Source organism: Mauremys mutica, chromosome 5 (genome assembly GCF_020497125.1).
Source record: "Mauremys mutica isolate MM-2020 ecotype Southern chromosome 5, ASM2049712v1, whole genome shotgun sequence".
NCBI lineage: Eukaryota > Metazoa > Chordata > Testudines > Geoemydidae > Mauremys > Mauremys mutica.
Genome location: NC_059076.1, coordinates 128885182 through 128957270, shown reverse-complemented (window position 1 = coordinate 128957270; position 72089 = coordinate 128885182). Strand labels below are relative to the sequence as shown.

The following is a 72089-nucleotide window of genomic DNA, read 5'->3' as shown; positions in this document are numbered from 1 at the left end:
CCAAAGCCTCAGATGTGGGAGTGGCAGAAATAAAGTAGGTTTTTTTCCTTTTTAAAGAGGGGGAAGATGAGCGTGTCAGATTCCTTGGGGTGGGGATATAGGGTATCAGGGTACCTGAGGTTGGAACAAAGGGAATGGAGCAGCTCTGAAGACACTGATGCCCCACGTCAATCTTTCTCTACAATGTGAGTCAGATCAGGACTGGAAGGAACTGGACACATGTTGGAGGTTTGCTAAGGAAGCTTGTTGAGGGCTCGTGGCGATAGAGGAGAGGACATCACAAAGAGTGGGGAATGCCCTCAGATGGTTCAGAGAAATGAAATTGTGTGCTTGGGACTGTGACTCAGGAGATTTGGGTTCTGTTCTGTTCTGTTCCTGCCTCTCCACAGCTTTCCTGTGAGATCTTGGCCAAGTCACTCGTTCACCATCTGTATAATGGGGATAATACTTACCACCTCACAGGAGCAGTAGGGATAAATGAATGAAGGTTTGTGAGGTGATCTGATACCCAGCTGAGAGGGGCCAATACAAGGTCTTGCATAGACAGATGGCTTAGCTTGGGTTAAGGAGTGAAATGTGTTGCAGATTGGACAGGTGACTAAACAATTTCCATCTTGGTAAGAATAAGAACCTGTGGCAGAGGTGAACCCCAGCAGGTAGCTCTCAGCACCTCTGCCTGAAATGCCACATTCCTAGCAGTGAGCCTGCGCTGGAGATGAATTTTCCAAAGTTTGGAGTTATATAGGTTTTGGTTTGGGTCCATCTATACTGAAAACAGTGACTTACACCAGACTGGATGGGTTCAGAGTGAGGAGAGACAGGAAAACATGTAACAGTAAGTGAGCTCTCCACTCCTTCCCTTGCATAACACTATCTCACAGCATAACAAGTTGTTAACCCTTGTTAACTCATTGTTTTAGGTGCACAAAGGCCCCAATAGCCTCACTGATGTACACTGCTAGACTGATAATATAATACACTGAGGCTGATAATATGAGGTCACACTTCTTGAGAAACAAGCCTTTTATTTCCTCTTCACCTCCACATGCTTCACAAATGCACCTGATAAAGAATAATGGCCCTAGGTTTGCAAGGATTGGTTGGGAATACCTTGCATAGCTTTGTGTCCTTTAGTCATCATCTCCTTGACAGTTAAGGTCGGTCTGTCATTAGGGACATTTTCAGGCATGTTGAGGCTGTCAAATGTAAAGTCGTAAATGCTAATAATAGTGGAGATTTGAATCTCTGTCACTTAAACACAGTAGTTTCATGACGTCCTCAAAGAATAGGTTTTACAGGTTTATCATGCTGAATAGATTTTATTTCAACTCCTTAGGGAGAGGAGGCAAAGGGAGAAGGAGGAATTCTGGTTGCATATCTCCTTATCTCCTCTAGCTCCTTTGTCCAAATCATGTTTCTTCTCTTTGCCTCCTACTTATCTGTTCACATGTGTCCTTGATTTTATCAGCCGAGAATGTGCCTATGTGTAGTCTACGAGAGAGTTTTTTGAACTGGCGCCCTGGGGCCTGCTGCTGCTGTTGGCATTTTGGGGTGGAATGGGGGGGCGGAAGAAGGGGGAGAAGAGAGGGCTGATGGGAGGGAGAATGAATCAGATCCAGAACACAAAAATAAAACCACCTCATTTTTCATCCCCCTGATTAACACACTGGTTTATTTGCATGTAATGATGACAAATGATACTGACATCTGATGCTGTCTAGCTTGGCAGATTCAACATTGGTTTGTACCCTTCAATTAAAGCTCTGCATGGGACAGAGTTAAAGAAATTATGTAAGAACTCTTGGAAGAAAAGTATTTGACAGGGATAAGCGAACAAGGAATTGGAAAAAGTGTAGCCTTTTATTTCCTACCAATTTATTCTGAGTCATTAATTTGTGACTGCTTTGTTTAATACCTAACACGTTTCTAGATCATACATATTTTATCCTTATTGCCCTGTCTGTGTTTTACTGAATTACAAGCTGGGCCTGATTCTGCTTTTGGTTACACCAGTGTAAATTGTGGGGAACTCCACTGAATTACATCAGTGTGAGATTGCAAGTGGGCCCACTTTCATGCAGACAGCTGAGTGGCTACAGTGTTTCCAACTCTTGTCATTTTTGATGATTTTTCTAAAGCCCCAGCTGATGGAGTCACTTGCTTATGTAAGAATCTCGGTGTTTATTGGTAAATAAAATAAGTTTCTAACCTTCAAGGTTGTAGGGTAAAGCTTGAAAATATGATGAATATGTTCCTTTAAAGGCGCAAAACCCACAAAGCAAATAAAAGAACCTCAATTTATTTTTTAAAAATCTCATGGTTTTTAATCCAATGTTATGATTTTGAAGGACCTGACTCATGATTTTTGAATGCTAGGGTAGACCCTATGGAATTTAAATGCTTAAATTATGCTAGGCTTGGAACACCTGTAAAAGTCAATGAAAGTTTTGGGCATGAAGTGGCTACAGCATCAGACCCTGCATATTTGAGATGGGAGGGATAGCTCAGTGGATTGAGCATTGGTCTGCTAAACCCAGAACTGTGAGTTCAATCCTTGAGGGGGCCACTTAGGGATCTAGGGCAAAACTCAGTACTTGGTCCTGCTAGTGAAGGCAGGGGGCTGGACTCCATGACCTTTTGAGGTCCCTTCCAGTTCTAGGAGATTGGTATATCTCCTCTTATTATTATTATCTGATCCACTCTGGAATTTGGGTATTTGTTTTAGATTTGAATCCCTAGAACTGGTTTTGATTCTGGGTTGTATCCTGTTTGAGTCCCTTGAAGCTCTGACAGCTCCTCTTGCGTGTCCAAGTAATGACTGTCTCAGTTGGGCCTCAGACACCCAGTTATACCCCAAAGTATTCCTGATGAGCAGGTTCCCGGGAGCCTAGGTTGGCTCATCCTCACAGATGGTCACAAGCAGCCATTCTTTGGCTCCATGTCAGCTGTTTGCACATTCACCAGAAGGCCTCCTCTGAGACAGACTAACAAGTAGAATAAGATGAAGCTGATCGCTACTGGAGACTTGTTAGCATGTGTAGCACCATTAATGCAGGGCAGTATTATGATGGGTGCCATTTTGGCTGACATTCGGGAGCTCACCAGAGTTAAAAGTATGAGCTGCTACAGTTTGAGCTAAAGACTCAAGGCTCTGTAGCTGGGGCTATAACAGATTCTTATCCTTTGTGGATCGGCACAGAGAGGGACATGTAACACACAGTGACCAGAGGGTTACAGTGACTTCTAACAAACTTCATCCATGTGCGGTGGAGCCCAGAAAACAGGCCAACAAAGTGATGACCAGGGCACTGTAGGATGATTGTGGGATGACTGCTCACTGTGTTGGGGTATAGTGTACCAGTGATTCTCATCCTCCCTGGCTCTGCACCGGTAGATAGCGACATGATGAACAGAACCACCTGTTGACCAACCTTGTTAGAGACCACTCCAATCCAAATAGTGCTGTGATCACCTGTACCTTTCTGGATGCCTTGGTGTGTAAGGGAACTAATCAGTGAGCAATAAACTATATTGCTGTAGTGTAGAACAAACATTTGTAGCTAGTGGGCCCACTGCTTTGCATATTGTAAAGTCTAGCTTCAATCCTGCAGAGAGTGTTGCATTTTTTTTTAATCTAACCTGCAAAGATGAATGTATTTACCAGTGGAGCTGTGTGAAGGCTGGAAATGCCATTTTACAAAGAATTTTGAGACGTTTAAATCTGGCTTCATTTTTAATCAAGGTGAAAACCAGAATTTTCATAAGTCTCCACAAAAGGAAATTCTGGTGTTGGGGGTAGGGGTGGGGAGTTGCTTCTGGTTGGTTGAAATGGTTCATTTTGGATTGGACTTTTTATTTTGTACTATATAATAATGTATAATACACAGTTTTTGAAACTGAAAAGTCAAGTAATTTCAGAATGAAAAACTTAAAACTTGTTGTTCCAACAATGTCAAAATGGGACATTTTGATTCCTCCCTGTTTTTAAAAATGAAATTCTGGTGAGATTGACAGTGACCCTGTTTCACTAAATGTTTTGATTTTGATAGACCCACGTAATCCAATGAAGCACAGTTCCTCCAACCAGCTGTACATACCAGCATGTCCCTTTCTGCCATTCTTGTTAGGGATTCAATCAGCACATCTGTTAATATTCCTCCTTTCTCGCCTCAGTTTATAGATTTTGTTTAAATGTTACAGATCTGCATGTGTTATCTTTAATCTATAAATGAAGATGGATTGCTGGGTCAGGCTGGATTTGAATTCATTTCTCTGTTAACATTTTTTAATGCTATTTAAAAGGCTGGGTGAAGTTCAAGTACATTCTGGGCTATGGCATTAAGTGAGCTGCTCCTTTTGGAGAAATTATTTCCATTGCATTAAATTAAGTAATTTAAGATGTGAAATAGTTTATGTAAGCAGGGTCTGAATGAATGCTTCCCTGACAGCTAGCTGGGAGGTGGAGAGGCTTGGGTGTGTTTATGTAAATACAGTTTGCTTCTGCTCTGCTTATATATTCAGCAAAAAGTGATCAACTTTGGCTGGTGGTGGGTACAAATCACCTTAGTGCTGAATGCAGGGGTAGTGGAATATGGTTGCCGGTGTTGTAATTATTGTAGGAATACAGGAAAGCAGGACTGTGCTTAACCTGTCCCAAATGACTGCGCTTAACCTGTCACCCTCAGTTGAAAGAACCTTGTTAAGTCAAGTATCAGAGGGGTAGCTGTGTTAGTCTGGATCTGTAAATGCAGCAAAGAGTCCTGTGGCACCTTATAGACTAACAGACATATTGGAGCATGAGCTTTTGTGGGTGAATACCCACTTCATCAGATGCATCATGCTCCAATACCTCTGTTAGTCTATAAGGTGCCACAGGACTCTTTGCTGCTCGTTAAGTCAGGGGCTCGAATGTCAGCGCTCTGTGAAAGTAAGAGGGGTAGTAACAGGTATCTCTAGCTAGGAGGCTGCACACCCTCAAGGGTCTTCTCCAGACTGGTTTAACTCCCCACTGTTCAAAGAATAGAGCTAAGTAGACTTAATTAGGGGCCTCTGTGTTATGTTAAATGCCCAACTAGAGCCGAAATCAGTTGTGGTAGGACTGTGTTTCTGCCCTGCCTGCTAAGAGCTAAAAACCACTGAGAGATGAAATCACTTGAGATGGGGCAGTGTTTCTGCCCAGCCTGCAAAGAGCTGAAAATTACTAAGAGACTGATGTGCAGAGGTGACAGCAGAGAGGCAGGTGGCAGCAGAAAGCGACTGACAGCTGGTAAATGAGTGGCTGGTGCAGCAGAGAGGCGTGATGAGCAGCCAGCAGGGCAGCTGGTGGAGAGGTATGACAAGAGTGGTGAGCAGGCGGCCTGTGTGAGTGCCCAGCAGGGTGGCCGGCATAGACGGACGGTGAGTGAGTGCCCAAGCAGCGGAGCGAGTAAGGTATTTCTTTACCCTACCCGAGGGGGAGGTGAACTCTGCAGATGCACCTCTGAACTCTGGGTCTGCACTGACCAAGGACAGCAACCGTGAGTGGGGTGCAAAGAAGGGTCAGGTACATCAAAGGGACTATTGGGTTGCCGGACTTAAGAACCTGAGGGGAAAAGGACACTGCCCAACCTACTTGGGGGTGGGTCTTTTGCTCATGGTTTATGTTTATGAACCCTCTTTGTGGTGTTTTCCCAAATTAACGCAGAGTTACTTCCCTCCTTTAATTAAATGTTTCTTTTCTACACTCAGACTCTGTGCTTGTGGGTGGGGAAATATTGCCTCTCAAAGGCGCCCAGGGGTGGTGTGTAATTTCCCCAGGTTACTGGGTTGGGGCTTGAGCTGGTTCTGTGTTGTATTAATGGAAAGGAACCCCTAGATATTGAACCCGGCCCTGGTTGCTGCTGGCTCCACCTGGCAGAAGGGTGACATTTCAATATTAGCAATGCTTTATCACTATAGGGTCACACACTTCATTGCTTATGTAGGCCTTGTGCTATGTGCTATCCAGTTGCGTAAATGCAGCTGGGTTTTTAGATTTAAGGACCATCTCAGGATGTGTCTGCACTTTGAGCTGGGGGTTTGATTCCCAGCTTGAGGCAGCATACCCAAGCTAGCTTTGATTGAATTACCAAGCTAAAAATAGAGTCAGTGGAAGCAGTAGGAGAGGCTAACTTCCCTCAGAGCATGCCCTTCAGAGACAATAGGTACGTGCATTCTCTTTAACCTCTGAGGCTAGGACAAGAAGCAATGGGCTTAAATTGAAGCAAAGGCAAGTTTAGGTTGGACATTAGGAAAAACTTCCTAACTGTCAGGGTAGTTAAGCACTGGAATAAATTGCCTAGGGAGGTTGTGGAATCTCCATCTTTGGGGATTTTTAAGAGCAGGTTAGCCAAACACCTGTCAGGGATGGTCTAGATAATACTTAGTCCTGCCATGAGTGCAGGGGACTGGTCTAGAAGACCTCTCGAGGTCCGTTCCCATTCCAATGATTCTATACTGGTGGTGGCTAGCCCCTCCCACTGGTCACGCTGCTGTGTTTATGTTTTTAGCATGCTAGCTTGATAGAAACTACCACAAGTATGTCTCCACAAGCTTGGAATCACGCTGCCAGTTCCAAGAGCAGACATACCCTCACAAGGTATCCAGGGGGGCATGCTCATAGCTTGGCTACCCCCAGAAACTGAGGATGTAGCAGTGAAAGTCGGGGCTGGAAGGGTTGTGACACTAATGAGTTCCCCACTGGAACAGAATTGGTGACGTCTGGCCCAGCTAACAGACTCCACAGAAACAATATGGGATTGGATGCAGTGTTCAAAAGGTACCATGTAACATCCACATAGAGAAATACCATCAAGTTGAGTGTAGGGCCGTGCTTTGCTCAGCCAGCATCAACCCTTTGCACTTCAATAGCAGCTTTCATCTAAGGCTGTCAAAGCCTTTATGAACATTAATTCACATGGCACCTGGGAGGTAATTACCTCAGTTTACAGATGGGGAAACTGAGGCAGGAGGGTGAAGTAAGTTGCCCACGGACAGACATGATGGGATTCTTCCCTGGGCATAAGTCCTTTGCATCACTACAGACCCCGGGAAACCCTGTCTTGGGCACCTAAGTAGCGCAGAGATTTTCTGCTCCACTCTCCATTGAGCTCACTGCAGGGTCGGGGCCATAACTCAGAGCTTCTTCACTGTGACAGAACCAACTGTAGCAGAGTGGCTGCCACCTGAATGCCCCATGTGACCAGGGGTCCCTGTGCACTGCCCTCCTCTCGTCTTCCCCTTCTTGAGGGCTCCTTAAACAAACCCCAGGCAGTCTTTATCATTCAATCACAGCCCTTCTCAGGGCCTGGTTTCTTTATTACAAAGTTCCAAAGCAAACACAAAACAAAATTTCCACCTCGCCTTAAGCTGGGCACAGCCCTTCCTCCCTGAGGAAGTGTCTCCACTGCATTTGCTTCCACGGCCCAATGCCCTTCAGGGCCCACTCCAGAAGATCTGCTGTCCCAGCAGCTGCAATTTCCCTTCCAGCTCTGCCCCCACTGAACTCCCACTGACCCTTGTAGCCCAGGTGCAGTCCCACCCCTCTTCAAAAGCTCAGCTGCAAGCACCTGCTCTGGTATAGGGGAGCTGGATCTATTTTTAAGCACAGGGGCCAGCCCTACCCTGTGTCCCCAGCCACTCTGAACAGATTTCAAATGCTGCTTCCAGTAAGTTAAAAGCAGAGGAGGAGGGTGGTAGTGGAAATTTGTTTCTGGCTTCCATTGTTTATCCAGACCCTACTGCAGCTGATCAGATTGTCCTGCTGATCGTTATGCAGGACTCCGCTTTGAAATCAATAGCCCCGTATATCTGCCTTTAGTCAAATGGCTCGTTTTGCTTCTTTCAACTTTATTTTGATAATACTGTAGGCAGAAGTGACCAAGATATTGAGGCTCACAAACTCTACTCTGGGTCTGTGCTGTCTCTATCTGAGACCCTACGCTCCAGTGACCTGAAGCCAGTTTTCTTTGTCAGCTGATTTGGTGTTAGTTACACCGATAATTACAGAGCTGGGCAGTGGGAAATCATGTCCGGTAGCTGACGCCTGGCTAATAGCGGTTGGCTGTGTTTAGAGACCTGAGGACCTGCTGTAATAACACCGCCACTTAACTAGACTTTTCCTGTAACTGCCTTGGATGGCAAAGGAATTATAGCTTCCTAGATGCTCTAACTGTGTGAGGCAGAGGTGGGAAAAATTAGTCCTGGTAAAGCAGGGGTCTCAAACATGCGGCCCTCGGAGCTCTTCCCTGCGGCCCGCGGAGCTCCCCCAGTTACTTCCTGTCGCCGCCAAACTCCCCTCCCCGAGTTATTTTCTGTGCCTAAGCTCCCCGCGCGCTGCTCCCCAATGTTTGGGGCTGGGTCTCTCCCCTGGCCCCACCTGCCGCCCCCACGCGCCTCCCCGCAGTGTCTCCCAGCCCCCACTTGCTGCCCCCTCACCGCCGGGGAGACTGCCCGGGAGCTCACGCTGACTCCACTCCTCCGCTATGCCGGCTTCCGGCATCACCTGCTGCCGCAGGGTCCTAGCGCCCCCCTACACTAGGGCCAGGGCAGGCTGCCCTTCCCCTGCCCTTCTGCCCTAGTCCTGAGACTCTCCAATGCCCCGAGCCTCTCCAATGCCTCAAACCCCTCACCCTCAGCCCCACAGCCCTCACCCCTGCACCCCCTCCTATCCCCAAACTCCGTCCCAAAGCCTGCACCCCCACCCCCTGCCGCAGCCTGGAGCCTGCACCGAGCACAGAGCCTGCACTCCAGACCCCCTCCCCCACCCAAACTCCAGCCCAGGGCCTGTACTCCAGACCCCCTCCCACACCCAAACTCCCTCCCAGAGCCTTAGGCAGTAAATCTAAGTGCGTGTTTTGTCCTTTGAGTGAGGTGCATTACTGAGTGTATATATTTATTAAAACTGCTTGGAAATGACTTCGTCAAAAAAAAGAACACTCGTGGAAGAAAAGAGAGTTTTCCAAGACAAATGGGAGAATTTATATTTTTTCACAGAGGTAAAAGATAAAATTCAATGCCTTATTTGTCAGCAAACGATTGCTGTTCCCAAGGAGTATAACATGCGTCGGCACTATGACACGATGCACCGTGAAAAATATGATGCATTCACCGGAAAAATCCGAGAGGAAAAAGTTCAGCAACTTAAAGCAGCATTTGCCAAGCAAATAAATTTATTTTCAGGGATTAACAAGTCTAGCGAAGATTCAGTAAGAGCAAGTTTTGTGATAAGCGAAATGATAGCTAAATCATCGCGACCTTTTACAGAAGGCTTATTCATAAAAGAATGTCTTATGAAGGCCAGTGAAATTTTATGTCCTGATAGGAAGAAAGTTTTTGAAGGCATAAGCTTGTCTGCAAATACAGTTGCCTGCAGGATAACGGATTTAGCTGATAATGTGCAAAAACAATTGATTCAAATGGCAAAAGACTTTGAAGTATTTTCAATTGCTCTTGATGAGAGTACAGATGTATCAGATACCGCACAGTGTGCAGTGTTCATTAGAGGTGTGGACTGCAATTTGAATATAACTGAAGAATTGCTAGACTTAATGCCACTGAAGGGTACCACAACGGGACGTGACATATTTCAAGGATTGGAAGAGTGCATTGAAAAAGCTGCGCTGCCATGGAACAAACTCGTATCTTTGGCTACGGACGGTGCGCCATCAATGTGCTCTGAAAACATTGGTGTGGTTGGATTATTGAAGACCAAACTGAACAGCCTCAATATACCAGGAATTAGCTTCACCAGTATACATTGTATTTTGCACCAAGAAGCCCTGTGTAGTAAAAGTCTACAAATGAAAGAAGTTATGGATGTAGTTGTTAAAACTGTTAATTTTATACGTGCACGAGGGCTGAATCACAGACAGTTCACTTCTTTTCTAGCAAGTATGGACAGTGAATATGGGGAACTTCTGTATCACACTCAAGTTAGATGGCTGAGTCGTGGAAATGTTTTGAAGCGTTTTTTTGCACTTAAAGAGGAGATTGATTCCTTCATGAAAATGAAAAACAAGGAGGTTCCACAGCTTGCTGATTCCACTTTTATCTGCAACCTTGCTTTTCTAACAGACGTAACTGATCACCTGAATGCACTGAACTTGAAACTTCAGGGTAGAAAACAGGTGATAACACAGATGTATGACAGTATTAAGTCATTCAAAGTCAAGCTTACTTTATGGGGGGAAACATCTGACTGCTGGCAATTTGGTCCATTTCTCAACTCTGAATTCCTTAGGAAAAGTTGAACCCAAATCCTTGAAAGAATATGCAGAGATCATTTCTAACTTACACAAACAGTTTGATGTGCGGTTTAAAGATTTCAAGGCACTTGAACCACATTTTCAACTTTTTTCCACACCATTTGCTGTTGAAATTGACAATGTTGCAGAGGAAATGCAGATGGAGTTAGTGGAGCTTCAGTGTGACACGATTTTGAAGCAGAAGTATACAGATGTTGGAATTCCAGAATTCTACAGGTTTCTTTCACAAGAAAGATTTCCCATGTTATTCTCTGCTTCTGCAAGGATAATGGCAATGTTTGGAAGTACATATATATGTGAACAGTTTTTCTCTTCCATGAAGATTAACAAATCTGTGTTAAGGTCAAGGCTCACTGATGAACATTTGCAAGCAACACTGAGATTGGTTTCGTCTCAGGATATCAAACCTAATATTGATGCTCTGGTTGATGCAAAACGCTGCCAGCTAAGTGGCCAAAAATGAGATGACTGTCAAAATTAGCACTGATGTTTCACATTACAGTTAAAGAAGTTAATAAAAAAGTTAATAAATTGACTTTTAATAGCATACTATATTTTAATACTATACTACTATATTACTCTTCATTTTTTTTTCTGCCTACCTCCAGGCGCTTCCTGCCGCCAAGCCGCCAAACAGCTGTTGGTGGCGCTTAGCACTTTCCAGGAGGGAGGGGGAAGGAGCGGGGAGCCGCGCGCTTAGGGGAGGAGGTGGAGAAGAGACAGGGCAGGGGCGGGGCCTCATGGAAGGGGTGGATTGGAGGTGGGGCCAGGGGCAGCAAGGGGGCGTGTCAGTGATGCGGCCCTCGGGCCAATGCACTAGTCCTCATGCGGCCCTCGGGGTCATTTGAGTTTGAGACCCCTGTGGTAAAGGCTTACCTAGTCTGGTGTTGGGCCTTGCCCTGCCTCAGTTTCCCCCTCTTGGGTTTCCCAATAACTGTACCCAGGCTCTCACATGAGTCCAGTAACACCCCCTCTTGGTGTCTGGTTTATTAAAACAACAGCACAGTTCAAATGTGAGTTTAAATCCAAACAAGTCCTTCCCCAGCTACACAGTTTCTTCAGCCCCTTGCTGGGCTCAGCAGTTCTGTCCCAAGAATGCAGGTGCTGCTGCCTCTGGTTTTCCTCAAGTCTCTTCCCTCTTAAGTCTTCTGCCTCTTCCCCACACTGCAGGTGGGTCCAGGCAGGCTTCTCTATCTAGCTGGTATGGAGAAATTTTGCCTGTTTTAAGGCTTCTTAAGACCATCCTTCCTCTCTACTTAACGTTGCCAGTGGTTTGTGGTCTTTAGGACTGTATTAGTGACACAGGAACCTCAATGTAGAATCATAGAATATTAGGGTTGGAAGGGACCTCAGGAGGTCATCTAGTCCAACCCCCTGCTCAAAGCAGGACCAATCCCCAACTAAATCATCCCAGCCAGGGCTTTGTCAAGCCTGACCTTAAAAACTTCTAAGGAAGGAGATTCCACCACCTTCCTAGGTAACCCATTCCAGTGCTTCACTATCCTCCTAGTGAAATAGTGTTTCCTAATATCCAACCTGAACCTCCCTAACCCTAAATGTATTCTGAGGTTTAATTCACTTGAGTGAAATATCCACAGTTCAGAGGTTGAGGTGAACATGGCTGAAAATATTACAAGAATAGGCTCTCTTATGGGATTTCCAGTGCATCGGCCAAGCTCCACAGCTGAATCTGGCCCTATAAAGGCTAAAGGTCATTAGTAGAACTTGTTACAAATGTGGGTCAGTAATATTAGAATAAAATTTCTTTTAATCATGAAGACTTTAAATATTATGAATCAATTGTGAAGGGCCTGCTATTTTTTCCCTTCAAAGATGCTGAACTCCCTCAGTTCCCACTGTCTGAAACAGAGTCTGTGGGAGGTCAGCACCTCTGCAAATCAGACCGTTAAGTAATCAGGGCCAGGTTTTGTCTTCCATTACAACAGTGCAAGCCCATTGGAGTCAACAGATTATCTGAGGGCAGGATTTGGCCCTGGTAGATTTTAATTTCTTTCAGACCCAATAGCGATCATTGGATGATGTGTTTTTTGGGTACCTTCTCACACAACTGTGTACGCAAGCTGAAGATGAAGGGCCCGATTCAGATCATTTGCTTTTCTGATGCTGTACTCATATCAGGGCTATATGTCTTTTACAAATCTAGTTAGCTGGCATGCCCAGTACGCTTGCTAATACAGTTTAGCATAGGCTGTTTCTAGGCCTCATGCAAGCAGACCACAGAGGAGTTTTTAATCAAAAAGGGAATGAAAGGAACTGGGCTGAAAGCCCTGGAGATTGACAGCTACTATGTATCCCCACAGTCGGTATCTTCTCCCACACCACATCACCAGTCAGAGGCACTGATTGACTGTGGGTGTTGCGGGGCTCAAGCACCCATTGGGGGAAAAAAAAGGGGATGCTCAGCACCCATCAGCCACAGCTGTTTGGTGGTGCTGCTGCCAATCAGCTGTTCAGTGGCTAGGGGGAGGGTGGAGAGAAGCGGGTCGTAGGGTGACCAGATGTCCCGATTTTATAGGGACAGTCCCGATTTTGGGGTCTTTTTCTTATATAGGCTCCTATTACCCCCCACCCCAATCCCGATTTTTCACATTTGCTGTCTGGTCACCCTAAGCGGGTGGGAGCCTCGGGGGAGGGAGCGGGAAGAGGTGGAGCGAAGGCAGGGCCTCGGGGGAAGGGAGGAGAGGGGTTGGGGCACCCCCAGGGGAAAAACAAAAGTCCCTCTGTCACCAATAGCTTTCAACCCTGACCTGGCTGAAATATTGAAATACCTCTATGGAAGGCAGCATAGACTAGTCTCTGAGCCCATTCGATCCTTGGCCTCCTGGCTGACACTGCCAACTCTGGTGACAAATAGTGGTGGCTGGGTTTTTTTTTATGTGACTGTGTTCAAAGCAGGTCTGAGACCACCGAGCCCATTTCACGCTGGCCACTGAGCAGTTGTCAAAGGGTGATGACTTTTGACCACTACTGTTTTTGTTAACAGGAAAAATAAAACCATATGTTGCATAAGTAGATGTACAAAACTTTTTTTCCTCTAAATCCCTACAGACAAACTGTCAGCAGCAGAAGTATTTACTTTGGTAATGCAGCTGGGCTCAGTCCCAGGCTCATTGTGTTTGTGCATGCCTTTTCACCACCGCGCTTCAATAACACGCTGATTGCCAGGAGGGCGAATGAATGCGTGCTGTACGAGTTCTGTTATTAGGCCTATCAGTTACAGCACGAGACAAAAGAGCCGGAGTCAACAAAGGTAACATTACATAGATACTGCTCCCGCATTGAGTCTGATGGAATTAAAGGCATTCCTAGTCGTCAGTGCCTTTAAGAGCAGTTTGGCCCGAGTGAGGACTGCAGGATTTGGCCTTCTGGACCAGATCTTCAGCTTGTGAGAATGGGAGTAAACGGAGCAGTGGCTGAGTTGTTGAGTGAGTGGTGACTGAACTAGAGGGGGATGAAGGGAAGGTGAATCTGGGTGAGTAGTGAGAGAATGGTGGGGCATGTGTGTGTGTGAGAGAGTGTTTGGTGTCACATGTGATAGGTCCCTGTCTTTCTATGGGGTAAATTGAAGCCTCAAGCTTTGAGCACGTTTGGATCTGGGGCCAAGCTTAGCTCTACCCATGACATCAATACAAAAATGTTACATTGGTGTCACGGCTGCCTGATGTCAGTGCAAATGTACGGCCGTGAAATCAGCCCATCCATTGAAGTCCTAGCAGCAACATCGTGTAGTCTGGTGCTGATGCCATGTCGATAGCAGCGTATGCAAGACATAGATTGACTTCATGATATGCTGTTATAGCAGTATTATGATGTCAGTGGAGCTGCGGTGAGTGAAATCCCATTGTAACACGCTATTGACATTGCCATGAAAAATCTGTTTTACAAAATGAACTCCTGTAGCTGTTTTGTTTTATGTTGTCCGATGAGGAGCACCACCTATCCACACCAAAGGCTATGGAGCTATAATGTTTTAGATTTTTTTTAATGGAGCGATTTTAATATGGCTATAGCTGCATGTAAAAAAAAAAGGGGGGAGCAGCTGAACTTGTGAGGAAAATCTATGTTGATGGCCTCTCTACACCTTAAAAATACCATAGCTGATCTGAATTCTTTCTTAGAAAACACATTTGTGTTGGGCTTGGAGGAGCTAAGGCCAAGTTTTGGCTCACTGCAGATCAATGTGTTAAGAATCCTAGGAACCAGTGATGCAAAGCTAATTTCAGCTGCTAGCAGGGCCTTATCCTGAGAAGAGCTGTGCTTCTCTTGAAAAGCACTGAGGGCTCCCCTCTTCAAAGGTGATGATTCAGTTCCAACAGAGTGCTTGGTGCATTGTGCTACGCAGACATAGAAAGCCCCTGTCCTGAGGAGCCTCCTGTCTCCAAGATAGATACATACACAGAAGATGAGACACCATGAAAAATCCAGGAATGCAGCTAACTTTGACAAAACATTTTAACTGGGTGGAGTTAGGGCTGGTTGGATATTTTCCACTGGAAATGTTTTTGCATAGAAAATTGGGGTTTTGAATTACAGATTTTTTTTGTGAAAAATTTCTGCTTTCCATGGAAAATTTCAACTTTTTGCTGGAAAACTGAAAACACTGGGGATTTTGGCTGAAAATGTTTTGGTGCAAATGATTTATTTTTCCATTTTGTTTAAATTGATCATGGGGGGAAAACCCCATTTTCCAACCAGCTTTATGTGAAATTCTCAAAAGACTCAGCTTTGGCCTAACTCTGTTCCTATTGAAATCCAAGGGCGTTTTTACCTGTTGACTTCAGCGGGAACAGAGTTTGACCAATGCTGTGCACGTTTGAAATACTCACCCTAAGTGATAATTTCATGGAGAACTCTCTGCCACCCATCCCTAATGTGTTCAGGTGTATGAATAATAGAGTGACTTGGCTGATCTCAACACCATGGCATTGGCAGACAAGTGAACGCTCAGCTAATTAAGATCTAAATAATGCACTGCAGGGTATGATACGTGTGTTTGCAGTAGGGCTCAGCAAACAAAGGGCTTGAGTGCAAACGCTGCTCCATTCATGATCATGTATTTTAAACCATTTTAAGGTCTTCTCATTATTTGGCTTGGTTTTCGTTGCTAGGAGAGATTCTCACATAGGAGAATCTGCCTGCATGAAAATAATGAATGAATTAAATGTTACATGGACTTCCTCTGCCCAGCCCAGTGACTGTGAGGGTATCATGCACTATTATACCATCCGTGCTGCCTGGAGAGCTTTCCCGAAAGCAGCTGGCAAAGAGAGTGCCTGCATGAGTTTGTAAAAGCCTTTCCCCAATGTCTCGGATTGAAACATCCTTTGAACATTCATCTCGCAGAATTTTTTTCAGTGACATCAAAATAAGTGTCAGTCAAGTCAAAGGAATTTGGAACATATTACATGCACATTTGTGCATTGTTACGAATAGGATTTTAACAGTAGTAGCGACGGGGTCTTCAAAAGTATGGGCCATGGTGCATTCCCCCTTAGCAGATGTAGGCTGAGATATTCAGAACCAGTGAAGAAGGATGGAGCTTCATAGAGGCAGTCATGGCCTCCTACAGATCCCAGAGGTTGTGAGCTAGATTCCCAGTCTGTCCCGTATTGGGGGGGAAATCCCAGCCTCCACCCCGAATGGAACAATTCAGGAGTAAACACCGGTGACGATGTGCTTAGGACACCCAGAACTGTGAGCCACTGTTACCCCTCTGACTTAGCAAGAGCTACAGCCAAGCTACGGGTCAGCTCTCTGACACACCAGCCTGCCTGCCTTGCCAGCAAACTCCTCAGGACTCTGCCAGTCCAAACGTTGCCCTGCAGGAAACAATCAGCAAAACCCAGTTCCTGAGCTCCCCAGAGACAACTCCCTGCAGTGTCCAGACCCTCCCATGGGACGCTCATGGAAATTATGTTCCCTGCCTCCAAAGAAGCAGAGCATACCCCAGCCGGTGGGTTTAGCTGAAGGCTCACACTTCACTTTCATACACAGCACTGAGATGGTGCTAGGATAATATGTTTATTGACAAGAACAGAGGTTTAAGTGATACTGAGTGTCAGGAACTCAGCTGCCTCTGAGCTCGGTTCCCTAGCAACCCAGTGAAATCGGCTGGGCCCAATAACACCTCACTAAGTGACTCTGCTCCCTAAGCAGTCAGAAAACCCACCAGATCCCCATTTAAGCCCCGTAGCAACCACAGCATAGTGGCGGCTCAGTGCCTGCAGCTGTGCCAGCCCTGCTTCTTGTCTAGCCCTTTGCCTCAACCCTTGCTTCAGCCCTAGTTCCTGCCTAGCTTTGAATTCCTGGTTCTGACCATTGGCTCATGCCCTGACTATGCCTCCGGTCCTGCCCTCTGAGTCTGCTCTGACCACTAAGCCAGACTTCTGTTCCAACCACTAGGTCTCACTGCTCAGACCTTGGTGTGAGACACTCAGCAAGAGAAAAACAAAACAAAACACGCTTTCTAGTGACTAAAACGTAATCTTAGGAAGTTACAATCTTTGCCAAGCAGTTTTCTTACTTACATCAAGTTGCCAAAAAGAACAGGAGTACTTGTGGCACCTTAGCGACTAACACATTTATTTGAGCATAAGCTTTCGTGGGCTACAGCCCACTTCATTGGATGCGGTAGCCCACGAAAGCTTATGCTCAAATAAATTTGTTAGTCTCTAAGGTGCCACAAGTACTCCTGTTCTTTTTGCAGATACAGACTAACATGGCTGCTACTCTGAAACCTATCAAGTTACCAGCATCCCTAGCCTGCCAGGCTAAGGGATCCAACTTTCACAGGCTGGAAGGGTGCTGTACCGTGTGTTCCCACGGTGATGGATAAGTTGATTAAAAAGAACAGAGATTTTGCTCCTCCAATATCTCTGCCTCAGGAGCCAGGAAGGCTTCCTGGGCTGCTGATTCTGTCCCCTGATATGATTGTTAAATGTTCTTTGCCACCGCTTCTTTAGCTTGCTGACTTTGTTCACCTTATATGTAAATGTACTTTCATTGTCCTCTGTCTGTAACCAAACGGGTCAAACAGGTGAATCCACATTCCTTTGTCTAGGGCGGGGTGGGTTCATGCTCTGCCTCCCACACACGTTTTAAGAACATATTTCCAGCACACATCTGTGACTCTTTGTACGCAACCCCGATATACATCACGTAGTGATTTTCAGGATCAGCATGTCACCAGTTTACATCTGATAATACCTTTTGTGATGCCTTTGAGATACATATGACACCAGCATGTTGGGTCAGTGAGTGTGTCAAGCCTGAGGTGAGTTGCAGCAGGGCATTGAGGGGGCTCCCAGGGTCACAATGCCATAAAAGAAACCTTAACTGTTGCTGCTGCTTTCTTTATTTGGATCACCATGCTGCCTAGGTGTCCTAGCCATGGGCCAGGAATCCACAAGAGGGGGGTTTACAGGCCATGAATTTTGCTGATAAGAGGGCAGACCGACATGCAATCACTATTCACGTGAGTAGTGTGCTTAGATAGCACAGTGAAGGATGGACAGGATGATCTTTTGAGTTCAGTAGGACTATTTTATTCACCTGAGCAAGCATTGATTCCATGAATAAGAGTCTGCAGGCTCAGGCCATGGTTGGAATTATCAGGCTTCCAGCTATTTGCAATGGGTCTTCCAGATCCTTTGCGAAGTTGGCAAGATTGTACTGTGCATGCAGCGTGACATTATTCGGATACACGTTTGACAACTTCCAATTTCACGAGTCTTGTGCAAGTAAAATATTATTTATAAAAGCTGCATTCGTATAGGAGTTTTTTGTATAATTTACATCTTTTTAAAGAAGACAAAAATAAGGAAGGAGATAGTGGATTTATCTGACTGTGATGGTTGCATTTGGTTGGTACTATGTTATTTAGATTGTAAGCTCTTTGAGGCAGGGACTGTTTTTGTTCGGTGTTTGTACGGCACCTAGCAATGGAGTTCTAGTTCATGTCTGGGGCTCCTAGGCGCTATGGTAATACCAATAATTAATCATCATAATAATTATCTGCTTGTTAAATAGTTAATGCTAATAAAGAAGTTTGAACTCAGAACAAAAAAAACCATAGTTTGTTTATAGAACACAGGAAACTGAATAGACAGAGCTAGAGCAGAAAGGTTTCAAGAGGTGCCAGTCCTCTTCTGATATTTTCTGTTAGGGAATTAGGTGTCTTAGAGTTAGCAAGATACGTAGTATTAAAAATATATTTATACAAAGCCAAACCATTCTTCCTTCCTTGAACACAATCTTTGATCCCTGACACTGAGCACCACCTCTGTTTTCAAAACAGTCTTTACCTGCTCTCTGAAATCACAGGCAGGCACCATTTTTCAGTTCTAGTATTTTGAACATGCTAACCCTCAGATTCATGCTCAGAAATCCCACCAAATGCAGCTTGTTTGAATCTGCTGTAGGCACTCGCATGTGAAGACCTTTGCACCACTCCAAAGTGGAATCACAGTTTTGGAGGCAGCCCTATGTCACTTATTTCCCATGCAAGTTGTTTAATCCATTAGGGAAATTTCAGTTCTTGCTACATGATTGTATCTTCATTATCTGGGAATAAGGGAGAAGCTGTGAGCGGGGGATAGCTGTCCACTCCTACGTAAACACATCCTGAACTGATTAGTTACCAGAGCAAAGGAAATCTTCATGATTTTTACATTAAGGATCTAAGGGTTGGTTTTTTTTAAATTTTTAGTTTGTGCTGTTTTAAATGCTTGAAGTGGAAGAACACCTTTCAAGTGTGTCAAGCACATGCTGTCCAGATATATTCAACTTTAGGCATCTGAAATCTCCAGATCTATCATTAGCAGGCAGCTCAATTTCCTGACAGACAGCCCCACTGTTTCTTAAATAAATAAATAAATAAATAAATAAAGTAGTCCATTCCCTTGTTCTTTATTACAAGCCCTTAGTGGTGAAAGAACAGGTTAAGGACTATTTAGAAAAGCTGGACATGCACAAGTCCATGGGTTCAATTCTAATGTGTCTGAGGGTGCTGAGGGAATTGGCTGATGTGATTGCAGAGTCATAGGCCATTATCCTTGAAAATTCGTGGTGATCGGGGGAAGTCCCGGACGATTGGAAAAATGCAAATATAGTGCCCATCTTTAAAAAAGGGAAGAAGGAGAATCCGGGGAACTACAGACTGGTCAGCCTCAATTCAGTCCCTGGAAAAATCATGGAGCAGGTCCTCAAGGAAACCATTTTGAAGCACTTGAAGGAGAGGAAGGTGATCAGGAACAGTCTACATGGATTCACCAAGGGCAAGTCATGCCTGACCAACCTGATTGCCTTCTATGATGAGATAACTGCTTCTGTGGATATGGGGAAAACAGGGGATGTGATATATCTTGACTTTAGCAAAGCTTTTGATACGGTCTTCCACAGTATTCTTTCTAGCAAGTTAAAAAAGTATGGATTGGATGAATGGATTATAAGGTGGATAGAAAGCTGGCTAGATCATTGGGCTCAATGGGTAGTGATCAATGGCTCAATGTCTAGTTGGCAGCCGGTATCAAGCGGAGTACCCCAGAGGTTGGTCCTGAGGCTAGTTTTGTTCAACATCTTAATTAATGATCGGGATGATGGGATGGATTACACCCTCAGCAAGTTCACAGATGACACTAAGCTGGAGGCAGAGGTAGATACACTGGAGGGTAGGGATATGGTCCAGAGTGACCTAGACAAATTGGAGGATTGGGCCAAAAGAAATCTGATGAGGATCAACAAGGACAAGTGCAGAGTCCTGCACTTAGGACGAAAGAATCCCATGCACTGCTACAGGCTGGGGACTGACTAGCTAAGCAGCAGTTCTGCAGAACAGGACCTGGGAATTACAGTGGATTAGAAGCTGGATATGAGTCAGCAGTGTGCCCTTGTTGCCAAGAAGGCTAACAGCATATTGGGCTGCATTAGTAGGAGCATTGCCAGCAGATCGAGGGAAGTGATTATTCCCCTCTATTCGGCACTGGTGAAGCCACATCTGGAGTATTGCATCCAGTTTTGGGCCCTCCACTACAGAAAGGATGTGGACAAATTGGAGAGAGTCCAGCAAACGGCAACAAAAATGATCAGGGGGCTGGAGCACATGACTTCTGAGGAGAGGCTGAGGGAACTTGCCTTGTTTAGTCTGCAGAAGAGAAGAGTGAGGGTGGATTTGATAGCAGCCTTCAACTACCTGAATGGGGTTCCAAAGAGGATATAGTAGGCTGTTCTCAGTGCTGGCAGATGGCAGAACAAGGAGCAATGGTCTCAAGTTGAAATGGGGGACGTCTAAGTTGGATATTAGGAAAATCTATTTCACTAGGAGGGTGGTGAAGCACTGGAATGGGTTACATAGGGAGGTGGTGGAATCTCCAGCCTTAGAGGTTTTTAAGGCCTGGCTTGAGCCCTGGCTGGGATGATTTAGTTGGTGTTGGTCCTGCTTTGAGCAGGGGGTTGGACTAGATGACCTGCTGAGGTCTCTTCCAACCCTAATCTTCTATGATTCTATAATTCTATGATTATTGGTGGTTGATTCTTAATTTATTTGAGGTGATGGCATCTGTACTATAGGTGTGTAAATGCAAATAATCTGATGAATTCAGTTCAGATATGAAGTGGTACCATCCCTGCCTTTAATATACATATATATGTGCTACATTATCCACAACTAATTTATTATCCGCAACCACATCTGAAGTTAAACAGCACCCAGCAAGGTAATGCCACAGTTTAAGACAGGAAGTAACAAATTCTGCACATAGTTGAAATTGCAGGAGGGTTATATGGTTTAATTCTGATACTAAAAGAAAAACATCCACCATTTAATTGTAAATGCACATAGATATACCTGTAAAGGTCTGTTTATTTAAGCGCCAGTTCTGCATACACTTATGCATGTGCTTAACTTTATGCATGTTAGAAGTCCCTTTGATTTCAGCAAGATTACTCACAGGCATAAGTGTTCGCAGGATCAAGACCTTAGACACTGATACTCATTTGATAGATAGCAATGACTCCAATGGTGCAAATATATTTTACAGTGCATGACAGGAGCTTTTAGCAGTTTGTTGGTAAAGCGTACTGTCCATGCAGCAAAGAGTCCTGTGGCACCTTATAGACTAACAGACGTTTTGGAGCATGAGCTTTCGTGGGTGAATGCCCACTTCATCGGATGCATGATAGTTTATTGATAAACCTCATGGCCAAACTCTGCTCTCCCTTTCACTGACCAGTGTACATCTGGAGAAAGACCATTGAGATCAGTCAGAGTTTATCTGGATTTACACAGGTGTGTCTGAGAGCAGAATTTGGCCCTGAGTACCTGGGCAATTTTGGTCACTTTTAAAACAAAGTCACATTAAGATCCTTGGGTGATAGCTGCGAAGTATAGTTACTGATGATAAAACAAAAATGTAACTAGGAGATGTCTACCTTTTAAACTGCTGCCTGACATAGCTGGAGAGACGTGCCAAAGACTCCATAGATGTCCATTAGGGACTTTGCTATTGCTATTGATTTTTATATGGAAGGTGCCCAGATACTATGGTGATAGATGGCAGGATAGAACTTTTAGAGAGATTATCTTGAAAAACTCTTGACTCTTGGACAGAGAGGGTAAATTAAAGTCAGGGCTAATATTTACAGCTGATTTACAAAGGCCTGAATACACCTTCGGATTTAATGACCCCGACAGACTTTTGATCTAGAATTAACATTATAAAATGTTTTCTTTTGGGGGTTTTTTGCTTGTTTTTATTATGATTTTTTAATCCTTTGGAGCAGACCAGTGAGCTTGTGTCACTAAGACCTAAGGCAGAGCAAGGCTTAATGCTAGTAGGCCATCTGTCCCAGCTCCTGCCACTGTGAGAATCACTGAAAGCAACGTTAGCAGAAACATTCCTCAAGTCTACCTGGATCACTACTTCTGTCACTCCCCCAGGTCCTGGTCTATGTTTTACTCTCCATTCTCACTCGCTGCCTTCCTCTCACCATTACTGCTATGTAATCACATGGATTTGGGACTCTCTGATGACCAAAGAACAATTTGCCTGTCCCCCTAATAATGGCTATTCTTTGGTAGTGAATGCTCTGGTTGGTCTAGGGGGCCCTATATGTAGCATAATTTTCTATAATTACCTCAATTTACACTGCAATCCCAAGGCTATTATATAGGGTGTAGTATGTGATTACATATATAACATATATGGACCGAAGAGCATATATATCATTACACAAATCATTCATGTAACCATGCTGATACTTTTTTACACAGGGTAAGTACATAAATTGCTAATCATTACAATATAGTTATACTACAGCTGCACTGTAATTAGTGTCCCGTGACATATAAAAGGAATAAATGAACTCCATGTAAAAGCTACAAAGACCATTGAAGTCAGAAATACTTTAGAGTGTGTGAAACATTCAAGTAATGAAAATCCAGGCAAAATAATATCCCTTCCATCATACATAAAGAATTGTATATCTCCTACTAGTCTCATTCTTATATTTTTGTCCTTCTATCCATTTGTTGTATTTACCTGTTGTATCTCATCTTACTCTTAAACTGCAAGCAGGTTGGGGCAGGGACTGTCTTTTTGTTCTGGCCTTATACAGCACTTAGCATAAAGCAGGGGTTCTCAAACTGGGGCTTGGGACTCCTCAGGGGGTCGTGAAGTTATTACATGGGGGTCACAAGCTGCCAGCCTCCACAACAAACCCCGCTTTGCCGCTAGCATTTATAATGGTGTTAAATATATTTAAAAAGTGTGTTTAATTTATTGGGGGTGTCGCACTCAGAGACTTGCTGTGTGAAAGGGGTCACCAGTACAAAAGTTTGAGACCCACTGGCATAAAAGGTTTGGCCTGTTAGGCATTACCACAATAGAAATAATAATAATAATGAATATACAAAGTGCTGTTAGTAAGTAGTGTTCTGGCAGCTAATTAGTTCAGTGAATGACCAAACAAGAAAACAGAGCGGGTTAAATCATGGGTCAGCTCTTCCAGTCTGTCTGGGCTGTGCTTGGCACAAGATCCACTCTAGATGTGGGGGAAAGGTGGTTTTAAGGCATTTTTATGCTCCCTTGCATCCTGGCAGTGCAGATGCCCATCTGATCCTTGGCAAAGTTAGAGCAGCTTGAGACAGGCAATGCAGCTGGCATGGGACCCAGGATCTGGCTCTACATGTTGTGAATAAATTACCCAATGAAAGTAGTAGCCCTTGTATCTGTCTGGGAATTATTTATGAACCAATCCTTATTTCTGCATATGTGCCTATTTGTAAATATTTGCTTCATAATTTATGGAAATAAATTTGAGCCCTTGGGACATTCCAAACCCAGCCACTTAGGCTATTTGTGATGCTTTGCTTGTGCTAGGTCACTGAAGAACTCATTGACTTCACTGGAGCTAATATGGATTTTCACCAGTGAAAATGAGTGGAGAATTTGGCTCTGAGTTTGTATTCTGTGGCTATAGACTACCTAGAGCCATGGGGATACTTGAAAAACACATGGAAATGCAACAGAGAAAAATGATGTTTTAAAAACAGAGGGTCTTCAATGGGGTTGTGCCAGGGAAGACTTTGGCTCAATGACTGGACTACATCAAAAATGTTAATGTTGGTATCTGCATTATTAATACAAAAGTATATTAAAATTGGTTTTGAATAGAATAGCTGAAGGACTAGATTTAAATTACGTTGCCAATAAATAATGGAAACGTGTGGGGCCAGATTTATGTTCTGTCACATCAGTATAAATCCAGACTGACTTCATGGTCTTTGTGGAGTTACTTCATATTTCTACCAGCAGAATCTGATCCCTTAGATTTTTATGTTACAGGAATTGTCTAAGCTCACCATTTCCATTTAACCAGGATTTTATCAAGAAGAATTTGCCAGATCCTCAGCTGGCATGAATGAACATGGCTCCAGAGACGACAGTGAAGCTACCTTGGTTTAGTCCTCTTGAGGATCTGGCCCTCCAATTTTAAAGGAGGATTTGCAAACGAGAAAAATAATGAAGGATTGTTCTGATTTTGCTCAAACGTGCACCACTTTTACATGGGTGTAACTTGCATTAATTACGACAGACTATATGGGTGCAAAGAGTCAGAGGTGGTAACTCAACCCTGTTTCTGTACAGCATTCGGAGTTTTAAACAAGGTTTGGAGTTCTGAGTACAAAGACCTTGGCCTGCTCATTACCATGGTAAACACACTAGAAAATTCATGGCAAAGGTTAGAATTGTATTGACGGAGACACACAAAAGGAAAAGAATAAAAAAGAAGCAAAAAGCACTGAAACTGAAATTAAGTGAGTATGCAAAGCAAACTTAATTAAAACCTATCAAAGTCTCTTTGTAGAATGAGGGAATATTGATTAGAGTCTTTTATTCTGTCAAGCAGCCCTTCTTGGGGGGGAGGGAGGAAAGAAAGGGTAAGTTCTGCTGTTCAGTTCTCAGCTATTACCTCACCCACCTTGTCTCTCTCAGATCCTGGGACTGACACAGCTACAACAACCCTGCGCTCAGTTCTCAGTCAGGAATGATAGTCACTTTCCTGCTTTCAACACAGGAGGGTGAGAAGAGAGAGGATATTAAAAGACAGGGAAATGTGGGTATTGTTGATAGTCTCAGGATACAGGGTGGCTGGTCAGTCACAGATGCTTTGGGCCTGCAGGTTGGCTGAGACACCTATTTTTCCTGTTTCTCTGGATCTCATCTTACCTCCCTGGACAGGGACATTATTTATTTGGTCTGGTCAGGTCCTTCTCCTTCACTAGTTCTTCTCCGGCTGAGCAGGGCTAGTTGGGTTGCTCCATCTCATTGTGCTGATGCTGTGCGGTGTAGTTGATTTCAGAATCAGAGAGAGCCAAGAGAGGAGGAAGACGGTGTGGGGAAGGGGGTGGAAAGGGACACATGAGGGATGGGAAATCAGGGGCGGCTCTAGGAATTTTGCCACCCCAAGCACGGCAGGCAGGCTGCCTTCAGCAGCTTGCCTGCGGAGGGTCCGCTGGTCCCGCGGCTTCGGCAGACCTCCCGCAGGACCAGCGGATCCTCCGCAGACACACCTGCAGGAGGTCCTCCGAAGCCGCGGGACCAGCGGACCCTCTGCAGGCAAGCCATGAAGGCAGCCTGCCTGCTGCCATCGCGGCGCCCGCAGGGCGCCCCCCGCGGCTTGCCGCCCCAAGCACGCGCTTGGCGTGCTGGGGCCTGGAGCCGCCCCTGATGGGAAAGAGAGAGCAGGATCTCACATGTATCAGGCTGGAGTTCTCACTATTACAGTGTCGATGGTCAGGCGTTCCCACTGGCTAGAAGTAGCAGTGTAGACATTCAGGCTCAGGCTGGAGCCCTGGTTCTGAAATCCAGGGAGGGAGAAGAGAATCAGAGCCCAGGCTCTAGCCTGAGCTTGAACATCTGTACTGCTGTTTTTATCTCCATAGCGCGAACCCTGTGAGTTTGCGGCCTGGTCTACATTACAGGGTTAGGTCAATGTAAGCTCCCTTGCGTCAGCCTAGCCATGGAAGTGTCTTCACTTAAATTTGGCTCCTGATTTAGTAATATCACCTCCACGAGTGGCGCAAAGTCACGGTTGATGTAATTAGGTCAGTGTAGAAGCTGCACTGCTTACATCAACTGTTCCTGGCTTTCAGGTGCCATTCCACAGTGTCCCACACTGACAATACAATCGATACAAGCGCTCCTGGTGACAACGTGCTCCACCGACACGAAGAGCCAAAGGTGCACACACACAAGTGATTTAATAACTGCAGTGGCTGTAATGCTGGTGTCAGGTCGACATCATCTTGTAGTGTGTGTAGACATGACCTAAGTCAGTTGACCAAGCTTGAGATTTGCTGCGGTGGGTCTTTTATTTCAGCGTAGGCATTCCCTCAGATACCATAGTCATGGGGGCCACGTAAGGACCTAAGACTAGACTTGAATATGTCAGCTGAGCATGAGGTTGAAGGGAATAAAAAGTCCTATGGAAAGGAGAACGTTGAACACTAGTAGGTGGAGAATATGATTCTTAGTCTGTGTGCACTTTATATATAGCTTGCTCTCTGCTTCCTGTATTTCATCTTTGGTGTACATCAGAGGCTCTGAAATGGGAACCGTTGACAGCATGCAATATGAACACTGCATTTTCAGAGGTCCATCCACCTGTCTTTCAATCTGAAACAGTTTGTCCTTTTTTCTATAATATTATTTCTCTCTTGGAACTAAAAGTGGTGTCATGCACATTGGATCATTGGGATTATGTTTTCCATACAAAATGATGGGACCAGATTTTTAAAGGTATTTAGATTACTAAAGGTGCTGATTGGTGCCTGGTGGGATTTGCAAAATTCCCTATAGGTGCCTATCTGTACTGTATCTTAAAGTGCTTAAATACCTTGTAAAATCTGATGCATAGTGCTGGATTATCCTCTCTTTTACAGGGGTGTAAATCAGGGGTACTCTCTTGAAGTAAATAGGATTATGCAGTGAGAGAATCAGGGCAGTCTTCCTAATGTTATGAAGTTTAGTTAGAATTAGGTGGTTCTTAGAGTTGGTGCTTAGATACCTTGGTGCTAAGTGTCTTTTATATACATGAGATTAGATAGATGTGCCTCCCTAGACACATTGAATGTTTCCTTTATGGCCAGATGCTCCAGCCCAAAGGAATACAGAGGGCTAAATCCATCCTAATTTACTGATTTTCTCTGGTCTCAATGGGGTTGCACAGGGTGTACTTCAAGACATTTTTTGCCACTGAACTTCCATGCCTGTGGAAGCACTACATTTCTTCTCTGCTATATGCAGGATTACAAACCCCAAGCATTCAAAATTCATGAGTCAGGATCCCCCAATATGACAGGCTTAAAAATCATGAGATTTAAAAAAAATATTTGGGGTTCATTCCATTTGCCATCTAGCTTTGTGTCCTTAGGGTGTAGTGGGTTCACACTTTCAAGCTTTTCTCTGTAACCATTATGTCTAGAAACTCATTTTTTTAAAAAAATGAAAGATGAGATTTTCAGGGTCTGAGGCTTTAAGAAAAGCACCAAATACTGTATTGTAAGACTCGGGATAAAATCACAAGAGTTGGCAAAACTATATTTGCAACCTGGGGTCTCTTTACTGAGGTTGTCCTCTTTCTTCTTGAGTGGTTTTACAGAACTGTTGAAAGAGGTTTTCTGTATTGAGGGGGGATTCTTATCTTCAGCCCTATTCTTGTATGTGTGCTTTTACATTATGCATGAGATACATTGTATACTAACACTGTATGGAGTTCTGCTGAAGTCAATAGGATCTCCTGAGATGTAAATCATCCCAGAATATGGGCTATATTCTGCTCTCTTTGACACCAGTGTAAATCTGGACTAACTCCACTGATTATAGTTAGTTACATACCAGTATAGCTGAGAGCAAAATTCGGTTTTATATCTATAGCTGCTGCTAGCATCGGCATTCTGGTACAAGACTAGGTAACATCTCAATGAGTTGTTTGTGTCAGAACATTTATTTAACATGCAGGTACAATAGCTCTCATGGAATGCTGCTGTGAATCCTTTTCTATTGAAACATACAACGTCTGTTTGTTTCATACAGCTTAAGGTCCATTTCATGCCCCCTGAAAACTCACAATGGGGAGATGGAGGTGATAGTGTTGTCACATTTCTAAGATCTGCTTTCATTGTTAAATATCTCTGAAATCTTCATGTTGGCTAAAGTCATTCAGAGATCATTTAGACCTGAGTGGTACAGTGCCTGACCAGGGCAGATGCTATCATATACTAGGGGTGCTGTGTGAACACTTACAAGGTGTGGTGCTTTAAGTACAGCTGATGTGTGCTGTTATTGGCATGGCATACCTTACCTTTTGCATTATAGCCCATAACACCCAGGAGGCAAGAATCTGATCTCAGGTACAATATACTGGTGTAAATCTGCAAAAATTCCATTGACTTTACTGTAGTTACTGTGCTCTGGATTTACACTGCTGTAATCGAAATCAGAATCTGGCTCCATTAGCCTATAGTGGCTAGACTCAGTAGTCCTGGTGAGCACCACTCTGTGCTGTAGTAAATCTGTTATCAAACTAGAAACCCTTTCGCCTGGATCAGCTCGTCATTACTTATTGACCATGTTGTCGCCTCTCTTCATTATGGTAGGTCATGGTCAATTACAGTTGAGCTCTGGCAAATTGTTCACGTGTAAATTAAAAGGACAACAGTGTCAAGGAACAAGTTCAGCTTCAGGGCGCACAAGTAAGCAACCAGGAAACATGCAGCTTCAGGGCTATGTCCTGTTCTTTACTTTAAACCCTGCAAATCTCAAGATTTTGTGTAACTGAACCCCAAAATTGAAAATAAGGGCAAGGTGGGGGAGGGCTCTCTTGAAATTCAGATACGCACAGTTCGTATGACCATTTTTTCTTACCTTCAACACATGTATTCATTTGGGCTGTTGCGAGGGAAAAGTCTACTTGCCAAGGGAATTTCCCTTCGGAAATGCTCTGCAGAGTGCATGGTGGTGTTAGGCATGTATATCATCTCTTAGATCAGCTCACTGAGATAGCATTAAAAATGTGTAACAGCCAATGGACCGTTTATATTAAGGTTTTGTCTTCACTGGCACAAAGGTGTCTTTTTTTACAGAGAGACAACAAACTCTGGGTAGTTATCTCAGATAAACCACTGGTAGCCGTTAGCAGGCGGTAGCTAGTCAAGGTCAGCACTAAACTCCTGCCTATGGGTGACCTGGCCTAATTTACCTCGCAGAAAAAACTCCAGTGCCTTGTCTGCACTATGTTTTTAGAGTGGCACAGCTCACACGTGTGTTAGTTATCCCATGGTCAGAACTCACAGTCATTCTCAGTGAAGACATGGCTTAGGGCTATCAATGTCAGTGATGTAATGCGGTGGCGTTGGGCAGTAACTATTGTAGTTCCCTAGTTTTAGGTAAATGTATCCCATTGAGAGTCCAGAGAAGAGCTGAGTGAACAAAATATTTTGTGGACGTTTGAAGACCTGACATTGCTTCTGGCTGTACTCCATTAGTATTAGCTTTTGGCGAACATTCCTCTGCAGGACTTTATGGCAGGAGCAGCAAATTTAATGTGAATGCTAGAGAATATTAGAAGAAAGTGAGTTTTGGCGTTTGTAAATCTGAATCCTGATTTTGTGTCCCCCCTAATCAGAGCACATGCAATACCATGTGACCTAGATATCCAACCAGAATGCAGCAGTACAGCTCAGCTTGTGACTCCTGCATATTTGCAGCAAATTGCTCTGGCACTTGTTCCTGAAAAAGAACTATTAGCAAGTAATGAATAATGAATAATTAGTAACTAACACACCGTACAAAATGGTGAACTCCTTCTGGACAATTTGTGATCAGAAAAGGAAACTAAGTTTCTTTTAAAGGTGCCCACTCTGAATTTTTCACACAACTCTACTCCAGATCAAACAGAGAACTGGCTGTGCTACCCCAACTACATCTAAAGCAGCACGGGCTGTGTCAGTTTTATCTCCCACCAGTGGTTCCAAGCCAAATTCTGTGCATTGACCCAATGGGAAGGCAGGTTTCCTGCTAATTGAAGCAGAGTTTGTCGCTAGGCCCCAGAGCACCCCCAGGTACACACATTCGCTCATGTTGTGGTGTTCCCTCCTCCCTGCCCCTCAATCTTCAATTCCTTCCCAGTTTCTCCCTCAGGTTAGTTAATTCTCCTCTGCTGTACCAAATCCATCAGTTCATACCTCCCCCTCCCATCTTCCTGGTATCTCTCAGCAGTGGGTCTTCAAAGCTGCAGCAATTCCCTCCAGTATCCCTATAGTGATTGCTGATAACACCCCACTGGAGATTTCTGGGTGGTTGCTCCACTTCTGGTAGCATTGCTCAAGTATGCTGTGACTCCGAAGCACTGTGTGGGCTGTGGGAGATGTATTTACTTCCTGTTCAAGGGTGTATCATGCAAGGGCGCCTCAGGCATTTCAACTGGGAATTCTCCCATGCCCTCAGTGGAAACCTGCATTCCAGTGAACAAGCCCTCAACCCAGAGTCCAGTGCTCAGTCACGGAGGGTCAGACGTTCTTCAGGGTGGATACCATGCAGCCACTCAGCCTTCATATACCGCCACGAAAGCCAGGAGTGATCTCTTTAAGTTGGTGAGCTCATACAGAAAAATAAACAGATGGCAACTGATGAGTTCAGGATTTTGTATTGATATCAGGTCAATGGTTTAGTAGCACAGAGTCTGATCTCCCCTCTGCACACACGCCTAATTCCTGCTGAGGCTGCTAAGAGTTACATGTTCATATAATGAAGAGAAGAGGCCCCCCCCCCCGCCCTCATGCAACTCCAGACATACACACACAGGGGTAGATTAAGATCTGTTACACTGGAGTAAATCAAGCGTAAGTAAACCTGATTTACACTAGTGTAACTGAGATCTGAATCTGTCCCCTGAGGTATAACCTTTACCCTTAAGTGAAAATGAAATAGGTTAATCTCCTTTCTTTACAAACCCATATTCTTTTACTCTGACACTGAATTCTGTCCTCCACTAGCAGATGTCTTGCATATGAACTGCATTACCTATAAAGTTTGCTTACTCCAAGCAAATGGTTCTTAATTTTTTTACTTCAATTTGAAGCGAAAAATACAGTATAGGATTCAAATGCCTTTGCATTACATGGGTTTTTAACTACTTAAAAAAAAAAACAGCCAAAAATGACTTCTCAAAACTGAAACAACTACTGAATTGTTTTGCTAAACATCATGCTGCCTATCTGAACTGTCTTATTGATTTTTTTTATTGCTTTACGTGGCACTTTTTATTTATTGATATATTTATATTTAAAAAGCATAGATCTGGTTTCAGCTCTCACTTTGTGTCAATATTTCTACCTTTTGCACGTGTTTCCCAGCAGGAAGAAAACCAGGTAATTGCCAAAGAAGTAGAACAATGAAATCGCTGAAAGAAAGAGAGATCAACTCTGGAGCAAGTGTTGGTGTGTCCTGGCTTTTTCCGGCTGTGAATGCTGGTTCCAAGGCTGCAAGTAGATAGATATGAACAGGAGAAAGAAAAGAGGAAACTTTTAGAGAAGGATTCAGAAATTCAGATTTGTCACTGATTAAACTGGCCCACTCAACATTACCTAAACGGAATTTCTGAGTTTTCTTTGGCTCAAGGATTTAACGTTTAAGGCAAAACTAGACACAGTGTAGAAGCTCCATCGAGTCTTTGGCACAACAGCTACAACAACAACAAAATGACTGTACAACATGAGCCGAGAGCATAACATTTCCCAGTTAAGCAAAGGGAAAAGTGCTAAATAAATTGCACATACTAAAGGTGGCTGGCTTAAAAAAAAAAAGGCATCTCCATTTTTTTTCCCAGAGATTGAGAAAGTCCCACTGCCAACTGTCGTCTTGAAAAGGGATCTTTGCAAAAAGCTGCAGTCTTCATCTGGATCATGCAACCTTTGCCAAGAATGGATGGAACTCTGATTGGAAAGTCTTCTGAATCCTCCCTCCTGGTTATTACTCCTGGAAAGAAATGACATATCACAGTGGTAAACGTATTGGTGAGTGGGGGATTCTTTCAATGACACCAGGTGCTTGTTCTTTAAAGGCCCAATCCTGTGTCTATAAAAGTCCATGGCAGTGCTCTTCCCATTTTCTTCAGTGGGGCAGGATCAGGCTTAATTGCTCTGAGAAGGAAAGGTTAGGTGAGCTCAGCAGAACCTGAATGATATGGTGTCTCAAGGATGGAAGCACAGAACGTTAAGGGCCAGATTCTGCTACTGCTATTTCCAATGAGTAGCATCTTACTGAGCAGGGTGTCCCCTTGAAATCTGTGGGGCAGATGGTGAATCCCAAACTCACACTACTGAGCAGTCGCTCTCGGGGGAGCTCCCAGGCTCTGGCTGACTTCAAAGCTTCATTGTGAGTAAGGAGTTCACAGGCCATTTCACGGAGCGACATACTGCTCAGAGAGAGCCAGCGTGGCGGAAACACGCCTGGATCAGATCCTTGTTGAGCTGGTTCAAGTTTTTCATGAGCCTTTTTCTATTTTTAATGAAAAATGACATTTAAAAAAAAAACTTTTGCATGAAAAGTTTTTTTTTTAATGTTTGATTTTTCACCCAAAAGAGTAAAACTATTTTTTTCATATTTTGTTTTTCCCTGACTTTCCCCCTGCCCTTTCTAGTGACAAAATGGGGGGGAAAACGGGGGGAATGAGGGAAAAGGGGAGTGAAAAGAGGAGCCCCCTTCTCCCAGGAAACTGAAAAATGTTGGGGAAAATGGCTTTAGATTTTTTTGCAAAATATACTTAGTTTTTTATGCAGCTCTCTTGATTCCCCCCAACTCGTCAATGCTTCTGCCCCCACAATCACTTTCTCTTCTTCCCCATCACCTTTCTTTCCTCCTATAAATCTCATTCTCTCCTCCCTCACAAATCCTCTCCATCTCTTCTTTCTCCTTCCTGACCACTGTACCCAGAGCGGCAAGTAAAATTCAGGGCTGTCTTGCCAATTGTGTTTCCCACTTTCACATGCACACACTAGGTGCCAGATGGGTCCCCAAAAGCAAATTTATGCTGAAAATGAGAATTTATTTGCAAAGCATGAAATTGTAGATGCTCAGATACCACAGTGATGGGCGAGGCCTACGAGCTTAGACAGAACAGAACAGAATGGAGTAGAACAGGCATGAGTGAGTGTATGTGTGTTTTTAGGGAGGAACTGTGACAAAGGAGAAAGGTGCTGAATCCAGCTACAACTGCTGAAAGCTGAAGTGATTGTAAATACAACACTCATATTTGAAAAGCCTTGTGAATTTTCAAAGACCTCTCAGGATCTGTTTTAAGTTTCAGAAGTTGACCACAGATTTATGAATGGAAGGGAAACTAAATGGCACAACCTGGATTTGTGCGACAGAGTGACTTGAGTTACTGCATTCATCTTTCTGGTTGGTGTGCTTCATGGCCTTCAGAAGTTAAATGTCCCCCTTGCATTCGTTTGTGCATAAATCTGTTAATCACGTGAGTGACAGACCTAGTTTGGGAATTTGCACTCAGCTGTGGAATGTCACTGCAATGTTTTACTGCATCACAATACACAGAACTCAGAGCTGTGGTTTCAAACATAGAGAAGTTGCTCACAAACCCACTGCAGAATGCCCACTATGCATTTCCGAACAAATTTTAGTACAACTGAGACTTTTTGTTACTCCCAGTCAGGCTCTTAAATTCCATTTTCAAAAGTGTCTTAGGCACTTAAGGGCTAGATTCACAACGGTAATGGGTGCCTACCTGCCTCTTTAAGTGCCTACATCCAGCATTTAGGCACCACGGACATTCTCAAAACCACCACTTAGCTGCCACCTACCTCTGTAGACACCTAAGTTTCTTCTGATGGGCATATGCAAAACCACCTAAGACCTGATGCTGACCCACAGCTAACAAGCAGCTCAGCCAAAGCCCAAGTGGGATTCTCTTATTGTGTGTCCCCCTGCCTATCTTGCCAGCAGAGCCTGATCCCGAAGGAGATCTCAGAGCATGCTTACAGACTCTGGCCTCCCTCACATGACAGTTGATGTGTCATGTTGAATATCCAATAGCTCAGTAGTTAGGGCACTCACTTAGGATGTGGGAAACCCATGTTTGAATCCCCACTCTGCCAGATATGGAGCAGGGACTTAAATTTGAGTCTCCCACATCCTATGTGAGTGCCCTAATCACTGGGTGTAGAGTCAATCTCTCCCTGAAAGGCCTTTGAAAATCCCATTAGGTGCCCATCTTCAGATTTACAAATTCATTCCGGCTCTAAGTCACTTTTAAAAATGAGACTTTGGATCCCAAGTCACTGAAGCACTTTTGAAAGTTTTACCTTGAGAGTTAGTGACACAAAATAAAAAACCCATAAGAACAGCTGCGGTGGGTCAGACCAATGCTCCACCTAACCCAGAATCTGGTCTTCTGACAGTGGCCAGTGCCCAGGGCTGGCGTTAGGCCGATTGCCCCGAATTGGGCCCCCCCCCGCCTAAGAGGGCCCCACATCCGCGCCTAATAGGGCCCTGTGCCCTAAAGAAGAGCGCCTAACTTTTTAATTTTTATTCACCCTGAGGTGGCCCAGGTCTTCAGCAGCACTTCAGCGGCGGGTCCTTCACTCGCTCCGGGTCTTCAGCGGCATTTCGGCAGCGGGTCCTTCAGTGCCGCGGAAGACCCAGAGCGAGTGAAGGACCCGCCGCCGAAGACCCGGACCGACGCCGCGTATTCGAATCGGGCCCCGCACTTCCTAAAGCCGGCCCTGCCAGTGCCAGATGCTTTAAAGGGAATGAACAGAACAGGGCAATTATTGAATCATCCAGCCCCTGTTATCCAGTCCCAGCATCTGGCAGTCAGAGGTTTAGGGTCACCCATTGCATGGGGTTGCATCCCCGACCATCTTGGCTAACAGCCACTGATGAAACTACCCTTCATGAACTTATCCAAATAGTTTTTGAATGCCATTATACTTTCAGCCTTCACAACATCCTGGGGCACTGAGTTCCCCAAGTTGACTGTGCATTGTGTGAGGAAGTACTTCCTTATGTTTGTTATGAACATACTGCCTATTAACTTAATTGGGTGACCTTTGGTTCATTTGTTATGGGGTAAATAATACTTCCTTATTCACTTTCTCGACACCATTCATGATTTTACAGCCCTCTATCATCTCCCTCTCTTAGTCGTCTCTTTTCTAACATGAACAGTCCAAGTCTTTTTAATCTCTCCTCATATGGAAGCTGTTCCATACCCCTAATCACTTTTGCTGCCTTTCTCTGTATTTTTTCCAATTCTAATATAGCTTGTTTGAGATGGGGTGACCAGAACTGAACGCAGTATTCAAGGTGTAGGTGTGTATCATGGATTTATATAGTGGCATTATATTTTTTGTCTTATCTCCCTCTTTCTTAATCATGGCTAACATTGTTAGGGTTTTTTGAGTGCTGCTGCACATTGAGCAGATGTTTTCAGAGAATTATCCACAATGACTCCAAGATCTCTTTCTTGAGAGGTTTAGACCCCATCATTTTATATATATTGTTGGGATTATGTTTTCCAATGTGTGTAACTTTACATTTATCAACATTGAATTTCATCTGCCATTTTCTTGCCCAGTTTTGTGAGATCCCTTTGTAACTCTTTGCACTCAGCTTTGGACTTAACTATCTTGAGTAATTTAGTACCATCTGCAAACTTTGCCGCCTCACTGTTTACCTCTTTTCCCAGATCATTTATGAATATGTTGAACAGCACTAGTCCCAGTACCGATCCTTGGGGGACCCCGCTATTTACTTCTCTGCACTGTGAAAACTGACAGCTTATCCCTACCCTTTGTTTCCTATCTTTTAATCAGTTATTGATCCATGAGACGACCTTCCCTCTTAGCCCATAACTGCCTGCTTTGCGTAAGAGCCTTTGGTGAAGGACCTTATCAAAGGCTTCCTGAAAGTCCAAGTACACTGCATTGACTGGATCACCCTTGTCCACGTTTCTGTGTTTCTAATTCTAGCTGATAGGTGAGGAACTATTTCCCTTTATAAAAGCCATGTTGATGACTCTCCTAACATATCGTTTTCCATCTGTGTCTGATGATTCTGTTCAACCAATCCACCAGTTAGGCCTACTAGCCTATAATTGCCAGGATTATCTCTGGAGCCTTTTTTAAAAACAACTGTTGTCATGTTAGCTATCCACCAGTCATCTGGTACAAAGGATGATTTAAGCGATAGGTTAGATACTACAGTTCTGCAATGTCATAGCTGAGTTCCTTCAGAACTCTTGGGTGAATACTGTCCAGTCCCGGTGACTTCTTATTGTTTAATTTATCAATTTGTTCCAAAACCACTTCTACTGACACCTCAGTCTGGGACAGTTATTCAGATGTGTCACTTAAAAAGAATGGCTCAGGTGTGGAAATCTCCCTCACATCCTCTGCAGTGAAGAACAATGCAAAGAATTAATTTAGCTTCTCGGCAAGGGCCTTGTCTTCCTGGAGTGCTCTTTTAGCACCTTGATCATGCTAAAGGAGCTCTCAACTTCCACTGACTGCACTGGGAATTAAAGGTGCTCTGCACCTCACAGAAAGAGATGCAGGACTGAGGCCTTACCCAAAAGGTACCGGAACTGGAGTTCCAGTACTCTCTAAAAGTGCTTAGACTTTACACTGAGACGTGACATATAAATGTAAGTGCATTGGTAGGAACATAGGCATTGCCAGACTGGAGCAGACCTGAGATCCGTTTAGTCCAGTATCTCATCTCTGACAGTGGCCAGTACCAGATGCTTCAATGGAAGGTGTGGAAACCCTGCAGTAGTAGATGTGGGATGATCTGCCCCTTGCATTAGGTCTCATCCTGATCTCATGTACTTAGAGATTGGCTTAAACCCCGAAGCATGAGGTTTAATATCTTTCCACAATTTTTGTTATCATTAACTATCATAACTCTGGATAGTCTTGATACCCATATAAGGGTCCAGTCCTTTTTTGAATCATGTCAAGTTCTCTGCCTTCAATACGCTCTCCATGGCAGTGACCTCAACTGCACATTGAGTAGAGGTTTTTATTGAGCTGTCAATAATGATGCCCATGTCTGTCTTGAGTCTTAAAGATAGCCTTTACAGGGCTTCATAGAGCTTATCACTGAAGAGTGGGGGCTTTCTCTATTCCTGACCTAGACAAATCCCGAACCAGTGACACATCCGCTTTGAAATAGGCATAAGATACAAAAGATAAAACCGGGGATGCTGGATCAGACCAGAAATTTACCAACTCCTGCATCTTGCCTCACTGTCTGGCAACAAACAAACAACTCCAGAACAACAGGTCCACAGGGCACCCAGCCCATTGTACAGTGTTCTGCATGGAAGGGAAAATCACCCTGGATTAGCCAAACAGCTGATTGCGCTCAAAGCATAACTTCCAGAAAGGCCTCCAGTCTGATCTGACGATATCAAGAGATGGAGAATCCACCATCTCCCTGGATAGTTTGTTTCAACATTTAATCACCTCGCTGCTGGAAATCTGAATTTGTCTGGTTTGACCATCCAGTCAATGGTTCTTGTTGTGTTTTTCTCCACTGGATCTAAGAGCCCTTTAGAACATGATATTTTCTCCTTGTGAAGTACTGATGCACTATAATCAAGTCACTTCACAATCTTCTTTTTGATAAGCTAAACAGACAAAGTTGTAAGGCATTTTCTCCTGCCCTGAAATCATTTTTGTGGCTCTTTTCTGCATCCTATCCAATTTTTCAGGATTGCGTGCTATATCAGGGATGTTATAAGGGTATCAATATTTTCTTTTATATTAGCAGTATTGGAAGCTGCGTGTGTGGCCATCTGCTACTGCATACTGTGCAAGCCCCTTTAAATTTCCCCTTTTGTCCTGTATATGTGGGTATACAATGCACATCAGGGCTCATTCTTGCAATAAGGTCCATGCAGGCAAACCCATGTGCTAGCACAGAGATGGTTTGAAGTCACTAGGGCACTGCATGTATGCAGTGATCTGACCACACAGAACTCATTGCAGGGCCAGGGCTAAGGTTATCTTAGAAGTGGAGCATTTCCTATTAACAGATCTTGAGCCCATCTTTAAAACTAAAGCTGGGTTTCAAGCTGCAAATTTGTATCCTGCATCTGGATTTTTAACACCCCAAAGTTTGGGGGAATCTGGATCCAGGATTTTAATACGGCCCATTATAGAGCTACTGGCCAACTGCAAAAATTAGATTCAGTCTCGGTTCAGATTGTGAAAACTCTCATATTCCGGGGTTCTGGTCAGTTGCATCTCTATTCAAAATATTTAACAAAGCCATCACATAAATGCAATTAAATTCTTCACAATACGCATTTGTTTGTTTTCTACACTGAAAAAAGAAACAGATGCCTCCCTAAAGTTCTCTAGGGCAATGAAAACACAAAGAAATAGGAGAAATTACTCAGTCAAAACATTCTTTTAACAGATTAAATGGTAACATCAAGAGCTCAAAGTGAAAACGTTTTTGGTGCCACTCAAAATGTTTTTTGGTTCTTGATGAGAATGAAAATGTAAGGATTTAACTAGGGAGAGGCAGAATCTCTTATTGTAACAATGATGAGCTCAGTTTTCAAACTTGGGTCTCCAGTTTGGGATCTGAGCACTCTCCTCAACATGGAGATGCTCACATCGGCTCTCATGGCACCTAAATGCTGATTTGAAAAACACAATGTAGAACAAGTGCCCTAATTTAGTTTTGGAAATCTGAAAGTTGTGATCTGAGTTTTTGAATAAATTAGTTTTTGCTGGCAGAGGGACAGGCAGACAATTGTATTTACCTTAAACTATTTGGTAGGAAAATCACCTGTTATTCTGTTTTTGTCAAACAATCAAGACATGTTATGACACTAAGTAAATATAATTATTAATAATTACCACAACAACATTTGGTTGCTTAAAGACTACTTCATTCCTTATGGAATCAAAACATAAAACAGGAAAGGGAGCAGGGAAACCCTGGAGAAATGAACTACCTCAGTAATGGACAGTAGAAAAATAGATTCTCTTTGAATCCCATGCTGTAACATGTAACAGCAATATTAGTAAGCTAGACCTTTTCCATTGCAGAAATGAATTATCTAGCAATAGTCTTTGGAGAAAACAAAAGGGAACAAGGTAGGAAACCTTGCTGCCTGGACATCAGAGGGGTTCTGCTTGGAAACAGGCTTGCAGGACTGGCAGCCTCGGATTCTAGTCCAAAGCCCACTGAAGTCAATGGCAAGACTCCTCGTGGCTTCAGAGGGCTTTGGATTGCTGAATTTTGTCAATTAGTAAACAAATTGGATCATAACAGGTTCTGCATTCATTTGTTTTGACCCACTGTCCTTTATATATTACCATGTAATGCACCATTAATAGATGTTGTGCAATGCTGCTTTAGTAATAGGAGATCTCCCTGCAGGTCTTTGCTATGAAATCTTTGCTGAGAGGCAGAGAAGGCCAGTGATATTTATGTGCAAATGAATGGATTAGCCAAGTGCAGATAAATGACGTTGTGAATGCAAAAGGAAGGCATCCTATGTGATTTGACGTTGTAGGAGCTTTGTAGGTTACACTGGCATTCCACTGATTCAGTGTAGCTACCCCTCATTTGCATTGGTTTAAGTTGGATCAGAATCAGGCTCATTTGTTTCCCAGCCCTCCCTCTCTTCTCACAGTAGTCAGAAAGTTCTAAGGCTGATTTAATTAATAATAATAAAAAAAACTCACATCAAAGTCCCCTAATTCTTGAATTTGACAATTTGACTAATGACCTTAGCAAACGGGCATTGTTGGGAAGCATTTCAAAAGAAGTGGTTTCAATAGACCAAGATGACAGTGGAATCTGGTTGGTTTGTGTTCATTAACTTCCACATAAATGAGGGCCAAACCCTAGATCCAGTGCACAGTCTATGTAAAAGGGACGTGTGCGGAGGAGATACGTGGAGAGGTCAGGGGAGAATCCTCAACACCAGGCTGTGGAACCTACAGTTACAGAAGACCATGCAGCTGCTGTATTCCCTCTTAAGCAGGGATATTGTGGCTCTTTGATAGATCTACATAGATCACCAGCCTTGCTCTTGTCTATCCTCCACTGGGCATAGGGACAGCCTGAGGAGCTGTGCTTATTGGCACTTGGGGTATGTGTGCGGGCTCTCCATATCCTGTCTTTTATGCAGCGGAAAGACTCCAGTGCTAGCCTTCTGCTCAACATCATTGCATCTTGAGTTGTTGATGGAGCAGAAGGGATGTGATCTTGAAACCCCGCTGGGCCAGTGCAAATGTGAGGAGTGCAGCAATGGAATCCATGGAGATATGCTGGAGCCCTAAGAATCCACTGCCTGCAAAGGGCAGACGGGCTAGTGAACTTACTTGGACTCCACACCCTTACTGCCCCTCTTCTATGGACAGCAAGATCAATGATGGCAACTAGGATCACTTACAGCATCCAGGTGCTAGACCAGTTCAAGACAGAAGAACTGCTGGAGCATCTTAAGTTAACACTGGCTTGCAGCAATAGCATGGGTTGTGCTGCATCCTCTTGGAGTGGCTGCTCTCTAGCGTTATCCCCTTTGGCACCTATACTGCTCCAAATCGTAGGTTTATCAAAAATGCATGATTGCCATGGAAGGGCTGCTAGTGGCTAGTTGCGTGGGGGGCACATCATTGTGTGTAGCTGCCTGGTATCTCTACCTAATTCAGACGGCCGTTTTGTCCCAGAGTTGATGTGGTTTTGTTCCTGGGTGTGCTGCACAGCAGATGGCGGTGTAACGTTTTAGACAGCGGAGCCCAGGCTGTCCTGGGGTGTCTTGGGATGGCTGAAAGTTTTGAATCATGTGGGATTGGGATGGTGAGGAGAGCCAGCTCAGGGTTTCTCTACAGCCTTCAAAGGCAGCTTGTGCTATTTTCCCAGCTGTAGACAGCTAGGAGAGGTTCCCCATGCCAAAGTGGACAATTCCTCTTTTAGTCATGCTAAGCTACCGACCTCAGGGAAGCAGAGTGGCTATTATTAAAGAGCAACCTCCGCTTTATTCCAACAAGGGGAAATGGGAGCCTGAACCTTACTTACCCAGGCATCATGAACCTCCACTGAAGAAATGGAGTTCAGATGATCAAGACTTTACTGCACCTGGTATTTAGCAATGAGACCACTGATACGTGTTACAATCATCAGTACCTGTGTTTACTATCAGAACAGCAATCATCTTCATAAATCTCTAAAATTAGTGTGATAGATCTCAAGGGAAGGAGCCGTGGCTTTACGTTGTCTCCATAATAGTCCTAATGCATCACATCACAGTATCTGAGAACAATTAATCGCTAAGAAAAATGTTTCAGCGCCATACGACTGCTGCCTTGCGCTATCTATTCCTTTTATGTTAGAAAATCACCACTCGTTCGTCCCAGGAGTAGGGGTAAGGAAGCTGCAGAAAACGCTGCCTAAAAATTGGAACAGAATTGCCTGTATTAGAGCTGGATTCTGCAAAGGAAAAATTAAGTGGCATTAGAGCAGGGGTAGGCAACCTATGGCACGCGAGCTGATTTTCAGTGGCACTAACACTGCCCTGGTCCAGGCCACCGGTTCGGGGGGCTCTGCATTTTAATTTAATTTTAAATGAAGCTTCTTAAACGTTTTAAAAACCTTATTTACTTTACATACAACAATAGTTTAGTTATATGTTATAGACTTCTAGAAAGAGACCTAAAAATGTTCAAATGTATTACTGGCACACGAAACCTTAAATTGGAGTGAATAAATGAAGACTCGGCACACCACTTCTGAAAGGTTGCCGACCCGTGCATTAGAGCACACCAAGAAAATCATTGTGTGTGTATCTATCTATAATTAATTAATTAATTTTCTTGCCTTATATAATTTTAACATGATAGTGTAATATAGAGACATTTTATTTTTAATTCCACGTATACATAGATACAATTGTAATTATATATATATATATATATAGTTTCTAATTTTTAATGGTGTGTGTACACACATATAAACATATATAGGGAATTAAAAATAAGAAGCTAAATTCCAGCAGAAAACTTTTTTATTGAGCTCCAACTGTTCTTCTGTTATTCATAACCCAGTTTCCTCTCTCACAAAGAGACCTTTTGCATGGTTTTTCCTTCTGCCTCTATAACAGCTGCTCTCAGTGTTGTATCCTGAGTGATGATGAGGTTCTGAAAGTGTTTTTTTGGAACAGATGGCCAGGAGAGAGCTGGGGAATGTGCCAGCAGAAAGCTGGGGAATGTGCCAAATCCTGCAGTGACTGAGTGCTTTGGGTTCCAGCTCGCGTGCCTTTCCCCTGCCCTCTGCCCTAAGTGGCGCCAGCAGGACTTCCCAACTAGCACTCTGAACATCTGGAGTCTGCGACTGCCAGGAGAGAGAGAGGCGGGAGGGGGGGAACCCTCCCTGCTCCAGCTTAGCTTCCATGTACTCAACAATGTTACTGACTAACAGAACAACTAATCAAAAACAAAGAAGAGGGGGAGGGAAAGAAAAAAGAACCTTGCAAGCTGAACAGCTGCAGCCACACAGAAAAGCGAACTTACCCACTGCATTGGGTTAACAGTTAACATTATAGTCAGAAAGATAATGAAACAAGCTCTGCTATCCTTCAAAAGTTTGAGCGGGTGGTGGCGGTGGAGCTGCCACTCTCCTGTATGCGAGGGGTAGCCAACCAAGCATTGTGTGGTGAATTATTTCTGTGGGATACTTAGTGAGGTACCCTGCTCCCGTGCCCCACAAGAGGCCCTGGAGAGGCTGGCCAAGGGGAATGCCACAGCCACTGTGTGCGCCATGGAGCCGTGCTCAGGGGTGGGGATGAAAGGGGGTTTGGAGTGAAGTCTGGAGAGAAGGCAGCAGCATGGCTGGTGTATCCACAACTTTGTAGATCCACTGGTGAAATCCTCTTGCAGAGTCAGCAGCCATAGTATAGATCATGAGTTATAACAGCAGCTAGGTTAGTGCTCAGTGGCCTGAGATGAGGATACGGCCATTTACTCAGACTTTATGTCCTAGGCACTGCCTGTTTGTAGGGATGAGTGGGGGAGGAGGGAACAGAACGATAAAAAGGATCATTTGTGTTAGTGATAGAAGAAGGATCTATAATCCAACGTGTGCGGCCATGACTGTGTAATGAATGTAGCTTGTTTATATTGCGTGCCACTCTTCTACACAGCAATTGTGTGCGGTTAGCACTCTATCAGGGCCTGATCCAAAGCCCACTGCAATCAGGGGAATCTTTCCATTGACTTCAGTGGGCGTTGGATTGTGTTCTGTAGGTGTGTGGAATGCCACACAACATAGAAAAATATAATACATATTCTCTTCTCTGACCTGCCCTTTGCAGCTTTTACATCCACAAAGCTCACAAGAATGCCAGCGGAGAGTTCTGCCCGGGACTACAGGATATTCTCTATCCCACTGTGTCTGTTTCAAAGGAACTTATTACCCCATTTCTGTAAGATACGGAGTGGGACTCACTGTGCCGAATTCTGCCCATGGATGAGCATCCAGGTCTCCAATTTATTGGGATTCGTGCATGTGTCTTCAAGAGCAAGAGGTGGCTCAAATGATTTATATAACAGATTGAAAGGCAATTTTAAAAAATGAAGACGTCCATAAGAATCCTCTCTCCCCCTGTGCTCCCCATAGCCCATGGCCATTTATTTTACAAAGAGGCATTTGAAGTCTTTCATTTTACCCTTGGTTCCTTTTAAACAGGATCGCCAAACACCCCTTAGTCAAGTCTCAGCTAGAACAGCAGCATAAATTGCCAGATCAGCTTGTGTTTTAGACTAGTTAAGAGGAGCATTTTCTAGCATAAAAGGTTTCAAAGGATAAATCCAACTCTTCTAATTAAGACACTGGAGCGAAAAGAAAAAAATCCAAGTCTGTGCAATAGTCTAATGTCCGGCATAGCAGATAATTCAACATAAAAAACAAAGCAAAAGGCTACACATCATCAGCAAATTCAACATCTGGAGACGTTGCCTGTCAAAACAAACCCCAATCAGCTACTTTTTGTGTGAAAAGCTCACGGTGCCATAGCACATTCTGTAACCTGCTTGAGAATTGAGAATGACATGAGAGAAGGAGACAAACCACAATAAAATAAAGATGACAGTAGATAAAGGTACTTGTGGATGGAGTGAAGTGAAGGACATTGCTTGGGGACTTGACTATCTTTACTTGGCTCGTTAAAACTTTAAAGAGCAAGGAACAAACAACCCAAAGTCGATAATTCAGCAGAACTACCTAGTGAACCGCAACTTTTGAAAACTGATTAAAAACACACTGAGATCTTGGAAAACGTGCCGACTTCAAAATTAACGAGAGAACAGTGGTTTTGGTCCAAGACACTGTATCCTCATCCAACAGTCTAAGGAAGACCCCCCGCAGAAGAGAGATCTTTTTACACCATCTGAAGTCCAGAGCTCAGGTCTTTTATGAACAAATACCCCAGCCTTTTAATTTACTAATGACTTCAGTGATTTCATATTTGATATTTACACCGCTATGGATTATGGGGCTAGAGGGAAGGCAGAGGAAATTAAGCGGATTCTGATTTTAGGTATAAAGAAGTGGGGTTTTCCTACATTTAAATAGATTCACTTCATCCCATTTTTAAAGGCTAAAGATCACATTCTTGTAATTTAAAGGTCCCAATCCAGCACCCTTTGATGTCAAAAGGAGTCTTCCCATTAGCTTCAAAAGGTGTCAGATTTGGCCCTGGCAGTGACAATACTGTCCTTGGGTGTATTTTCACTGGCACCAGGGGGAGCTTCCAAATTCTGCTAACCAATAGAAGTGCTGGTTTGCTCTGAGCGCTCTGGCTGGTTGCTGGAATTATTGACTGGTTAGTGTGTCCAATCAATGCCTCTTAGTTTTGGCCTTAGCCTTGACTGTGTGCCCTCTTGCCGGCCTATTAGGAAATATTGACCAGGATAACGTGGCACTTGTTGATTCAGCTGGAAGCGTCTGCTTTGCTGGATAGAGACTACGGGCCTAGTTCGGGCCTTGGATAAACCTGAGGATGTTTCCTGAAATGTTCCCCTTCCCAGCGGGGACCCCTAAACAAAAACGTTGTGTTTGTAAGACTCAGAAATAGAAACTGATCAGTCTGGTATCAATGTGTAGAAGACAAAGCCCCCCCCTTCTATTTCTGAGCAGGCATTTGGGGAGGGCTGGGCTTGCATTTTTTGGGAATTTGAGGGTTAGGAAGATTTTGTTTTGTGACGTGATTATTGTTGCTGAGTAGTGGTTGTATGTGAGGGGAGGAATGTGCTGATGTCCGGTGAGCGTTTCTGCAAATGGGAGAGATCTTCTTTTATGTTCCAGTGAAACCGAAAGAATAAACAGCATAAATGTCAGGATTTAGATATTTAGTTGTTTATGAAAGACCAGTCCAAACCTAAACCACAGCTCAGAACACCCGTGAATCTGGAGCAGTTTGAAATCTGGAACTTTTATGTCTTTAACCCTTCTTTTAGTTTCCATAATCTTGGACAATGGTTCTCAAACTATTGGAGATCCATCATCCAAAAAGCTGGTCTGCCATCCACCATCTCCTGATCCTTTGCAGCTTGGTGGGGTGCTGAGTTTGGGGCAAGGGTTCTGGGCTGTGCTTCTCTTCTCTCGCCCCACCACCCACACCAGCCATCAGCACCACTTGAAAAGGCTGTGAAGCTGAGTGTCCTGTCCTCTGCCACGACTCAGAGCCATGCAGGAGAGGGGGGAGTAAGGGATGGGACTGCTGATCTGTGGGGCCGAAGGGGATGGAGCAGGGGCACGCTGACAACAGGAGGCCCAGAGAGATAGAGAATTGGTCTCTTTCTGCCCCTGCCATAGGTCCTTCTCACCATGAAATTACACCATTTTTTTTCTTAACCTGTGCGATAAGACCATCTAGGTGATCCATTGCAACCCACCCCACTGGTTAAGAAACAATGACGTAAAGTGTTAGCAATATATGTAAGGAATGTCTCAGTGGACTCTGTCCTCTGGACCTTTCAGTGTGTCTCAGCCTGATTTCTGTCGGTATTTTAAACAGGAACCATCTTGGAGCATGGGATTTGTCTTTTGGTGTATGTCTTGTATGGAACAGAGTGCAAAGGTGTGCTAAGTCATAAATATTAATCATGTCAGCTAAAGGAAGAGGCCAGGAGAGTGCAATTCTGTTTTATTTATAAATTGGGTTTCTGAAAAAAATATTTGTTGGGAAAAAATGAGGAAACCTTTCTGAATAAGAGGTAAATCTTAGAACTGAAGGTGGTGAATACTGCTCAGCTTAGCTGTCCATTCATCCATTAAAGTCCTGCTGATTTATTATCCTGCATGACAACTGGGTACAGAATGCGGAGGGAAGTTCAATTCAAGTTTACAAAACTCTTTTTGTCGTAAAACTCTGAACAAAGACATCAATCACTCTTTTAATTTACCCATGTCACTTTCCAAGAGGAAAACTGGCAGAATGCTCAGTTTCCTCTTTAACGCGGCTTGATGATGATTTCCCCTAATTGGTTCAATGTTAAGTAACCTGAAGGAATGCAATGTGTAATTAGATTTAGTGTTGTTTCCCCAAGATACCCATATGTTCTTCAGGTCAGACATCTCGCTAATGTGTTTATATGTACAGTGTCTCCATTAGCTACTTCTTTTTTATTTTGTTGTCAGACGATTTTTTTTGGAGATAAGCGTTAGATTAAACAAAACAGAAAACACAGCTGAGCGATTGTGTTTTATGATCTACAAAAGGCGACCCAAGGCTGGTTTGTTTTAACAAATAACAGCCACAAGACAATGCTAATAGGATCGTGGTCATGTTAAAGTGTGTTGGACAAGTAGCGAGAGGAAGAGCTTGGCCCAGAGAATAGGAAGGATGGAAAAGTTTTTGATTAGAGAGGAATGTGGTTGTTACAAGATCACACAGATCGGGGGGTGGGGGAGCAAAGAAAACCAAAAAATGGGGAAAGAATAAGGAATAAAAATAAGGAAATGTTCAAAGGATGGAGCGAGAAGGAAACCACCTTGGATTATTTGTGTTATTTTGTTCTCTTGAAACCTACCTTCCTTTTTTTAGATCTCCCTTCTGCCTGCAAGGTCCTAGTGCACTGCTCCACGCATTCTGAGAAGCTCATGTTACTGTGGTCAGCGCTGTAATCCATGTCAGCTAGTCTGGCCAGGGAAAGGATATAGTTACAGGCTATTCTCAAAATGGCCAGTTTGGACAACTTTTGACCATAAGAATAGCAGGGAACCTAGAAAGGGTAACAGGAAAAAAAAAATTAGGCCAGACAAACAAAATATCTGTGCTTGAAGGCATGACAAAACAATTGTAGGTTATTTATTTAGCAGTTGTTTAACATAAATAGGAGTTTGACTGATAAAAGGCCATATGGTGCCATCAGTTTTTTTTAAAGAGCACTCCCCTGCTGATCTCCATGGGAATGAAACCAGTGTGAGATGTCTTGATTTCAGCAGGGGCAGTTCTGCTTAAAATCTGACGGCAGGATATGGCCTGGACTGTTTACTCTAATTCGGTTTTGTGCTCAGTTGCCTGGCTGGTTTCATTTGGATACTGCAACCTTTGTGCCAGATTCTGATCCCCTCACTCACACTGAGTAGCACCTTACTCCACAAGCAGCCACGCTGACCTAAGTGGGACTCCTCGTAGAGTACCGTACTATAGTGCGAGCGAGTGAGGGTATCCGAATCTGGCCCCTTGAGCTTTGACAACAACAATCAGCACTTACAGCAGACGTAGATGCAAAAATACCGCATCGTTGCTGAGTAGAACCTTGAGACAGTAATTCTCGCTCAGGTAATCCACACGCCATAAATCTGATGAAAGACCCAGCAGTCTCACCCCATTTCTCAGCCAAGATTTAACAGCAGAGGGCTGTGGTGAGGTCTTATATTATGAATAACTTAAGACTTTCACAGGACATACCCCTGAATGTTTTCTAGTATAATATAAAGTATTTGAATAATAAAAACTAATAACTAATAATAATAAATTAATAAAAATAACTGGCACTTGTATGAATAAATAAATTACAATAGCCTTGATTTATTTAAAATCATGGTCTTGCAAAACTCTTAAGTACATGCTTATCTTTAAGACATGAGTAGCCCCACCGTGTTCAGGTCCAATTTTAAAGAGAACTCTCCCAGCTGAAGTCAATGGAGACTTTGCTGGACTGGAGCCTTACTCACCAATTTACAGAACTGCCAGTGGGCCTTGCACTCAGTGAAAATCAGTGAGATTCTCCTGCATACAGAAAATTGGACTCTGAGGCCTGGTATACACTACAGAGTTAAGTTGATGTAAGGAAGCTTATGTCAACCTAATTATGTCAGTGCACACTCTACAGCTTTGCTCCCGCCGATGTAAGTGCCCTACTACACCAACATCATAACTCCACCTCCACAAGAGGCGTAGCGCTAATGTCGGTGTGGCTACGGCAATGCAGCATCCGTGTAGATACTGCATTACTTAGATCAGCTATTGGCTGTCACCCCAGGGCAGGTGAGAGGGCTCTAAGGGACCAGGGAGCCAAGACAGGGGGCAGCTGGGCTCCCGGCAGGGAACTGCGAACAGAGCCCCCACACTGCCTCTCTTAATTCGATGGAAGCACTCCTGGTGAGGATATACACCACCGACAGAAGAAGTGCAGTGTCGACATGAACCACCACAGTAATTACTGCGGTGGTTGCAAGTTGACCTAACATAGGTTGACTTAAGTTTGTAGTGTAGACATGCCCTGAGTTATTTACCTGAAACCCATCCCTGTACGCTAGTTACCCAGGCTGTCTGTCTTTCTGTCAATCTAAGATTTTATACTATACCCATCACTGGAATACCTGAACTCTTCTGTAGTGTCTGACTGCCCAGCAGAGTCCCTTTCACCCTGATCCTGGGGGTGTTAGAAAATTGGGGAGGCTTCCTTTGTGCTTTTGCCCTTCTCATCCATGTCTCTCCCCCCAGGTTGTCTCCAGGTCCGTGAGCAGATAATGCAGAGCATACAACCAATACTCTGAACCAAATTCATCCCTGGTGTAATGCTATTGATTTTAATGAAGGGATTACATAGGCCCTCCATGTCCAACATGTTTGCCAAACACATAGTCTCTCGGCTTGCAGGATGTGGGTTTGTATGAAGAGACATCAAGGAGTATCTTGCACTTCTCCAGAAACAAGCCAACAATCTTCACAGGATTTTCCTCAAATTTTTAAAATGTATAGCATCGTATTGGTAATACTGGGGATGTAGGGAACCTGCTCTTCTCTCTCTCTTTGGAAAACCCGTCTTCCACTTGGTGGCATTCTCACAGCACATGAATCAAGGACCCACTCTAATGTTTACTAAGTAACAGAACCTCCTCCTGTGTTCTGTTGTATTGGTGTGCTGGGGAGAAGTCGCCTTCCTTTATGCCAAAAGCAAGCCAGGATCACTCTATAGGAGCACTCAAAACATTCTCATGTAAGAGTCATGTTAAGCATCGTCCATAATGCTCCACAGTAAATCAGTGGCCTGGCTACAAATGGAACACAAGACTTCTATTGGCACTTAGGCCTGGGCTACACTAGCGGGGGGGGGGGGGTCGAACTAAGATACGCAACTTCGGCTACGCTATTCGCATAGCTGAAGTCGAAGTATCTTAGTTCGACTTAACTGACCATCCTCACGGCGGCGTGTCGAGGTGGAGTACAGGTGTCGATTCGGGGATTGATTTATCGCATCTAGACGAGACGTGATAAATCAATCCCCGATACATCGAACACTACCTGCCGATCCGGCGGGTAGTATAGACATACCCTTAAGTCTTGTGTTCTCTCCACTAGCCCACAATTTCTCCCAACAGCCTGTTTACTTGGCTTTCAAGAGCTCCCTGCCTACTCTCAATCCTTCGTTGACACTTGCCGCTACTCACTGTGCTTCACTTCCAGTAGCCCCTGGCCTACAACTCCACAATGGACTTTTTTCTTGTTAAAGGAGAATCCATCGCAGTGACAAAAACAAAATATCTGTTATCATTGGAAGGATATGACGGGGCCAATGAAAATCTCAGATCAAACAGAAGTCACAGCTGATGATCAAAGCAATATGAAGAGCAAAATGGAAGGTTTCAATGAAAAGTGGGAATGATTTCAAAGTTAGAGCAAGAAAGTTAAATCAAGTGGAAATAAAATGGACCATGAAATACTTGAGCCTGATGCACACATGTCCGCCAGTTACAAAACAAAAACTGGAGGAAAATACCTTGTCCCTCCTTTGCTTCCCCTCCCCCTCTCTTTTGTTAAGTTTTTTTTTTTAAAAGAACAAATTATTTTGTGAACCATGTTTGTTACAAAGTTCAAGAAAGATCCCGTGTTAAAATCCTAGAGAAAATCATCAGCTGGGATTAGAAGACACTTTTTTTTCCGTACAATGTGACAAGGTATAAATTGGAGCAGCCCCGAGAGAAGGGTTTATTCAAGAGTGTGCACACCCGGAGAATTTCAGCTTTTCAGAGAGGATCAGAGAGCAGGATGGCAGGTGCACTACAGGAACACAGTCAGATCTGGGTTTTCTCTCTAGTAACAGTGTTAGAATAGCTGTTTCCGAGGAGCACTTCCCATCTTGACTCAGATTTAATGGGGGAATTATAAAGAGGCTTGTGTGTTAATTATGAATTGATCTGAGACACCAAGTTCAGACCTGGATCCAAACATTCCCCAAAGAGGGGGAGTTCAGACTGGGGTTTTGGTATTCGCCCATCTGTAAGAAAAAGCCAGAAGTGGGCTGACAGGCAAATAGGTGTTGCAAGCCCTGGCTATGCACATGTGGTGGGGAAGGACTCTTTCAAGAGCAGGTTTAAGTGTCAAGAACTGGTTCTCTGTTAGAGTATTTAGAGATTTACGGCCTGATTCTGCTCTCACACTGGTGTAACACCAGTATTGGTGTCAGTGATACACTGATTTACAGAGGCATGAGTGAGAGCAGAAGCAAGCTTCTAATTTACTCTTTTAAAGAAAGCAAACCTTTTCTTGCAGCCACACCACCCCTGGCTCATCAGATCTCAGAAGCTAAGCAGGATCACGTTTAGCTAGTGCTTGAATGGGGGACGTACAAAGATTTAGGATGAACATAAGAACAGCCATACTGGATCAGATCACTAGTCCATCTAGCCCATTATCCTGTCTTCTGACAGTGGCCAGTACCAAATGCTTCAGAGGGAATGAACAGAACAGGGCAATTTATTGTCCCCTATTGTCCAGTCCCAGCTTCTGGCAGTCAGAGACTTAGGAACACCCAGATCATGGGGTTCTGTCTCTGATCATGTTGGCTAAGAGCCATTGATGGAACTCAAGTATCAGAGGGGTAGCCGTGTTAGTCTGGATCTGTAAAAGCAGCAAAGAGTCCTGTGGCACCTTATAAACTAACAGAAGTTTTGGAGCATGAGCTTTCGTGGATACATCCGACGAAGTGGGTATTCACCCACGAAAGCTCATACTCCAAAACTTCTGTTAGTCTATAAGGTGCCACAGGACTCTTTGCTGCTTTTATTGATGGAATTATCCTTCATGAACTTATCTATTTTTTTAACCCAGTTATACTTTTAGCCTTCACAGCATCCAATGACAAGGAGTTCCACAGGTTGACTGTGCAATGTGTGAAGAAGTACTTCCTTATGTTTGTTGTAAACCTACTGCCTATTAATTTCATTGGGTGACCCCTGGTTCTTGTGTTATGTGAAGAGGTAAATAAGACTTCCCTATTCACTTTCTCCACATCATTCATGATTTCATAGACCACTAGCATGTCTCTCCTTAGTCATCTCTTTTCTAAGCTGAACAGTCCCAATCTTCTTAATCTCGCCTCATACTGAAGCTGTTCCATACTCCTAATCATTTTTGTTGTCCTTCTCTGTACCTTTTCCAATTCTAATATATCTTTTTGAGATGGGGTGACCACAACTGCACGCAGTATTCAAGGTGTGGGTGTATCATGGATTTATATAGTGGCATTATGATACTTTCTGTCTGTCTATCCTTTTCTTAATGGTTCCTAATATTCTGCTAGGTTTTTTGACTGCTGCTGCCCATTGAGCAGATGTTTTCAGAGAACTATCCATTCACTATGGGTGAGTTTACTCATAAATGCATGGGCAGGGGGATTTCTAAATTTCAGACTATGACAGACACTTAATTAGAATGTTCCCTTCATCTCTCTTCCCCCTGCTGCTTCCCAGCTAGTAGCACAGCCTCCAATTTTACATATAGAGGAGTTAGGAAGGAAGATTTCTCTAATATGAAATATGCTGTTGTCTGCCAGAAAGGCAAGGAAATTGGCACTACTCTGTATTTATCTATGTTAAGAAGACACTGGGCTGGTATCCCAATGGCAGCTGAAGTTTGGGCCCTGGGACTAATTAGTTAATGTTTGTAAAGTTTGTTGGAGTCCACAAGGGCTAAGTACTATGATTGTTTCCTTGTTCCCCAGACAGGCACAGGCTGGAAGCAATGCAGAGAGCACACTGTAGAAAATGTACTGTAGGGAATAACTGCATTGGCAGGAGGATGGATGGGATCTGATGTAACAGGTCTGTTCCATCTCTGATTCAGAGGCAATGCTTTTAGAACCCAAAGATGCTCCATTTAAAGCCAATGGGAAGTTTGCCATTGGCTTCACGGGATTAGGACCAGGCCCTCAGCCAGCTCTGTGCTCTCTTGTGTCCAATCCTCTCCTATCCCACTAAAGAAATAAAGTATGTAAGATGCATCCCATCCCCATCACTGGAGGGAAAGATGCTGTGACATCAGGCCACTGAGAGTGGTGTGGAGCAAAGTAAGGGGAAGTCTACACAGCTAAAGCTACACACGGGCTACCCTACCTGAGCTAGCTTGAATCCAGCTAGCATGGGTAACAATAGCTGTGAAGAAAACACAGAACAGGCTAACGAGCTGAGTGTGTACCCCGGGTCTGGGACGGGCTTGTTCTATCTGCGCAGCACTGTATTCACTGGCACTGTTACCCACCCTAACTGGACTCAAGTTAGCTGGGGCAGGCTAGCTTGTACACAGCTTTCGCTATCGACTTACCCTAAGTGGGGAAAGCGGTGGGTACAGGATCCATTAACAGCTCCCTCAATTAGTAGGACAATAGATATAATCACAGTAACTGGCCAGATCCTCAGCTGGAGTAAATTAGAGGCACTCCATTGATTTGGATGGAGTTATGCCAATTTATATCAGCTGAGGATCTGGCCCAATATTTCCCTTCCATTATCAAAAGAACATGTTCATTTTTGTACAAATACATTATGAGCTCATACAAATAAGCACTATGTCTCTCATTCCACTCTCTCTTTTCACAGGTGTAAATCAGGAGCAACTCTAGCATAATCAGTGGAGTTGCACCACTGTAATGCTGCATAAATGAGAGAAGAATCAGGCCCTGGATAGAGCCGATCCTGCTCTGTTGCACTGCTGTAAGTCTGGACTAACTTCACTGCCTTGCGTGGACTTGCTCCGGATTTACATAAGCGTAAATGAAAGCAGAATTTTGTAGAGTTGATAAGGCAACGTTAGGCAGCAAAATGTACATGCTTCCAATACATTATAAAGCAAGACCTCCTGACAGCAAACTGCCTCTACAATGTGCCATAATAAACTGTTGAATTTGCCTATCTTTTAATTCCTCTGGTTTATTTTTGTGCTGGGAGTTAAAATATTTTAGAGCCCCAGTGGGAAGGTAGTTGGCTGGCTTCTCGATGAGTCCTTTTAGAGCCCGCAGTGTAACTTAACTGTCTCATTGTTTGTGTTGAGCAATATGCCAAAAAAATTTCCAGAAGGTTCACATGAATGTCTAATGCTTAATAGCACGGGCTTTATTATATCACTCCTTCCAACCTGAGATGAGTTAGTGTTTCCACAAGGGTTCCGCGACCTCACTGGGGTACTGGCAGGATAGGGGAGTGAGGAGGACTGTTTTTAAGCTCCCACCCAAGCCCATTGCTGGGTCTGGTGGGGAGAACTGTTTGCTGGATTTACTCCTAGAAGAAGCTTCCCTACTGCCTCTCTCTTTTGCATAATTTCCCTAGGACTTGGAGAAAGGCAGCAGCATGCCTAGGACAGCAAAAGTGACAGCTCACCACCGTGACAAGTTTAAGAACATGTCTAAAACATCATCACATGTTCCCAAATTGTTATTTAAAGGAACGGGTTATTTGAAAAGGGCTGAGGATGAGCGTGTTTGGTTTTGTCCGATAGCATGTGCAGGTGGGTGAGTGTGTGCGTGTCACGAAATGGACTGTGTAAATAAACAAGAGCACAAGCCACTGATTTTTTGTTTTGTTTTGTTTGTTTTAATTCTCTGGATATGGATTTTTTTTTACTGTTACATTATCTGCCCTGATTGCCCCAAGTGCGCCTGGGATCCCAGACCATGATTTGTTTGTATTACAGCAGTTCCTTGGAGCCCCTGGCAAGGAGCTGTGTCCCATTGTGCTAGGTACTGTGTAGGGCTGGTGAAGAATGCATGTGCACAGGGTTCACATATTCTAGATAATCTGGTGGTACCTTCTGGACTTAAACTCTGTGATTCTATGAGCAAGGATATCTCCAGTGCTGCAGCCCTCCCACTGCCCTGTAAGAGCTTTCCCATAGCTAGATATGCCTTATGCATGTCCAGGTGATTTGCAGGTACAGGATGGCAGGCAATGCTATATAGTGCATAGGATTATTCCTACGTAGCAGAAAACCCTGATGTTTATTTCAAGTATGGGACTGGGCCCTACTGGTGTGTCTACACTGCAGCTGCAAGGCGTGCCACCCAGCCTGGGTAGACAGACTCATTGTAGCTCAACTCAAGCTAAAAATAGCAGTGTGGATGTTGTGGCACCAGGAGCAGCTCCAGTGAGCCACCTGAGCTTGGACCCAGGGGGCCAAATTCAGCTCAGGAGTAAGTGATTAAGCATCACTGAAGTGGCATCTGTTTACGCCAGGGACAAATTTGGTCCCCCTGATCCTTCTGACTCATCTGCCAAATCTGGATTATTGTTCTGCTTCTCTGTGAGCATCTCTGCTGCTGCGCTGGCCAAGGTCCCCAGGTGTCTGTCAACAGAGTGCCTCCTGGAAAACAGCTTCTCAGGCAGTGCTGGCTGCCACGTGAGAAAACTCTACCATCTCACTGAGGAGCAGGGACCTGCTTCCCTGTGCCTCCCTCTGCATATGAACGCTGCTTTCCAAGTTATGCTGGGGGCAGAATTAGAAAGGACTGGGGTGATAACACTAACATTATTGATGAATCAAGCTGTGGCCAACACACAAATTGGTCAAGGCACAAAGCACACGCAGGATGTGAATGAAGGTGCTGACAATAACAGTATTGGTGATTCGGTGGTTACGCACTGTCCCACCTCACTGCCACCGTAGTTGCTGAAGAGGATAATTTGAGAGCAGACTAGTGTCAAGCAGGGACTGGGGGATGGATCCAATACCCACTGATATCAATAGGAGTCTTTCCTCTGATTTCAGTGGGAGTTGGATCAAGGCCTAGGGGAGAGGAAAGGATAACTGACTGTGTCTACAATAGAAAGAGACAATACATATTGTCAGTCACGGGATTTTGTATCAGGTGACAAAGCCAAGCAGACATCAAGCAATAACAGGCACAAGGCTGTGTTCTTTGTGTAACATTTTCCCTTAGTTTGGGGAGGTGTGTTGGAGTTTTCTCTGTTTTCTTTACTTTCTTCTCCCTTGTTCTGTTGCCCAGCCTTGTGTTATCTGTCTAATTTAGATTGTGTGTTGTTCATGGCAGGGGCCTTGTCATCTCCCTTAGCTGTAAAGCACCATATACCCCCATGGCACTGGAAATCATAATAGTGTAACTCGGAAATGGTTTAAACCATTACCGGGCCAGATTAATGTTGCAAAGTGCCAGTGCCACGCACAATGGAAATGCTCCACCTGGAGAGCTCTGCTGGGGGATGCGCCTTGAAGGCAGGGATCCTCCCTTGGGGGCACATTCAGTTCTTACCGAAGTCAGTGGGAGTCTCTCTGCTGACAGCATTGGAGCCAGAACAAACCCCGTCAGGCCGGCTCCAACCCACAGTAAAGTCAACGGGAGGCTTTTCAATGACAGCCGGATCAGGGCCTCAATCTGCTCCTGGTGACACACTGTAAGTGACCATCAGTGGGTTGAAGAGCTTAGTCCTGTGGAAGTGGGATCTCTTTTACACTCATTCAACTACCAGTGAGTAGCAGCCAAGGGAGGGACATGGACACCAGCAGACAGCAGTGAAGGAATGCGAAAGGGCGACAAATTCAGCTCCCAGTAGCATAAAAAGCTGTGAAAACCGTGAGTAAAACATCCCTGGGACACACATCAGACTGGCGCATGCTGAAGAGAAAGAAAGGAGTACAAATGTGGTGGTGGAAAGGTTTAGAAAAATGCTGACCTAGTTGAAGGGGAAGAATGAATTTGTGGAAACATCTGCTCCCAGCAAAGCGACTCCAACTCACTGGGGCTCCATGGACCATATTTTTGAGGAGGCGAACATCAAAAGTTTGAGAGGCAAACATCAAAAAGCTGCATATGTTCCAATGTGAGCAGCTCTCCAGATCAGACAGAGAGATGCAGGCCTCCCCTCCTATCAGTGGAAATCTTGCTGCCATTTGAGTATTCTCAGCTCTTAAACTAGCTGTTCTAGAATTCAGCACCAGTGGGATGCAGATGAATGATATGGTGGAAGACTCTGCCACTTATTCTGGCATAGGCACCTCTTGCTGCAAAACTGAATTTGTAAACTGAAGTGGAGACACTGCTGCATTGTTGCTGGTTACTGAGCTAGCTTTCACCATGTCTCCGGATCCTAGCCCAAATAGTGGAGTGTTTGAAAACATGCTGGCATGAATGTTTCATTCATTTTGATACCATCATTCTGCCTCATTTGAACATGGTTTGGCCTGTTCTGATCTCACTCTCATTATTGTAAACCTCGAGTATCTTCACTGACGCCACTGGCATTTCGCCAGCATAAGTGAACTCAGAATGAGGTGAGATGGAACTTTTGTTTTCATTAACAGAGCACTGGAGGCATGTCTTCTCCCTCCATAGCATCTGGGTTTCTGAAAGACAGTGGCCACCAGGAATGGCAGGGGGTGCAGAAGAGTCTATGGAAACAGAGCCTTGTCATGTCACATGCTCAGATACCATGGTGATGGGCACAGTATAAGAACCGGAATAGACTAGAATACAAAATGGCCACACTGACATCACTAGGACAGGCAATGGAAGCCGAACGTTTTTCAGGATGGTGAGCTGTGCGTTAATGAGGGAAACGCCATGGCCCTATATTTGAGGGTCTGTAGCAGGAGTGGCCAAACTTACTGACCCTCCAAGCCGCATACAATAATCTTCAGAGTTTGAGAGCTGCAAGACATGCACAATCTGCCCCATGGAGCAGCACCTGCCCTGATACCCCCATGTGAGTCTAAAGCCCTTAGACCCCCTCTCTGCAGGGCAGAAGCCCCATGTCCCACCACAGGGCAGAAGCCTCAAGCTCCCCTTCCCCCCCCCACTCCCCGTCTGGTAGGTGAAGAATGGGGAGGGGGTTGGGGAGGCTCCATAAGCCACATTTTAACTGTAAAAGAGCCACATGCGGCTCACAAGCCACAGTTTGGCCACGCCTGGTCTACAGGTTGTAGCCCCTCCCCTCTCTGCCGCCTGTGAGACGAGGCAGCAGCAGCGAGAAAATCGAGCAAAAGCATTTGCACTATTTTAAAGTGTATCAGTGCATGCAGATAGTGAGGCCCTTTTCTCATTATCCCAGCATGGAGCAGGAACTACCCTGTTGATCCCAATAGTTTTTTGTATTAGAGGGAAGATGTTGCTCTGAGGAAAGAGCCACAGATATCAGGGACTAACTTTTCCAGTAGCCAGTACCAAGAAGTCACTTGTGGAAATCTCTAGGGAAAGAAACTGCTATTCGCTTGTGTACCACTCCAGTAATGCTCTGACAGCACTGTCGTCTTAGCAGCTAGATACTACAGAGTGGCTAGGCAGTCTGGTGCCAAGGTACTATAGTGATGGATGCATTAGAAATGCAGGGAGAGAGAAATTCATGCCACTGGTGGCATAGATACAAACAGAAGGGACCCAGTGCAGTGCAGCAATAACCAACTGCTGCTCTAGTTTTAAAAAGCGGAGTTGCTTTCCAGAATATACAACTGCCCTTCTAACTCCCGTCTCGGAGGAGAAGTCTGAACAGGGGAGCAGAGTGGGGATAGCTATGTACTTAACAACATGCCTGGATTATTCTCTCTGTCTGCAAAACAACTGTGGTTGATTCTTCACCCCGCCAAGCAAAAAAACAGCCTTACTGCCATCTGGATAGCTAGCAAATACAGCTGAAACGTGTGTGCCATATGTGCACAGCTGTATAGTGTACATATGCCGCTGTGATCCATCTGCCCAGCATGCTGCATGCCAGTTGCTTGACTTAGGGTGGGCTGGGAAGGAGGATTCAGGAACAGGATGGAAAGAGAGAACATATTGCAGAGAAGCAATTTTTCTTTTCACTTCACAGGATTGAGCCCCATGCGGCTTAGTAGCTATGGGCCCAATCCTGCAGCCTCTGCTTACGTGAGCACTCTAGCTGAGGCTGGTGCAGTGTCTTATATGAGATAAGGCTGCGGGATCAGGCCCTGTAGCCCCAAACCATTACCTCATAGTCGAATGGACTGAAACTCTGGTGAGCAAAGTCTATTTAAATCCATTTTGCCACAAGCACAATCTGAACGTATGGCTCTGTTGCACATGCTTTCCAGCCCTCACCTCCCAGTTGCTGGTGTACAACGTGACACCTCTGCTTTGATTTCAGAGCTCCTGTTCTCTTCCCAAAGAAGGAGCGTAGGAAACAGACTCAGCAATGGTGACCCTCTTCTGCACCACTTGCCGCCCAGCCTATGGCGAGGTATCGGTTTCAGTGCTTCAGGGAAAGAATCCCAGCTGCTTAAGAGATCGCTGCGTGATGACAAGGAAGGAATGGAGGAATAACTTAACAAATAAACTGAGGTCCGTGTGTAACCTTCTCCTAGTGGGCAGAGTATGGGGATTACCTCCCGTCCAGCATGCCGGGGGCGGGCATTAAGGCTTCACTTAGTTGAGATCTGCCAGTTTAATCTCTACAAATGAATCTCTGTATAATCCCTATCTGAGCTCTTTGCCCAGGAATGCAAGAAATGTCAGGCAGTTCCTTACCTATGGATGCCTATATCATGCCACAATGGAAGCACATTAAACTTGCTCTGTCCTATATACAGCTGTTCAGTACAAAACCGATCACCACAGTTTGAAAGCTGAGTTCAGGGCGTAGGAGTGGGAAGGGGGTTACTAAACTGTCAGATTTTTTCAGATATACAGTGTGGGCCTATCTCCAGCTGCTGTCAACTCCACTGAATTCAGCATGCTACGGAAGAAGTATCTGCTATAATTTTCCAGGTCTATCTGAATGACTCCCGGAAGGCCTTGCCATTTCGCATCAGATTTGATATGGGTGATGCAAACTGGAAGGCAGTGCTCTGCACATGGGCAGGACGGTTGCTCATCCGTTGGGTCTTCCCCCTTGTCACATGTAGTGCCAAGCACATTGTTGGCGGTTAACGAAAAACAAATCAAAACATCACTAAATGATGATCCATTGACCTACTCTCCTTCCCCGCCTCGAATTGCCAAGAAAATCTGCCAGTGCTTTTCTTAAGGGAAAACAACCCTCGTCTGGGGAATGAAGTTGTCTCTCCACAGCCCAGGCACCAGCCTGTTCAGAGTGCTTCAGCACTCACCTGAGGGCAGTGGCTTTGGGGGTGAGCGGAGAGCTCAGGCTGCCCCCCATGCTCACTTGCTCCTTGTACTCTCAGCTGAATCCAGGGCTGAAATAATTTAGGGAGATGGGGCCAAACCCAGGAGCTTAAGGACTTTGCATGAAATGCCCAATTCCCAGAAGAGTCATGCCTCAGTGTGCTGCTTGCTTGGCTTGTGCTTGTGCTTGAGGTCGGCAAGGATGCAGACTGTCCAATGAGTTGGGAAATGAATGCCACTTTCCACTGTGGTTTTTTTGGTTTGTTACCTGGATGTCTGTCCATTGAGAACTGGACTGAGACAGCCACATGCATGGCACACAGGTCACCGAACAGCCATAATGAGGCAGCAGTTTTTGAAAACAAAAAATATTTCAAGTGTCTAGTTTAAACTTACAAAAGGCTTAGTTTTGCAAGACTCCCTAGCACAGTGAAGCCACAATCTTAACTGAAGCTTTCTGCTGCCTCCACAATATCATTAATAATATCATCTTAACACAGGGACAAATCAGTGACTTTACACTGAAAAACTGCCCCATGATGAGCCTAATCATGTTCCACTGGGGACAATGGCACAACTTCTGTTTGCTTCAATGGGATTAGCAATGGTCCCTGTGTGTTCACAAAGTGGATAAGGCGGCAGGGGGAAATTAACCAATCACTCTGGGATAGGCAGCCACCCACCCTTAAAATCAAAATCATCCTTCAGAAGCTTTTCAGGCAGCAAAGCTAGAAACTTCACGAGATATTCCTTAAAGTGAGAGAACAAAGTAACCATGTACAGAAAAACTGGGCCTGATCCTGAAGCTCTCTCTCAGGTGACCCAATAGAACAGCTCACATGAGTAAAGGCTGCAAGATGGAGCCCAAAGGGTCTGATTCAGGAAACCCTGCAAGTCTCACTGACACTAATGGGCCTGTTCATGTAAGCATGGGCTGCAGGACCAAGCTGAAAGGACCTTCTGGGAAATGTGAATGTTCAGCACCTTGCAGGATCAGACCCTTGCTGTGACATGGGAACCTTATGTGACCCTGCTTGCTGTATCCTTCATATCCTTGGAATGCTCTTACTGGCAAAGGAACAAAAGCTGGCCAAGCATGGGGAACTGTTTTTTAATGGCTCTCTGCTTTTGCCAGGTAGGCCACTACAATGGAAAACAATTTAATTAGTCAACTAAGGGAAAGACTAAGCACTGAAAAGTGCTATTTTGGGGCTCACAAAATGTGATAGGTCAGAACCTCCTGCTTCATTGCACTCCTGGGATTGGTATTGAGAACAGCTCAGCACTCATTGCAGGCTCCAGTCCCATCTCTCTCTCCTCTTTCTTTCACAGGACCTGTCTACTCAGCTCATTTTGCCAGGTCTGGAGGTCATGTTATAACCCTCTTGGGTCTTTCTTGCTGGTGCAGACAGGACCAAATGATGTTCTAACTATTATAGCCCTGATCTCTACAGGCACTAAACTACCTTAGCGTCTCTGTAGACACATCCCAACCTACCAAGGGTGCTGCGAGAATAAATTCATTAATGACTGTGGAACTCTTTGCAAGAGGATGTTGTGAAGGCCAAGACTAAAAAAGAACAAGGTAAGTTCATGGAGGATAGGTCCATCAGTGGCTATTAGCCAGGATGGGAAGGGATGCTGTCCCTAGCCTCTGTTTGTCAGAAGCTGGGAATGGGAGACAGGAGATGAATCACATGATGAGTCCCTGTTCTGTTCATTCACTCTGGGACACCTGGCATTAGTCACTGTTGGAAGACAGGATATTGGGCTAGATGGATCTTGGGTCTGACCCAGTATGTACTGGGAGCTACTCAGATACTGTGGTGATGAAAACCCTACAACTAACTAACTAACATGAAAGGCTTCACTTTTGCAAGGTACATAAGCATGTGGACCTATTCAAGGGCTTAGAGTTAGGCACCCGTGAACCTTGCTGAATGGGCCCAGCGTCACCAGACGGGTGGCTAGATGTGTTTTCTTCACACTAAGCTGCTTCACCCAACACCATGTTCAGAAGGTGACCATGTCACAGCGATATTGTCCTGAGCATTATTTAACATTTCAGACATTCTCTTCTGTGCTTAGAAAAAGTTTCTATTTCCCATTCAGGCACGATGATGAGGATTTTATATGTTTTTTTAAAAGAAAGCTTGTTCTTCACATTGACTTAAAGGGTACCTTGAAGATGGGTCATGTAGAATGATGAACTAGGCTGAGGATGTCAGAGGCCTCAAAAGTCAACGGGAGTTGATTTCCTTTACTCCCTTATGTCTCTTTGAAAATTCCCAGCTCAACTCTTTCAGGTAAACAGCAAGAGTGAGGTGAGCTATTGTGTCATAAGGTGGGATTTAGGCTTCATCGTGGTTCACAACTTTGGAAAACAGTTTGCTACAGCTCTCTCTCCCACCCCCTGCCTAGTATGAATAAGCTGCCCATATAAAAAGCCAGTGTGATTTTGGGGGGAGGTTTTTAAGAGTCAATTTTCAATCTCTCTCTCTCTCTCTCTCTCTCTCCTTAGCTGCTCTAACGTTTAAAAAGAAGTTTTGATAACCACTGACCAGCCTGGTGAGCACTATTAATGGCTCTTGCACTCTGCCCTTATCCCTTGCTCCACTAAATCAGGCTGTATTTGTATTGTAATAATAACCCATGGAGCGAACGCAGGCAACCCCAAATAAAGTTGAGTTTCAGAGCTTGTTCAACACACAGAAAAAGTAAACTATTGCTGGGAAAATATGAGTAAGATGAGGCATAATCAATAGGACCATGGGCTTGATTTAGGAAGATATGGTTTATCCCCAGCATGAAACTCTTTTGATGAGAGGAATGCTGCATCTATGAGCAGTTTTTGGTGCTGAAAAAACGCAGTGTTAGATCCAAAGTTTTAAACTGTCCAGTAATTTGCTTTATAACCCCCATCCTGTGCAGAGTTAATACCCTATATTCTCTCAAACTACCCCCTCGACTCCCCTCCCCTCCGAATCTCATTAGGAATTAAAACAAAAACTCTGGCGCACAAAAAGTTTAGCGACCTTTTGGGCGAAGTTAAGTGTGACAAAGGTCACTGGAAGCGCCCCCCCCCCTCCCCGCGCGGCATGCCCCCGCCGCAGGGCTCAGGGTATCTCCCGCAATCCGATGCTGATGTATTAGCATTTCACTGCCAGGCAAACATCTTTAAAAAGACAAGCGGAGAGGCGCACCCCGACAGCCCCCACTACACCCAGCACAGCTTCAGGGAAGAGGACGAAACAGCAGAGGGGGGAGGGGGGAGAGGGGGGTTCACTCTCTTCTCCTTTGAAGTCAAACTTCTTTGGTGGGACGGGGGGGCGCCCTGCCGCCGCGATGGGCCGGGCAGGAGGACGCCGGCCGGGTGGGCTGGCCGGGCGGAGCGGAGGGCAGGGCAGGGCAGGGCAGAGCGGAAGGGGGCACTCGGGCGGGTACCTGCTTTCGCAGCGCCTCGAAGGCGGCGCTGATGGTGTGCACGCGGGTTCTCTCCCGGGCGTTCGCCAGCAGCCGCCGGGTCTGCTGGATGGCTTTGATCTCCGAGGCCACGCCGGCCGGCTCCCCCAGCCGTTTCCTAGGCGATGCGGCGGGCTCGGGCGCGCTGCTGTAAGCTCCGTAGGCGCTGTCCGGCGGGCGCTGCGGCGGCGGCGGCGGGCACAGGACCAGCCTGGACGGCAGGCGCTGCTCCCCGCCCGGGCACGGCGGGAGCCCGTTCAGAGCGGCCGGGGGCTGGGCGGCGAGTCCTGCCGCCGGGAAGGCGCCTTTCCGCATGTCCAGCGCCCCGGCGGCGCTGCCCTGCCGGAGCGGCGGGGCCCCCTGGGAGCTGCCCGCCCGGCTCTCGGGCGCCAGGCTCGCGGGGCTCGCCGGCCGCCGCCCGCCGCCCGCGCGCTCGCTGACTCCCAGCGCCACTTTGAAACTTTTGTAGCCGTTCGCGGGCGGCTCTTTGTGCTTCCGCTTCAGCTTCTTGAGGCCGCCGAGCTCCTTCACGCACAGGCTTTGCCACGGCTCCTCGTCCAGGAGCTGCATGTTTCTCATGCTGGGAGCCTGTCAGTGAGTGCCTGCCTCTCTCTCTCTCTCAGGTCTCTGCCTCCCCCCCCCGCAGACATGCACCCCCCTCCCCCGCCTGCGCTGCGCTGCAGCTGGGTTAGCACGCGGCGCGGCGCGGCACAGGCAGGGCGGCGGTGGGCTGTCCCCGGGAGCAGTCAGAATGTCAGCTGCAGTCCCGGCCGCATGGCTGGGGAGTGCACGCTGCGCTCCATCTGTGTTTGTTTAGCCTCAGTTTACACAGAAGCCCCTGTGAGCGAGATCAGTCAGCGCGCCGCCTGCGACAAGCTGACTGCCTCGCACAGCCCGGAGACTTTCCAGCCTTGCAAGCCCACAGATGAGCTTTAAAGAAACAGGAAGCATTCCCCGCCCCCCCCCCAACAGCTGTGCTGCCAATCTCCTTTGTTCACCCCCCCCCCCCGACTTGCTGTTTTATAATAGTCTGTTTCTTCCCGACACACAGGCAGAGACAAACTCCCACCCCTAATAGAGACACATACTTGCTAAGAGCAATTCACGATGTGCTTTTTTTTTACATGGAACAGCCCCCCCCCCCATCTTCCTCAATTAATGGTGAGATGCCTGGTTTCCTGCAGTCCTTTTCTCCTTCCCTTCCCCACTGGTCAGGGGGCTATTTATTTATTTTTATTTGCTAGCTGACGAGGTTGTCTTGGTTCTAGGTCCCGCCTAACGCTGCTAGCAGCCTCATTGATCATTCACATACAAGGGGAAGAAACTGATCTATAGGGTCTGAGGAGAACTCTGGCTGGGGAGGTGCTTAACTTGACACATTCTTCTTAATTATGCCAGCAGGAGTTATTCGACCTGGGGGAGTGAGAGCCAAGGCAGCCCTATGATTTAGCAAAGATCTCTCTGAGACTGGCTAGGCATTTCTGTCTTCTTACTCCTCAGATCTCTCCTGCTGCTTTGGTACTGAGTTTAACTCTGCTTTTAAGCTGCTTCTTCTGCAAAGACCATTTTTGATTTTTACAGGACAAAACCGAGGAAGCCTTGACGAGTGAGTTACTTATTGATGATGATTATTTATTAGTACCCCGGTGGTAGGCACGGTACAAACACATGGTAAGAGACAGCCCCTGAAGACCATACAGCCCAGACAAGCTAAAGGAAGGGTGTTTCCCTCAAACAGAGGTGTGTGGTGAAGAGACTTGCCCAACGTCACATCAGTGACAAAGCTGGGAATAAAAACCAAGGGTAACCTCTTCAGAAACGTTTAAAATACTTAGCATAATTACCATTTTCGTAAGTTGACTTAGACACTTGGGAGCTTAAGTCTACACTGCAATTAAAAACATACAGCTGAGCCATGCCACCAGGCTCGGGCTAAGGGGCTGTTTAATTGTGGTGTGGCCATTTGGGCTCTGGCTGGCACTCAGGCTCTAGGACCCTGCATGGGGGGGAGGGTCCCAGCCCAAATGTCTGCATCACAAACAGCCCCTTAACCCAAGCCCCGCGAGTCCAAGGCAACTGGCACGGGCCAGCCACGGGCGTCTGATGACAGTGTAGACATACCCCTTGGAAGTCAATGGCTCCTATGCCACTTAGGTGTTTCTGAAAATTACCCCTGATGTCTTGACGCCCAGTCCAATGTCCTGCCCACTAAACCACACTGTCTGTCTCCTCTATTAAAACACAAGACCCAGGAGTCAAAAGAACTAGGTCCTGTTCCCACCTTGGCCATTGTCTTGCTGGGAAAATTGCTTTAATTCTCAGTGCCTCAAATTCCCTATGCAGATAGGGAACTTCTCTATCCCATGCAGAGTTCTGAAAATTAAGTGATGCCTTTAAAGTGCTTTGAGAGCTTCAGATGGAACATACAAAGTATTATTACTAAATAATAATAGGTAATGTAACATAATACTTGTAATTTTCTCCCTATTTTTGACTTCTGGTTCCTATTTCTTTTAAAGATGAAGGCTGATGTAGGAATTTTCTGTAGGCATGGCTTCCCCCAAATTCCCCAAGTGTGTGTGTGTGTGTGGGGGGGGGGGGGTTCTGACGGGTTCGGTCACAGAGATCCCCTGGGACTGTCACCTGATGTGCTGAAATTATCTCTGAGCCCATTTTCCCTGCCAGCTTGGGACTTCCAGAACCCTGTCTTGTTGAGCCAGACATGCTAGCCTGCTGCAACACAGACCCAGGGTCTGGTCCTCGCCCCCAAAGCTGCAGACTTAACTGAAAACAGCTCAGCAGGTTACCTGTCTCCAGCACCCAGACACCCAGTTCTCAATGGGATCCAAACCCCAAATAAATCCATTTTACTCTGTATAGAGCTTATACAGGGTAAATTCTATAACACTGATAGAGAGATATGCACAGCTATTTGCTCCCCCAGGTATTAATTACTTACTCTGGGTTTATTAATAAACAAAAGTGATTTTATTACGTATAAAAAGTAGGATTTAAGTGGTTTCAAGTAATAACAGACAGAACAAAGTAAGTCACCGAGCAAAATAAAGGAAAAACACGCAAGTCTAAGCCTAATACATTAAGAAACTGATTGCACGGAATATGTCACCCTCAGAGATGTTCCAATAAGCTTCTTTCACAGACTAGACTCCTTCCTAGTCTGGGCCCAGTCCTTTCCCCGGTACAATCTTTGTTAGATCCAGCAGACATCTCAGGTGGTAAGCAGGAGTTTTTCTCATAACTGGCAGCCCCTTTTGTCCTGTTCCATCCTCTTTTATAGCTTTGGAACAAGGCGGGAATCTTTTGTCTCTCTGGGTCCCCGCCCCTCCTTCTAAATGGAAATGTACCAGATTTAAGATGGATTTCATTATTAGTTGACGTGGTCACATGTCACAGTAAGACCCCTAGTCTCCATTCTTTCTGGGTTGGCCCACACATACACAGGAAGGCTTGCTGATAAATAAACCATTTACAACCAATTGTCCTAGTCAATGGGAGCCATCAAGATGGTAAACCACCATTAATGGCCCACACTTTGCATAATTACAATAGGACCTCAGAGTTATACTTCATATTTCGAGCTTCAGATACAAGAATGATACATGCATGCAAATAGGAGAAATATATTCAGTAGGTTATAACTTTTGTTATGATACCTTACAAGAGACCTTTTGCATAAAGCATATTCCAGTTACATCATATTCACACTCATAAGCATATGTCATTAAAACATATGGAGTGCAACATCACAGGGGAGGGGCGATCTCACCAGCAATTCTCCGCATGCTCTACCTTAAAAGTTACCCTATTGATTCTCCCAAGAAGTCTATCTTTCAGCGGCGGCGTAACACCAAGTTTTTTGTGGTCAGATTCCATGCACTTTTCACAAAAGTAGAGGAGTAAATCTGCCTACCTAATTCCCACTGCTGTTACAATTGGACTCAGTGGACCATTTTCTCTGTGGGTATAAATTAGCACATCTCCATTAAAATCAGTGGTGCTGTTCCAGTTTACACCAGCAGAGAACTTGGCCTTGTATTCTTCTTTGCTCATTGCCCTAAGTGAAGTGTATTGGTTCTGCGTGCTGTTAAATAGCTGTTCCTCCCATTTGAGAGGTGGCTAGATTGCACACAGCTTCTAATAAGAACCATAAACCTAAACATTACAAATGATATAATTTTGTGTCAAACCATTTCCCTCTGTGCTCTAGTATTATTATTTGTATCGCAGGTGTGCTGTGGGGGCAGAATCAGGCTTCCGTTGTGCAAGGGGCTGTACATACCTGTAATAACAAGAAAGTCTTTGTCCCATATGTAACTCACTGTTCAGTGTGTGCTACACGTCCCCATCTGAGCCTGATCCCCAGAGGATACAACTGTGACAGCTGCCAGCTAAGGGACTTAGGCCATGTATATGCACAAATTTGCAGTAGTTTACTTAAATCAGTTTAGCTCAATTGGTATGGTTAAACCAGTGCAAGCCCCTGTGTGGACACTCTTATTTTAGTTTGAGTGGCTTATTTCTCTTTAGCTTAAACATGAAATAAGACTAGTTTAAACAAAAATAAGTGTGTCCACAAAGCCTTCTGCACTGGCTTAACTAAATTAGTTTAAAATTACACCTTAAATTAAACTGATGCAACTCTGCCTGTCCTTTAGCTCAAGCAGTAGCTGTTAAAACTCCAAACCCTGAGATATTGGTGATAAACCTGATGATGATTTTATCTTTGCATGTAACAAAAAATAGATGGAGAAATCACAGTGCCTATAGAAGAGGAGGGGCGTATAACAGATAATATAACCTTTTGTCTGTTGGTCATTTAACGTCAGGCTTGTCTACATATAGAGTTGCACTATTTTAATTTAAAGTGTGATTCTAAATGCATATTGTTAAGCTGGTGCAAAAGACTGTAGAAACTTTTATTTCAGTTTTAGCCTGGTTTATGTCAATTTAGTTAAAGTAATTAGGAATCAACTTAGCTAAACGGAAATAAGCCACTCCTAATATCCACCCAATTTTGGCTGAGTTAGAAGCCTCTGTTAATTGTTTTGTGCACATTCTTAGTAGAAGTTTATTAGAATTTGGCAGCTAAACTCTCTGAAGATTCCATCTGTACTGAGCATGCTTCAGCTCAGGGCTGCAGGAGCCAAGCAGGACTGTTCCTGTAATTCCTCCTCCTGACGGCTAAGTGTTGCCTCAATTCTGGGCCAGGCACTGAAAGCAGGGAGGTTAAGGCCTGTGCTAGCAGCGCTCCTCCTGCTGGCGCCCAGACAGTGTGGAGGAGAAGGAGGAACAGCCTCACTTGAATGCAGAGTGAGGACAGGCTGGGAATGAGGTGGGAGAGGAAGACTGGCTGGTGGAACAGGAGCAGGGAAGCTAGGCTGGTGGAGATAGGAATAGATGGTGGCAGGGGCTGGTGCTGATAGGAGTCAGGGAGATAGTAACAGAGGGGAAAGGTAGCAAAATGTACACACTGGAGGTGGACATTCTGGGGGACAGGGACAGAATATCTATGGCCAGGTCTTTAAAGGTATCGAACGATGCAGACAGGTGCCTAATGGGGTTTTCAAAAGTGCTCAACTCTCCTACGTGCTTTTGAAAATCCTAGTAGGTGTGTACTGCATCTTTTAAAATCTGCTAGTCTGGCTATTGAAAAATCTGGCCTTTAGTATGTAAACATGTAATGAAAGACTGTACCATAAATGCAAATGCACCAGGGAGCCAAATTAAAGTTGTACAGACAACCCTAATTTCCTATCTTTTGAATGTTTGACTTTGCAACCTTAATGTTCTGTTAACATAGTTCTTTTTGGCGTGTAATTATTATTTAGCATGATTAAAACAAACACTTTAAGCTGGTTAAAAAGAATGTTATCTCCTTTTAGTAAGTGGTACACACTCACTATAAGACGTGCTTCCACCCCCAGAATATCTGGGGAAGCTCCTCATTTACTCATACAGGTCTAGTCTGCTGTTAATACTTATTGCCTCACATTTCACTCCCTCTTGCCCCTCTCTGCTCTACTAACTTTTATGTTTTTCTCTTGGGGTCTAATCAGGCCCCCCAACTTTCATGGATTCATCAATTTTATGGCCAGAAGGAACCATTATGATAGTCTTGTCTGATCTTCTGCATAACATAGTTGATAGAATGTCACCCAGCAGTTCCTACATCAAGCCCATAACTGCTGGTGAACTAGAGCATATTTTTTAGAATGACATCTACTCTTGATATTTTTGAAGTTGTTGACTGGTTTACTTCTAATTAACATGCTAAGAAGGAGGTGTGAGATCATCAAAATAACTATCCCCAGTATTACACTATTGTCCTTCACTTTTCAAAAGATTCCATACTTCTAATAAGTATGGTTTAAAATATCTAAACATATTAGTAAAGTTGCTTTATGGAAGTCTTATGAGAAATTAATATCCTTGATATTTATAAAGAATCATGTCCTTTCTCAGGAGTCCCTGAATGTTGAACATATAAATACTAGAGCTGGTTAAAAATGAGGAGGAAACAATTTGCTAAATTTCACTAATTTCCCCACACACACACATTTTTTCATTGAAATTCAAAATGTTGAGAGAAATTTTCATCCAGAAATCAAAATTTGTAAAATAAATGTGAACCAGCTATAATAAATACCCTTTTATTCTAATTCATACTAGTTGTGTTTTGTTTTGAGACACTCAATTGCTATTCTAGGTATCAGCAATCTTTCTTGAAAACTCAAAGTTGGTTACTGATATCTGTGTAATTTTATCAAATTATATTTCTATACCTTGCCAAATATTTTGATCAAAGTTGGTCTTAAATGTATAGGGCTGCATGGCTGAGTGACTTAGTACCGCTGCAATAACCGGGTTGGAAGCCAGGGGGTGGTCATCCTTCCTCCTGAGATGCCATACCTGCAAAATAGAGAAGGAAGTACTGGTGTACTGTGGGAAGTGCCAGACCAGGGGTGAAGGAAGTACCAATTAAACACCAGACCAAGACAGCTGCTGAGCCACAAACAAAGACATTTGTCCCTGAAACAGCAGAGCAGATGCTGATGTACCAAGTAGCCTCAAGGCTGCCTGATAAAACTTGTGACACAAGAGCACCGTAACCTACTACTGGTGCTGGAAGGTTGGGAAAGCCCACCAAATGAGAACACCTCTGTAGGGGCTGTGAGGCCAAGACAGCACTGAGGCACAGCAGTACCGGGCAGCAAAACTATCAGCACCAAAGCAGGTATCAGCTCACTGAGGAAAACTAACACACTGCAAAAGTGTGGTAACACACACCAGGGGACTGCCTCAAAGATCTGGAACACATGAACTGGAGCTGACTAGAAGGTAAAGGATAGCTGACCTTTATTGCTGGGATGCTGAAGAAAAGGAGTGATGATTGATGAGAAGCCGTCTCCTGCTGGGAGTTCTCTGGTCAGCTGCCATCAAGAAGGAATGGACTGAAATGTTTGGAGGACAATCTTTATATTTGAGAGAGTCTGGCTTGTACTGTTACTCTGCTACCACTGCCTAAGAGCCATGGGAGTCCTGCCAATCTCATGCTAAGGAGCTAAGACTCCAGAGTGAAAATCTGAACAGATGGTCTCTTTGGAGAAGTACTATTCTATTCATCCAGCAGCAGAGACGCTGAATCAGAGAGACGGTAAAAGAGATACCTGAAGTCACAGAATAAGTCTGTAACAGATCCAGGAATGAAACCTAGATCTCCTACTGCTGGCTCTGGGCTTTAACCAAAAGATCATCCTTTCTTTCCTGCTTGTTAGCCAATCACCTCATCAGTTATCCTGCTTTCATAAAAGGGTCTGTGGAAAAAAAAGGTGGGGGCTACACAGAGCACATGCAATTCTAGAAGCTGATGCTGGAAAATGAATTCTTCTCAAAAGAAAGAAACAAATAATCTAATGCCAGCCTGGCAAGATTTAGTAGCAGGGGCTCATCAGGATGCCAATCCCATTCCAAAGTATCTGGGCCAGATTCGTATCGGCTGTAAACAGGTACAATGGAACTGATTTAAAAAATAAAAAGCAAATGCAAACTAACTAATGGAATATACATCACAACAAAGCTATGCAAATGTTTCAAAGGTGATTCAGTTGTAACATTTTTATTCTTTCTTAAAACCAGTGCACACTTCCAAATCCTAGGAAAAATTAGAACTCTGCTTTTCTTAAAAGAAATGCTGTACACTTGTGTGTATATATATATTTTCAACAGTCCTCCTTAGACAGGGATATTTTTAAAACACTGCTGGAGAGCAAAACCAGTCTGATCTGAACTTGCACAGTGGGTATGTCAATGTGAAGTAGAGTTATCAAAGTGAGACTAATACTCTGTCTTAATTTTTCTTCTTTAACTTTTAATTGGGGTGCTATGCACTGTGACACTGTTGTTAGTAGTCTGACAGCATCTGAATTTTAAAATCCTTTCTCCGAGGTTATAACGTTAATATATCTATATATAAAATGAGAGTGGGATAACTTTTTTCAATATAAATGCCTTCAGGAGCACATTCTTTTATTATGAAGTATTTTTAAAAAAAAAAAGTTCTTGGCAGCCTTCTGGTTGTCCAGTCCCTGATCTACAACAACTATTTTTATAGTTCTATGAAAAATACATTCATAAAATCGGCAATTTGAGACTATAAAGAGAGAGAGAGAAATCTGATGAATCACACAATTATTATTAATGAAAAGAAAAGAAATATCTCCCATATTAGGAGAGCCCTTGTAGTATTGCTAAATACCCACAAAAAGTAGAGTGGGAGTTGCTAGAAAGTGTAAAGTCAATGGTCTCTCATCAGTGGGTTTTTGGTTTTTTTTAAGCTCTCTGGAGACATGGCAAGCATACATGGGCAGGATTATAGAATAAGCCACTTG

The 72089-nt window shown here is 44.5% G+C and overlaps 1 protein-coding gene across 2 annotated transcripts; it reads right to left on the bottom strand.

The window, feature by feature from the left end:
• Positions 1 to 30351: 30351 nt before the first annotated feature.
• Positions 30352 to 64055, bottom strand: ATOH8 (atonal bHLH transcription factor 8). Of its 2 annotated transcripts, none has more exons than XM_045017413.1 (3): positions 63163 to 64055; positions 46939 to 47130; positions 30352 to 31840 (listed from the first exon to the last, which is right to left on the bottom strand). In XM_045017413.1, the coding sequence occupies exons 1-3, from the start codon at positions 63757 to 63759 to the stop codon at positions 31835 to 31837; spliced, it is 795 nt and encodes a 264-aa protein (XP_044873348.1). In that variant the 5' UTR covers positions 63760 to 64055; the 3' UTR covers positions 30352 to 31834. The 2 variants fall into 2 exon arrangements, with proteins under 2 accessions (XP_044873348.1, XP_044873347.1); XM_045017412.1 differs by lacking the exon at positions 30352 to 31840 and adding an exon at positions 41171 to 41301.
• Between the last annotated feature and the right edge of the window lie 8034 nt (positions 64056 to 72089).

What these genes read in the sequence shown, in the direction of transcription:
- ATOH8 (XM_045017412.1), bottom strand. Translation starts at nt 63,759, where the DNA reads ATGAGAAACATGCAGCTCCTGGACGAGGAGCCGTGGCAAAGCCTGTGC. An exon ending in TCGAGGCGCTGCGAAAGCAG is followed by an intron (nt 47,131 to 63,162) that starts GTACCCGCCCGA and finishes TACCCTTTCTAG; the next exon opens with GTTCCCTGCTATTCTTATGG. An exon ending in GGAGATCTAAAAAAAGGAAG is followed by an intron (nt 41,302 to 46,938) that starts GTAGGTTTCAAG and finishes TCCAATTTTTAG; the next exon opens with GCAGCGTTTTCTGCAGCTTC.